The sequence below is a fragment of the Vigna unguiculata genome, chromosome 4 (genome assembly GCF_037176805.1).
Source record: "Vigna unguiculata cultivar grain cowpea cultivar isolate G323 ecotype 2 chromosome 4, ASM3717680v1, whole genome shotgun sequence".
NCBI lineage: Eukaryota > Viridiplantae > Streptophyta > Magnoliopsida > Fabales > Fabaceae > Vigna > Vigna unguiculata.
In genome coordinates, this window is record NC_140795.1 from 45,628,800 (window position 1) to 45,700,888 (window position 72,089).

General features: G+C 30.2%; 4 protein-coding genes and 4 pseudogenes across 5 annotated transcripts; 1 reads left to right on the forward strand and 7 right to left on the reverse strand.

The window, feature by feature from the left end:
- Window positions 1–8,135: 8,135 nt before the first annotated feature.
- On the reverse strand, window positions 8,136–9,388 carry LOC114181081 (carboxylesterase 1 pseudogene; annotated as a pseudogene).
- Window positions 9,389–11,990: 2,602 nt separating this feature from the next.
- Window positions 11,991–14,197, reverse strand: LOC146887290 (uncharacterized; annotated as a pseudogene).
- A 3,091-nt stretch (window positions 14,198–17,288) lies between these two features.
- LOC114181293 (carboxylesterase 1-like) lies at window positions 17,289–18,631 on the reverse strand. The gene is made up of 2 exons (XM_028067712.2): window positions 18,003–18,631; window positions 17,289–17,883 (listed from the first exon to the last, which is right to left on the reverse strand). The coding sequence occupies exons 1-2, from the start codon at window positions 18,520–18,522 to the stop codon at window positions 17,423–17,425; spliced, it is 981 nt and encodes a 326-aa protein (XP_027923513.2). The 5' UTR covers window positions 18,523–18,631; the 3' UTR covers window positions 17,289–17,422.
- A 7,032-nt stretch (window positions 18,632–25,663) lies between these two features.
- Window positions 25,664–26,946, reverse strand: LOC114181294 (carboxylesterase 1-like). The gene is made up of 2 exons (XM_028067713.2): window positions 26,349–26,946; window positions 25,664–26,230 (listed from the first exon to the last, which is right to left on the reverse strand). The coding sequence occupies exons 1-2, from the start codon at window positions 26,848–26,850 to the stop codon at window positions 25,770–25,772; spliced, it is 963 nt and encodes a 320-aa protein (XP_027923514.2). The 5' UTR covers window positions 26,851–26,946; the 3' UTR covers window positions 25,664–25,769.
- Window positions 26,947–31,394: 4,448 nt separating this feature from the next.
- On the forward strand, window positions 31,395–34,910 carry LOC114181710 (pentatricopeptide repeat-containing protein At1g80880, mitochondrial-like; annotated as a pseudogene). The gene is made up of 2 exons (XR_014994218.1): window positions 31,395–32,051; window positions 32,489–34,910. The product of XR_014994218.1 is annotated as a pentatricopeptide repeat-containing protein At1g80880, mitochondrial-like (transcript).
- A 139-nt stretch (window positions 34,911–35,049) lies between these two features.
- On the reverse strand, window positions 35,050–36,412 carry LOC114181460 (carboxylesterase 1 pseudogene; annotated as a pseudogene).
- A 6,173-nt stretch (window positions 36,413–42,585) lies between these two features.
- Window positions 42,586–47,719, reverse strand: LOC114180895 (Protein kinase superfamily protein). Its single transcript, XM_028067189.2, has 4 exons — window positions 45,796–47,719; window positions 45,009–45,404; window positions 44,864–44,911; window positions 42,586–44,177 (listed from the first exon to the last, which is right to left on the reverse strand). The coding sequence occupies exons 1-4, from the start codon at window positions 46,922–46,924 to the stop codon at window positions 42,736–42,738; spliced, it is 3,015 nt and encodes a 1,004-aa protein (XP_027922990.2). The 5' UTR covers window positions 46,925–47,719; the 3' UTR covers window positions 42,586–42,735.
- Window positions 47,720–70,113: 22,394 nt separating this feature from the next.
- On the reverse strand, window positions 70,114–71,800 carry LOC114182422 (PTI1-like tyrosine-protein kinase At3g15890). Its single transcript, XM_028069291.2, has 4 exons — window positions 71,537–71,800; window positions 71,297–71,441; window positions 70,905–71,167; window positions 70,114–70,821 (listed from the first exon to the last, which is right to left on the reverse strand). Exons 1-4 carry the CDS (start codon window positions 71,590–71,592, stop codon window positions 70,320–70,322), a joined length of 966 nt encoding a protein of 321 aa, XP_027925092.1. The 5' UTR covers window positions 71,593–71,800; the 3' UTR covers window positions 70,114–70,319.
- Between the last annotated feature and the right edge of the window lie 289 nt (window positions 71,801–72,089).

Genomic DNA, 72,089 nt, shown 5'->3' on the forward strand with positions numbered 1-72,089 from the left:
ATTAAGATTGGTTTCAAAAACATCTAACAGATAGGAATCTAAGTCTTACATCGGTTAAATATGAGAAAATAAAACACTATATAAGGATAAAGATCCATTAACTCATTGTCTTAAGATTTTGTGGGATCACAGTGATGTTAATGTCTTATGTGGTTGGACTTAGGTCTCATTGGTGTTGTATCTCCCTAGTGAAACCTCCTCTTTAAACTTAAGAAGTAGTATCAGAGCTGATAGATCAAATAAAATAATATAACTATTATATTAAAAAAGTTTTAAAAGCAAATTTTATTTGGATATACACAATTAAATAAAAAAAAGGTATGATTAAATGTATATAAATAAATGAAAGATGTTAAAAAAATATAAAATATGTTGATAATTAATTTTATTTTTGAGTTGCTAATTTTATTGAAACATTTTGATTCATTGACACATACCTGTAAATGACAGTTTGAAGGGTTGTAACAACATATGAGAATGAGACATAAATCTGTGTATCTATCCATCCAAGAATGTCAACATGTTCTTTAAAGGTTACATTCATCTTTTTTCATTTTGACACCATAAAACACCAAACATTGAAGAAAATGACATGTCATACGAAAAAAGAAAAAAAAAAGAGAAAATTATAATGATGAAGCAAATTGATTGTGAAATAATAAAATTGTGAAGGAAAAGAGAGAGAAAAATGTGAATTTACAAATCCAGGCTTTTGTAGATTGAGTGTTAGTGTTTGGTTTATGGCTATGGAAAGGCACACAGCCGCCACAAGTAAGGACAATGACAGTCCCATTCCCGTACTCTCTTCCAAAAGGCCCGCATCACGTGGAAACCATTTCTTGTTTCTTCTGCCATCGCTTCTAATCCAACTCTCTGCATTATATATGGTCATCAACAAATAAAACTTTACAAAATATAATTTATGCAGATGAAAAAAAAGTGTATGAAGCACAACTATGCTCTCTTGAAAAACGACATTTCTTAGGATTTCTGTCACAGATACCTCCTCTCCTCACCTATCTGTACCATTCTTGTTCTCTAGTTCCTTTCATGGTTCTTTTGTTTTCATCTTCATGTTCTCCTTTCTCTTCTTCTTTAAACAAATCATAAAAGCCCACTGCTTTATATTATGCACTGGATTAGGTTTCGATTTATAGAATAATGGGTTAAATATGTTTTTGATCCCTTAAGTTTCAGTAAATTTTGGAATTAGTCATTCTTCGAAATTTTATACCAATTTAGTTCTTTATATGTAGAAATGTATGGATTTAGTCCTTTTTACCAAATTTTATTAAATTTATTTGACATTTTAAACGCATTTTAATATTTGAGTTAACATTAAAGTGAAAATGTATTAAACAGTGTAAACAATTCAAATATTATCATGAAATACGTTTGAACGTCAGATAAACTTAACAAAATTTGGTTAAAAGAACTAAATTCACGTATTTTTAAAGATGAAGAACTAAATTGGTCCAAAATTTTGAAGAGGAACTAATTCCAAATTTCATTGAAACTTGAGAAAGGGACCAAAAACATATTTAACCCTAGAATAATTGTACACTCATAGACAAAACACCAATGAAAAATAATTACAATTTATATCAAGATCACTTTAATCCAAAATACAATAAATTTATGAATTTAATTTTGATTTAAATTTACACTTCGATTTTTTAGATATTAGAATCTTGTTTGAACAACCTAGCTAGTATTCAAACCCTAACTTATCCATGTCATCAAATATGATATACTCATATTGCTACCACACCAAATTCTCACCAACTTATTTGGTTGAATGTTTATAGGGCATCCCATAACCTCTAGGGTTTGCTACACCTTAACAATCCTATCCCACCATTAAAACGTGCATAACACACTAGGAATATCCATCCCTACTGCACAAAACGTTGCCCATTCATGGTAAGCAAGGAACCCCACTCCCCTATGAGAAGAGGACAACCCTTGGCCAAGACCTCATGCCTATACCTTCTCTATTCTAATAATGACAATACATCAACTCTATAAAATGATTTATTTAACTTTCAAGTACATTTTTATCGAAGTTTAAGTATAAATCTAAATCTCACATTGAGTAAATACTATATAAGAATAAAGATTCAGAAATTCATTATTTTAAAATATTGGGTTAAAAATTATAACGATCTCTTAAATAAAATGAGTTCGTTGTGTCTATTCAGTAATCATCTATGTATTCATCACATATCAACTTAACAAGATTAAGTCATTTATTATTGCATTTATTCTCTTCATGCAAAATGAGTATTGTGGAGAAGGTGTTAAGTGGAGTTAAAAGGATTTGGATTCAATTGTGGAACCATTATTGGTTCATAGAGAATTAATATGTATAGGTTTTGATGTGGACAAATCTTCTCCTAATCTAAATCCTGGTTTTGAAATGGTTGCTGCCATTTTCATTCAAATTTGCAACCTTTGAAGAGGCACAAAAATGGCAACAAGCGTCAATCTTGTGCTCTAGCATCAATTTTATTACTTCCATAAATCAAAGCCTTTTTTTTTCTTTTCTTTTTATGCGTACTTAATTTGTATTATTAAATACAGAGAAGGACAAAGTTTGTTCGTTTTCATTGGTAATCGTATTGTTATTTTTTGAAAGAAGATAACACAGCAAAGTAAAAAAAGAAGAAGAAAAGAATCATATATGAGCAATAACAACTGTAATAGGATACAATTTAAACTGCTCCTTGCAAAATGACAATCTCAATCTCATTGAATCTCAAAAATTTATCTTTATCTGCTAGCTAGAGCTCTAGGGATACTGCAATTTTTGTTGCAGCAGCTGTTGGTTGAAATATATGTTTTTGTCCTATCTCATAATTTTCATTACATGCAAACGACAAAATTTCAATAATTTTTGCATTGCCATCTAGCTATATATATATAAATTAAATAAACTATAGATTTGAGCATGGAAAATAGGAGTACCACTGCAACCTCCAACTACCCCTGTTGATTATATATAATAATTATATTTAAATTTGATTAGTAGACACAACATGGGATAATTATTCTTTAATGAATAAGCCAACATCACTTACAAGATTAGGTCACTCCTGTGTTGCTAAGTTGGCCATTTGAGCACCATTAGGACCACAAAATGACAAAAAATTCAAGCTTTTATCCCTACCAAAATAAAATAGTTAGAATTAATCAGAAGTGGTTTTATAATTTTTTTTGCTTCAAATCTCATTCCATAATTACGTGCCAGGATGTCCAACACCCATAACGGTTTAATCAAACGCACAAAATCTTATTTCTTCTATGGTTTTGTCGTTTCTTTTGTTAGATTGTGTTGAAGGAGAGTGAAATATGCAAGAAGAAAAAAAAAAGAGCAAAGATATAGATATGTTTGAAAGATATACATCGTGTGGGTGAGCTTGCGAGAATGGCTTCCATTCGTTGGTTTTGTTTCTTTTCTTGTTTTTAAGACAAATGGAAATTGACTACTCGAAAAAGATACAACTACAATTACCTATCGCATGTTAAGCAAGGAACGTTTCAAGATATACAAATTCGAGTATCCCAACACATACAAAAAAATATATATATGAAAACGTATATCTAAGTATTTTATTTTATTTTTATTTCCCAATATGTAAAAAAAAAGGATAAATATTAAATTTGATGGTAAAAGAAAATAATTCTTGCACTTTCAAACTCTTCGAGTTTTCAATAAAGAGTTTAAAGCTAATTATTTTAAGAACAAGAAGAATTTAATGGTGAGATTCAACAATAAATTAGGGTATAAAAGAAGAAAATAATGTCACTTTCATCTCCAAGATAATAGATTTTTGAGTTTTTTTCTAAATATTATTAAATTTTTTCATTTTTGTTATTCATACTTGAATTTTGAATCATTGTTTTTTTAGATTATTTGAAATTTTTCATGAAGACATATACCAGAGATTTAGTATAAATGAGTCGTTAACAAATTTATATAAGATATTAGGACACTTCAACCTAAAACCTTAAAATTTTTTATAAATTCTTTTATTTATATATTAGTCATTTATTTTTATTTTTATCCGACATGAAACTTTTTTTTAACTCATTTTAAACTCTGAACAAATTATTTATTCTGAAAATAGTATTATAAAAAAAAGGTTTACATGCAAAATTATTTTGTCTTTACAAAATATTGGACATTTTAAAAGATTAAATGAACTATTTAGCGACAAATGTAATCCATCTCATATCCCATCTCTAAGTTCTTCTCAACCAATCAATTATAATACAGATTCAAAACTATCACTAAAGGTGTGTACAATAATTTTTAGATAAGAATGAGGTGGAAAAAGATGCATATATATATTGCTACAATAAAACCATGAAATTTTTTTATCAAACGACTTTCAATTATTCAGGTAATATATTCTCTTTATGGCGTCTCGTTCTTTAACTAATAACACGCACGTACACTTCTCGATAATTTTTCAAATTTTCAATACTTCTTCTACATGAAAACCTCAAGAGCAGTGTTTTTCTTTTTTTCACAGCTCCATGTGCAAGAGATAGATATATACCTCAATCACTTCTAGAAGACAAGAAGTAATAAACTAACTACACTGTGTTTATACAGTGAATTTAGTCAGAATGACAAAGGTTTTTGGTGTTTGGTGTTGGTGACACACGTGATATTCTACCCCAAACAATAGCTCGAAGTAGATGATAAGGTTTGGCTTCAAATAAAAACGAAGTTTTAGTTTGTTTCAATGCATGAAAAAAAATATATATGTTTATATATATTTTCTCTGTTGTTTTATGTACTTAAAAGGGTGATACAATTCGAAGCATGGTCCATGGTTATTTATTTGTGGATGATTATTGTTGATATCATCAAGATAGTGCCATGTTTAAGACACTTGTTAAACAAATCATAGAGTTCTTGATTAATACGCAGCTTGACTAGTTTGTCTGATGTTACAAAAACTTGTGTCACTAACAACATTGTAGTGAGTTTTTAATTACTTGTGATGTGTATGCACTTTTGTTTGTGGGTGAAGTTGACAAAGATAGAAGTTGGAAGAAACTCTCAAGATGGTTGCTTCAGTGCAAATGAACAATGCAAGCATAAAATAAAGCATGTTTCACGTCTTAATATATTTTTCATTTTTTAGTGCTGTTTTTTTCTCTTTTTTTTTTTAACTATTTCCTTTTACTTACTTCCAAAACCTCTTACGTAATCCTTGAATGATGATATACTTGAACGTGATTCACTTATTTTTAATATTTCTTTCTCAAACACTTGTTCAATGACATGAATTTTAAACTAAAATAAACGGTTGGAAGTCTCACATCGACCAGAGATAATGTCAACTCACAATATATAAGTGGGAGCAATACTCATTTTACAAGTCAGTTTTGTGGGGTTGAATTAGGTTTAAAATCCACTTCAAACATCTATTAGAGCCAGATTAGAACCTATTCTAGCGAGATTTCTTGAAAATTCTGTTTTACCACTATCGGACAGCTAATAAACCACTCATTTGTAATCCACGTTAAGTTGGAAATTCCATTTTGTGATAAGTTATATTTAAAGTTCACTTCGAACTTAAACTGATTAATCATATTTTTATTAGATTAATGATTGGTTGCATGCTCGACTTAAGTTTCATCGGGTTAATGACTAAATTCTATTTTTAATTCTTTTTGTGTCATTATTTTCTATTTATTCTTTCATATGTTATCCTTCTAAGAGGGTAAAAATGTTACATAGCGAAGCTTACTCCATATAGAAGCATTCGCATTTGTTTTGGATCAAATCTGGCCCAAAATTAGAACAATGCGGGGGACAGTTTCTGCTCTTGACACCACTTTTTCACTGTTCTCACCCGACTTTTGTTTCTCATATGTGTTGTATGCATATAGAAACATGTTGTGTAGAATGTTTTTGTTGTTTGTTCTATATTTCAAAATTAATTATCCGTATTTTAAAATTGAATATTTTACGTGAATAAACTTTTAATGATTCATTAACATGTGGGTCTGACATGCATTTGAATAAATACAACGATCATTCTTTTATTTACTATGTGCAATCTAAATTATTGACATGTGACTTGAATTTGTGCAATTTGGATTCTTGAGTTGGCATAATCTCAATCTTGTCTTTTTATTGACAAAGGCTTTAATCACTCACTTACATTATTTTCTTTTCCTAAGAACATGGATCCACTCTTTATTGTTGTATATTACAATGATATTTTCATAACAACTATTCTGAAAAAGTTTTTTTGTCAATTTATGTTTTAAAACTTTATAATTATGTCCCATTACTCATAGAACATGTTTTTTCTTTTGGATTCCTAACAAGACCAGTGTTGAGGTTCCATTACGCAGAAAAAAAAAATTAATTAATCAAATGAGTGATGCATGAGAAAAAAAAAAAACATTCACACACCTTATACCACTTAGCCAAGTTGGTTCCATCTAAACAGAAAGTTCAATGGCGATATAAAAAGGACAATGATACTTTAACCTACTTTTTTTGACCCACTTTTAACCCACCACTTCAATCACCATTAGATCATCACATCACATCACTAAAAAGAATAAAAAAAAATGATCTAATGGTGATTAAAACAATAGATTAAAAGTGGGTCAAAAAAAGTGGGTTAAAATATTATTTTCCTATAAATAATAAGTCCCCATAATCTTACATTGTAAACTATGCATGTTAGGTCGAATAGCTTTATTCTTTTTGCACCCGCATAATTTCTTTTTGTACCTTTATTAGGTGTGAAAAAAAGTTCAAATTGCTCATGAATATATTTTCAGATTGCGTAAATCAGAATATGTTTCTAAACTATGTACTCTGAAATATATTTTCAGATCTATAAATATTTTGGATTACATTATCTATAAATTGCGAATCTAAAAATGTATTTTTTTTTATTGCAAAACCCATAACTCGTAATTATATTTTCATACTGGGCATTCTTAAATAAAATTTCAGATTATTTATTTTAAATTGCATTTCAGGATTTAAAAATGCATGCTAAACATACAACTTAATATTACGAATTTTGAAAATTATTTTATGTTGTACAATTTGAAATTCATAATTACGTGATTATCAAATGGAATGTTCCATAAAAAGTTTATAATTTCTAAATCTATAATATTTTGAAATGTATAATTTGAAAATAACTCAAAAATCAATGTCTATTTTCTCAAATATTTTGAAAATCATGAAAAACTTATAAAAAGGAATTTAACTAGTTTCAACACTTACAAAACATTAATAATCAATAGACTCTTTACTAAAATCAAAATGTTTATAGCAAAAGCTTACAAGCCAAGACACTAATATGACACAATAATAGATTTTTTTGGATATAAAATGAATTATAAAAAAATAAATAGGACAAAATGAGCATTTTAGAAAACTAAGGGGTGCGGAGAAAAATATGAAGGTGCAAGAATAAAGAGCCGCCCAAAAGTTTTTGTTTCAGCTATTTGCTCTGTTAATTGTGGACGTATGTGCATTGGACCACATAACATTAAAATTAAACATAGACGGTACTTCTGTGGTTGCTTCGAATTCTATCTTTCCATTACGAAGAAGTGTTGGAGGATCCTAATATCACGCACGTGTTCCATCTAATAAAACATCTCAGTGATACACGTGTTGGGGCTAATTCTTTTGGATGCGTTGCATTTTACATTATTCCAATTAGTTTAATACATAAAAGTAAATACAAAAATTATAACCAAAATTATTCTTTTCAAATTTTATTTTCTATAAAAATCAATTAAGACAAAGTCACAATGACAAAAACAAATTTCTTCTTCTAAAATTGTCTGTTTCTAATATTTTTTTTAATATTGTTTTATTTATCCATTTCCATTGCATCACTTACTATTCACACCCCTACTCTATTTTTACTAGCATTTTTCTAAGGCAGACACATTTTAAAAATTCAGATTTTTTATTGATTTTTTTAGTGCTGTCATCTGCTGGACACTAAAAATATATTTTACTAGTATCTTATATCTTTTTAATATATTTTAAAATATTAAAATTAATAATAATAAATGTATTATAAAAGTACAATAAAAAATAACATAAAAAAGCTAGCAGAAAATCCAAATTCCACTTTTAACGCACCAACTAAAATAAGGTTCTTAATAGTTACAAGAGAAGCACATAACTTTCCCTAACCTAATTCAATCAAATGAAACATCCCAAAATGTAAGCAAAATACATGACAATATAACAAACATCCTTGTATGTCTCTAGAAATCCCTAAAACACATTTTTAAACACTAAACATCACTGTATGAAACGAAATTTTTCACTACTTCAATGAATTTTGTAGCCTTTGATTCATTACGATACTCCACCCCATGAGACCCTTCTTCCTCAAAATCACTCACCACTTCCACACCCTTCTCTTTCAAAATCTCCACCAACTCTTTCTCACGATCAATCAACGGATCTCCACCGTTCCCACTCACCAACACCCTCCACCCTAGATCCCTCACTCTCTCCAATTTCCCTACCCACTTCTCAGCCCTCGGATTCGCATACTCGTGATCACGGTCAGCGCCAACGGGCAGCGCCAGCTCCCAAAGCAAATCCGCAACACTCAGCGGCAAAACCTCGTCGTTCTCTAATCTCACCTCGGACCCACACCTCTGGACCCCACCAAAAAACACCTGTCGCAATATGAGCCCTTGGATTTTCAACGGCTCCAGATCACGCACCTTGTCGGTCACACGTAGGCCCGCGATGTAGGCGATTGTTGCTCCAGCGCTGTTCCCCATGATATAACAGTTACCTATGTCGGCGTGTTTCTTCAGCCACTCTTCCTGGCTGCTTCTGACAAACTCCAACGCCTCCACTGCGTCGTCGTAAGCCGCCGGGAGACGGTGCTCCGGGGCGAGGCGATACTCCACGGAGGCGACTACGGCGGGGACGGCTGAGGCCATGGCGGAGCAGAAGAGGTGGAACATGGTGGAGGCGGCGCTGGACACGACGAAACCGCTTCCGTGGAAGAAAATAATGAGAGGCAGCTTCTGGCGTTCTGGGTCTGAGGTTAGTGCTGTTTGGGGTAAGAATAAACGTAGCCAGGTGTTGTTGTGTGCGTTGATGGTTATGTCTTTGGTGAGAACTGCGAGAGTGGGGTCTGAAGAGGGTGGTGTGGTTGGAATGTGACGTGAACGAGTGAGGGTGCCGTTAGGGTTTAGAACGAAATCGAGGTGGCGATAGGGATCAATGGGTTGCTGGTGTTGATCAGACATGGTGGTGGAAGAAAGCTAGGAAGAAGAAGATGAAAGTGTTGTGTGGTTTTCAAAATGTTGAAACTGGTGTGATTTTAAAAGGTATCCGAATCAAATTTTGACAATTTTATTTTATAATTTATTTGTAATAAAAAAAAAGTTTACTTTGCAGTATATAAGGCTGAATATATAGTTTGGAATTTTGAAAATTCAATCCGGCTTTAATTAAATAGGTCGAATTTAAATTTCATAATCATGTTTTTAGGGAAAAAAATGAAATAAAAAAAATAAATAATATTAACTTAGACGTTAGTTTCTTATCAAATTGAAAATATAGTTTTGTCATTATTAACTTAATGTGTCAAACTTGGATGCATGAACCAGAAGAAAAATTTGTGGTGTGCCGGCATTTTCTTTATCGCTGATGGGATTCTTCACTTTTAAATTTCAAACATTCGTACTCATAACTCACGAGGAAAGAGAAAAATAACTTTATGAGAGATAGAGACATTTACAAGAAAATTCAAATTTGGTGACACTTTTTAAAATACTACATAAAATTATTTTCATTTTCAATCATAATAAAAATTAGTTTTATTTTCAAAATACATTTTCTGTTAATATTAGAAAATAACATTTTGTTGTTGAATTTAAGGATTTAAGAATTAAAAACATATTGAAAGACAACTTAAGAGTTTTTTTAAATAAAAAAAACTTATTGAATTTGAAAGAACAATAATAAATATAAGGTTAAAATACCTTTTTTGTCCCAAATTTCGTCTAAGTTTTTTCAAATAAGTCCTAATTTTGGTTTTGTGTTCAAATAGGTCCCAATTTTCATCAATTTTATTCAATTGGGTCCTTTTTTGCTAACACCGTTTAAATCAGTAACAGCCATGAACAGTGACTGCCACATGTCACTTCATGGTTTTTTTGAATTTTTTTTATTTATATATTTTTTTGAATTTTTTTTAAATATTTTAAAATTCTTTTAATATTTTTTTTTAAATGGACACGTGTCAACCCAAGAGCGTGCCACGTGTCACTTCGTGATTTTTTTGAATTTTTTATTTTATTTTTTTGAATTTTTTTATTTTATTTTTAAATGTTCACGTGTCAACCCAGTAGCGAGCCATATGTCAAAGTCAATATTCTATATTCAATTTGGTCCCTATATTTTTTATTTTTGTTCAATTAGGTCCCAATTTTTGTTAACATTAACCAATTTGATCCCTATCGAAGATGTGACCAAATTTAATTTTTATATCAAAGTTATAATGATGTGAATTTTAATATATTATATAAAAATATTTAATAAAAAATGTGAATTTTAATATAAAAATTAAATTTGGTTTTAATTTGGAGAGGGACCAAATTAGTTAATGTTAACAAAAATTGGGACCTAATTGAACAAAAATAACAAATATAGGGACCAAATTGAATTTAGAACATTGACTTTGACACGTGGCACGCTATTGGATTGACACGTGGACATTTAAAAAAATTCAAAAAAAAATTCAAAAAACAACGAAGTGACACGTGGCACACTCCTGGGTTGACACATGTACATTTTAAAAAAAATAAATATTTTTTAAAAATATTAAAAAAAATTTAAAAAAATTTAAAAAACCACGAAATGACACGTGACCGTCACTGTTCATGGCCGTTAATGATTTAAACGGTGTTAGCAAAAAATGACCCAATTGAACAAAATTGACGAAAATTGGGACATATTTGAACACAAAACCAAAATTAGGACTTATTTGAAAAAATTTGACGAAAATTGGGACCAAAAAGGTATTTTAACCTAAATATAATACAACAAAAAAAATTAAAAGAAAACTTGTATTAACAAAGTTCTATATATAAATAAGACAATGCATAGCATACAACATTAATATATATATATATATATATATATATATATATATATATATATATATATATATATATATATATATATATATATATATATATATATATATATATATATATATATATATATATATATATATATATATATATATATATATATATATAGATTGGACGGTCTCTATATATAGAATTTATGAATAACATAAAATTGTTAAAATGCTGCAACAATAATAGAGAAGAGTGCAAATCGCAGCACAATGAAAAGGATAAGCGAGAGAAGAAGAAATTATGTAAATAATCGCTCTTTCGACGACAATTCCAATTTTAGTTATTGTGATCTCATACAATGGCGATTATCCGTAAGTCCTTTATCATATCCTAATTTTGACGATATTTACTCTAAAATCGTCATCTTCTCAACTTAAAAAAAAACTTACCAAATTGTGAATGTCGTCATTTTCAATAATAATTATTCTAAAACTATAATCATTTTACGTATTTGCAATAACGATTGACGTATAATCATTGTCAAATGTTTTTAGAACTGTTATCCTATGAAGCCCGGACACGGACACGGACAAGACACGGACGAGGAAGCGTCTAAATCGATAGGACACGGACACGGATATATATATATATATATATATATATATATATATATATATATATATATATATATAACAATTACAATTCATAGTCTAAAAAATTGAAAATTAATATTTATATAAAAAACAATCCACCAATTATACTTCATGATCTAATAGAAATCAAGATAAACAATTATAAAAGAAACAAAGTCTAGCAAAAAAAAAAAAAAAAACACGTAAGTAAATCATGATGTTTAACTCTCATATTTGTTCATCTTCATTGAAAAATGCTTCTTCTAATTCTGGTTCATCAAGAGATAGGCTAGCAATCTGAAGAATTTCGCTGTCTTCCAATGAAAAGTCATCTCCTCCAATATCCCACAATTTAGTTTCCTCTTCTCTATACTTTGAGGAGTTTCTTAAGAGAAGACGGAGATTACTATGGATAAATACTAAATCTTCTGCCCTTTTGGGAGTCATCTTATTTCTTTTCAAAGAATGTATAAAAGAGTAGGTACTCCAATTCCTTTCACAAGAAGAAGAAGAAGAAGGTTGTCCAAGTAGCTTAAGAGCTATCTTTTGAAGTATTGGTGCTTGAGATCCATGAATAATCCACCATGATTTTGCATCCATTTTAGTTCTATCCCTTATAGCGTCGGGATCTGCAAAATCTTCTCTTTCATTTGAAAAGTTTGCAAACTCTAAATTTGCTTGTCTCCTTACATCCACATCATCAAAGTACTTCATAAAACATTTTTTCCTTTCATGAGTAAGTTCTACATCTTCATGTGGGGCAACTCTTTGCGAATCTTCACTTAACCATTCATCACTATAATATCTACAGTATTAAAGAACATAAGCATAAATTAACATAATATTATATATTATAGATAAGACATATACAAAAAAATATATAATAATAAAATGATTTAATAGTATAATTACCTTGGATTTAAAGAATGAGCAAGACAATGAAGAGATGTGCTACTCTTAGTCCAACGATCAATTAATACTGAGTTTACTACCTCAAAAAAAGATGAATGTTCAACTTGTGCCTTTCCTTCATGTTGGTATATGATCTTCCTCACATCTTCAATCATTGAATCCCACATCTCATACACTAAATGAAGAGTAGCCATATCCGTATCTGTTTTTCTGATAACATCATAAATAGGGGCAGTAAAAGCAAGTATATAGTCAACCTTCATCCACCAATTATCATTCAATAAAGTTTCTTTGACTGTTCGTGCATTATCAACATTATCCTCTTTGTAATCAGACCATTCATTACTAATTACCATCTCTTGGAGTCCTCTTTTCAAGGTTCTAAATCTTTTAAGCATGATGATGGTTGAAGCAAATCTCGTTGGAGCAACAGAAAGAAACTTCAATGAATTGAAGTTATTAAACATTGATAATCTCTTAGAGTGCCCCATAATGAAGTTTTTAATAAATGTAGCATCATCAGCAATTTGTGAGATCCAATAAAATTCTTCATAAAGATCACTATTTCTTTCTGTATTTTTTGCCGCACAAATATTTTTCAATGCAAGATTCAAGGTGTGCACTACACAAGGAGTCCAATATATTGAAGAAAATTCTGATTCTATGATCATACCTGCTGCCTTACATACTGCTGCATTGTCTGTGATAATTTGTACTACATTTTGTGGTCCAACTTCCATAATTACATCTCTCATGTGTTTGGCAATAAAATCCTTGTCTTTTGTCTCACCAGATCCATTTATTGCTTTCTAAAACATTGGTCCACTCTCATTGATAGCCATAAAATTGATAAGAGGTCTTCTTTGAGGGTCGCTCCATCCATCGCTAACAATTGTCACACCTTTTGGCTTCCATGAATTCTTTATAGGTTGCAGAAGATTTTCTACATGAGCTCTTTCTTTATCAAGCAGTGGACCTCTCAATTTATTATATGATGGTGGTACATCATATTCACTAAGGTTAGAAGTATTGGCAGCGTAAGAAAAGGCACTCCTATAATAAGGACTTCTTGCGAGATGAAATGTTAATCCTGAAGAATAAAACATCCTTGCAATTTCACAATCAAGAGCATCTCTAGCTTGAATGTTGAAAGAAGCTTCTAGAGGACCCTTGAGTTTTTGGTGAACACCACCACTGCTTGTTTGCTTTCTTTTCTCAGATACAGGTGGTAGAGAGACCTTTTTCTTTTTTGAATTTTCAATTTTCAAAGTTGCTTCATTATCCAATCTTTTAAGCTCAGCAAGTTTTGTCGGATCCACTTTTGGACAAACTCTAACCCCTTTTCCCTTAATTTTTAAGAGATGAGCTCTCACTCGAGTGTAAGATCCATTAAATTCAAAATCACACAAAGTACAGTTGACCATATAATTTCCACCACCAGGAGTTTTTCTTATCTTTCTAAAATATCTCCAAAGAGGTTTTGTTTCATCTTCTTGTTCAATAGCTTGATTAGGTCTACTCATCTTAATTTCCTATAATAAAATAAATTGAAAATACAAAATTTACTTAATATTTAAAATTTAAAAATAAAACCAAAGTATATAATTTAAATAATTTTTATACATAATATATTTATAAAATTAAATTCAAAATATAAAACTTATAATTTTATGTTTATAATTTAACTTATAAAATAAATTAAAATTATGTAACGCATATGTATTGAAATTTGAAATTAAAAACTAATAAAGTATCATGTATAATCTAATAATAATATAAAATATAATTATCTATAAAATATAATTATTTATAAAATAATATATTTTTAAAGTAATGTTAAATTATTAAATTATTTTATATTGTTAAAAGAACAAGGAACATAGTACTCTCACATGTATAAGTTATAGCAAATATGATAGATGCATAGAATGACATTAAGTATTAAAAAAGTTAAGTTATTAGCATTTAATGGATGAATTTAATAAGTAGAAGAAAAAGAGGGTGTGGATAAAATTTAATATAGAAGGCAAAGAATTTAATAAATAGAAGGAGAGAAGACTTAAAGAGTACTCACATTTTTCTACACACTTCTTCTTCTCAGTCTTTACTCTTTTCTCTTGCTCAAAATATATCTCTTTTTATTCTTCTATCCGAGCTTCTTCCTTCTTCCTCTAAGAGCTTTCTTGCAATGACTATGTGTTTCGCTCACTAAATCTCAACGTTTCTTTCTTTTACCTCTAACTGATTTCTTTTTCTTTGTATATTTTGTAAGTCTCTGTATGTATTTATAGAACATGTATAAGGTTTTTGTTATTAAAAGATGAGATATAAAGATATTCAAATAGATATATTTGAGGATTATTTTGTTAAAATTTTTAGTTTTAATTCTATATAATTTATTAAGATTTTTAGTTAAGATTATTTATATATTTATCTTTATTTTTTTTATATAAAGTAATTTATTATATTTATTTGAAATATGGAATATGTATCTAGTAATTTATTTATATTTATTTACATATAAAAAATGAAAGATGTTATAGATTAAAATTAATTATAATATAATATATTATATACTGATAAAACAAGTTAAAATCTCTTTAAATAAAATATTTTAAGAAAATTTTAGATAAAGTGAAAATGTGATAACTGATCAGATGTATTTGTATTTGGGATCCGTAAAATTAAAACAAATTTCATATTAAATAACTAAATTATTAAATTGATAAGAATATGGTTATGTTTTCTTTTCAGATTTTTTTTTCTTTTGCTTAACTTTCCCTTTCCTATCTTCTATCTTCCCTTCTCCTCTCCGTGAATTTGGTGGCAACTCTGCAACGGGCAACTCTGCAACTGCAACTCTGCAACGGGCGTCCACGTTCCACTTTTTGCAGCACCGCAACGTATCTTTTCCGCGTCCAAAGAGAAGGCCGTGTCCGGCCCAAAAAGCAGCGTTCGACACCGTGTCGTGTGCGCTTCCGGCAAGTGTCCGTGTCCGGTGCGCCTCCGAAACGGAAAAACATGGTTCGGACGCCGTGTCGGAGCTTCATAGCTGTTATCCTATCACCAATATAAAATCATTTGCCAACAACTAGAACATAAATTCAGATATGTCATTGCCGCCTTTTACATCCAGAATGACCATAAAATCGTTATTATTTAACTTTTTTTACAATGATTATAGAGATTATCATCATTAAAATTAACAAAGGTGCTTTCTAAACTAATTTGTTATTGTATATTGTTGTGTACCTTAAACGTCTAATTTGTTATTGTATATTGTTGTGTACCTTAAACGTCGTGTTGTTACCTGATTTTATAAAATTCACTAAAAATAGTTATAAAAAGATTTTGACTTAAGTTTTTTTTAATAATTTTTATTAGAATGCATTCAAATGCAGAGTGTTTAAGTCTAAGATATTGATAACAAATTTAGAATTATAAAAATTTAGTAGTGAAAAACTTAAAATGATCATAACTTATTTTACGGACTTCTAATGGAGATGCTAAAAAAAATAAAGGTCGTTGGAAATGGATGATCAAAGCGTTAGCCTATCTCGAAGGGGATTAGGAGCCTTGAATTTAAAAAAAAAAAATCATTTGTGTCTTCCACAATGGTATCTGAGATTCCGATAATTATTTCCATAATCTTCTTATGTCCGAAAGATGACTCATCGTTTGTTATATGTTTTTTATTTTTTTATTATTTTTCACCTATTTTCCCGTACTTACAACTTTATATAAGATATTTATAGTACTTACAAAATTCTGAAATTTTTTGAATTGTATTATTATATTGTATATTGATTTTTTGAAAGAAAATATTGACGAAAAAATTAAAAAGAAACAAAACAATCCAAAAATTAATGTTTGTTGTCCTTACATCATATATTTATTCATGTCTATTATAAATACAACATACATTAATTGACTAAATTTACTTAATGTTAAATAAATTTAATAAAATTGAGTTAACACTACAAAAAAATGTTTCATTAGTAACTGATTTTAGTGACCAAAAATTGTTAGTTACTATAACTACTAATTTAGATACAAGTTTATAAACTAAAAAAATTATTGGTTACTAAAATAGTTACTATTATGAATAAAAAATTATAATTGGTCACTAAATTGGTTTCTAAAATTAGCTAGCATAGTTTTGGCTATCACAGAAAACTGGTCACTAAAAATTAGCTACCTAAGTTTTGGCTACCAAAATAACTTAGTTACTAAATTGCTCTATAATTAATTAGTGACAAATTTAGTGACCAATTATAATTTTTTATTTATATTAGTGACTATTTTAGTAACTAATAAATTTTAATTTTGAAAATTGGTATTTAAATTAGTCACTATAGTAACTAACAACTTTTAGTCACTAAAATTTGTTACTAATAAAACATTTTCTTGTAGTGTAAAATGATTAAATTTACACATTTTTTAAAAATAATGAACTAAAATTTTAAAAATTGACTAATTACATTTTTCATTAAAAGGATAAAATGTATTTAACTTTAATAATATTATTAATAAAACTATGAAGAAGAAAATACCATTTTATTGTTCAATTTATATTATGGATGAAGACTCCAATCATAAGAGTTATTGTAGAAGACAAAACTTCTCTATTGCAACAGTTATTTAGATGCATCAGTGATGTCAATCTTTTTGTGGCAGAAAGTTGAAATAACTATGAATGTAACATGTTAACAATTGTGTTTGGTGCAGGAGAACACGATAATTTAGCCCTAAACACAGTTAGGGTTAATGAAATGTTTAACTAAATCAATGAACTGGCTTGCCTTCAATGGGTCAAAGAGTTCAACTCCATGGAAGCCTTCTTCCTGAAAATCCTTCACCACTTTCACCCCTTTTTCTTCCATCAATTGCGCCAATTCCTTATAACGATCCACCAACAGGTCACCATTGTTGCCACTCACCAGCACCCTCCAACCAAGCTCCCTCATCTTCTCAAATTTCTGAACCCCATTTCCAGCTCTTACACTGCAATATTCATGGTCACGATCAGCACCAGTTGGCAGTGCCAACTCCCACATCGAATCCGTAACACACAGAGGAATGAGTCGGTTATTCGCAAGCCTTAACTCTGACTCTGTCCTCTGCACTCCGCCAAAGAATGGTTGACGCAATATCAACCCTTGGATCTTCACTCCATCAAGATCATTCACCTCTTCAACTGCACGTAAACCTGCAAGGAAACAAAATTCACTTTCATCAAACAAATCTTCAGACTTATAATTAATGTTCACAAAACTCATCATTTATAAAGAATTTAAAACGGATTCAGATGAAGTAGAAGGAGATGACCTGTCCGGTAAGCGATGGTGGCCCCAGCGCTGTTCCCCATAAGATAACACTTGGAATAATCCGCGTATTGACGCAACCACTCATCTTCGCAGTTTCCGATCCACCGCAGTGCTTCCGCGCCATCGTCGTAGCCCGCCGGCAGTCGGTGCTCCGGCGCGAGACGGTACTCGACGGAGGCCACAATGGCCTGGGTGGAATCGGCCATTTGGACGCAGAAATCATGGAACATGGAGGAAGCCGCACTGAGCAGCACGAATCCCCCTCCGTGAAAGAAAATGATGAGAGGAAGCTTGTTGGGGTTGGAAGGGTTGGAAGAGGATAGCAGTGATCGTGGGAGGAATAAGCGCAGCCATGTGTGGTTGTGTGGGTTGATGGTGATGTCTTTGGTGAGAACTGAGATGGGAAGAGAGGGGTCTGAAGAGGGTGCGGTGGTTGGAACAGCGTTGCCGCGAGTGAAGGTGCCGTCGGGGTTGGGGAGGATTTGGAGGCGGTGGTAGGGGTCAACGGTTTCGTTGGACATGGTGGAGTAAATGGAGAAACTTTTTTTGTTTTCTTTGATATTGCAGTGAAGATTGCACCGAGTCCTTTAATGGTAAGAGATCGTTTGTGTAAGAATAAGAAGTTGAGAATGGAGTTATTTATTGTGTTCTTTAATATGCATGTGCAAGGAGAGAGGATTGTTTAATTTGGTTGACCAACACTTTTGTGTATATATATATATATATATATATATATATATATATATATATATATATATATATATATATATATATATATATATATATATTTATATATTTTTTTTTTATTTTTATTTTTTGCTAAGAGTATTCTTGGTATTACATTTACGTGGATATGTGAAATAGTTGTAATATTAACTTACCACGTGGGATTGGATTAGAAAAAAATATTTTTGATAAACGTGTAGAAGTTTGGTTGAATTAACTTGATCCATATTAAAAGGATCCCGACTGAGATTGAAGGTGATTTGATGTATAATACATTATTAATAATATTATTTTATATTTTGGTAATTTTATATTTTAAAATTTTAAAATTTTATAATTTAATTATTACTATGTGACAATTCCAAAGGTTATTTCTTTATAGATAAGTACTCAAATTATGGGGCTATGCAACTTAATCTCTAGAGCTCTGTCTTTGATAAAAGATAATAAAAATAATTAATAAGGCATATTTTAATTTATTTTAGCAGTAGTTTATAAGTTAGAAGATATTTCACTTTAGTTTGTAATTTATAGCTTAATTATTATTATTTTAATTATTATATTTTATATCTTAACATATTTTTTATCTATTATTAATACGTTTTAATACTTTATAGTTAAAGATGAAGATGGATTCCAACATTTAAGGTATTAAACATTAAATTTTAATTTTAATTAGGTATTATTTTTAATATTTATCAACGTATTTTTAATTCAAATGTAATTTAAATTTAAATAATTTATAAAATCTAGTAAAAACATATGTGTCCTTCTAATAATGGTGTTTTTTAAAGAAAATAATACTGTGACTTTTATTTTTATTCCTCACATGACTTGACTTAGTGTGAGTCAATGATCACCGCACCAATACCTAGGTCACGTATCCGTGTCCGACACGTATCCGTATATAATACTTTAGGATACCTATACTTATCAGAGAAGTATCTAATTTACAAAGTCGTAGTACAGTACAAAAAGAATATTTGAATGATGATCATTTAGTAACGAAAATAATTAGTCACTATATAGTGACTAATTTAAGTATAAATTTAAAAACTAAAAATTATTGGCAACTAAAATATTTCCAAAAAATTATAATTAGTCTCTAAATTTATAATTAAAATAATTTTTATTATGAATTGATTTCTAAAATGGTCACTAACATTAGTTACCAAGATTTTGACTACTAAAATAATTGGTTTCTAAACATTAGTTACCAAGGGTTTGATTACCAAAATAATTAGTCTATAAATTAGTCTCTAATTAGGGAATTGGTGTCTAATATATTTTTTTGTTACTAAAATTGGTCATTATTATTTAAGAGTTTTCCTACTATGGTACTTTTATGATAACAATAATTTATATTTTTTATGTTGATAATTTTAGTACATATAGTTTTAATTTGGATTAACACAATAACAATCATATATTTATTATGTTTTTAAGAATTATTGTACCAATTTTTCAATATTCATATATCGTATCTATCACGTATCATGTCTTATTACTTTCAAAATAAATGTACCGCCAGTCATATCAGATACATATATCGGATACATATATCGTAATTTATTATGTCATATTCGATACATATATCGTATTCATACATCATAGATGTGAGTTATTGATTCTTTTAAAAGAAAAGATAATAGTATATTAATCAATAGTCCATATTAAGTTACGTAAGGAAATAAAGGATGAAAGTTAATAAATGGTAGTCACAATACCATTCTTCTTTTTATAAAATAAACATAAACACTACAACATTTAGCAAAATATTCAATATGTTTTATAAAATTGATCAATGGGTTGGTGGTATTGATGAGACATATGGTGGTGGAAGAAGGCTCTGATGAAGAAGAAGATGAAAGTGTTGTGTGTTATAGTGTTTAGAGAAGCTGTGAAGTGAAACAAACAAGTTTTGGTTGTGTTATTTTATTGCTGCTTCGTGTTGGTTTGAGTTGGTCAAAGTTCGCAACTTTCTCAGCTTCGAATTCAATCCTTTTACAAATCTCATACATTTAAATGATTTGGATATAACGAATTTTTTAATTTTTCTGAAACTGGTTAAAAACTGCTGTGGTTTTAAAAATGAGTTTTATAATCGATTGATTATTTAAATTGGTTCTAAAATCGGTATTGAATTAGCATAACAAATTCAAAGCTGATTAACTGTCAAAAACTGGATTTAAATCAATTTTAAGTTAATAACTGTAATAAAAAAAGTTTACTTTGCAGTATATAAGGCTGCATATATGTATAGTTTGGAATTTTGAAAATTCAATCCAGCTTTAATTAAATAGGTTGAATTTAAATTTCATAATCATGTTTTCAGGAAATAAAATAAAATAAAAAATATAAAAAATTATATTAACTACGTTAGTTTCTTATCAAATTGTAAAAATAGTTTTGTCAATATTAACTTAATGTGTCAAACTTTAACGCATGAACTACAAGAAAAATTTGTGGAGTGCCCGCATTTTCTTTAGGAAAATGAGTTTTTCATAATTTTTTTTCAAAGTTAGACAAATTTTTTATTAATAATATTATAGTAGATAAATTTTTATTTTTTAATGAAAATGAAGTAATAAAGATAGTAATTTTTATTTGTCAAATTTTGTTAAAAAAAACTTTGTTAATATATCATTTTCTTTTTCTTTATCGTTAATGGGAATTCTTTCAATTTAAATTTCAACCATTGGTATACATAAGTCACGAGAAAAGTGAAAAATAAACTTTATGAGATAGAAACATCTACAAGATAATTCAAATTTGGTGACATTTTAAAAAATAGGTTAACTAATTGGTTTTTATATTTTAGAGAAATTATAGATCGGTCCTCTTGTTTTATTAGTTTTAATTTAGTTTTTGTTTTAGTAAATTTGTTATAATTAATTTCTTTCCGATAAAAATATACTAACCTCGTTAAGGAAGTATATGGTTATTTCGTGGATTTTTTATTTTTAAAATTTTTTAATTTTCAAAATTTAATTTTTTTTACCATATGTCTTGTCTACGTTGTATCACGTCACGGTATAATATGACAATGAGAGTAACATACATATTATTTATATGAAAAATCACAACTTTGTCTCTATTTTTGTTATCTTATCTTAATTTAATTCAAATTTATGTTTTAAACTGAAATAATTCATTCTTTTCAAATTAAGACGAAATTTAATTTTTATATACAAATTTAACCTTTATATAAATATTATTATGATACTTTTATTATAATTGAAATTTTTAAATAAATTAAATTTATTTAAATTTATATTGTGCATTAAATTTTATTTAAATTTTGTTTTAAATATTTATATATCAATAATGTTTTGATAAATGTTAGAATTGTTAAAAAACTTTATAAAATAATTTTAAAACAATTTTATAGCATGTGCAAAATAAATTTATTTATTTTAAATTTTATTTAACAATTATTAATATTTTAAATTATTATACAAATATTTTAAAATTGTTATAGAATTGTTTTAAAATAAATTTATTTAAAAATTTGTAACATCTAAAATTGTTATAAAACTTTTTAAAATTTTACATATCAATTTATAAAGTTATTATTTTTAAACTAACTCTAATATTTATTTAGAAATCATTAATATATAAATATTTAAAACAAAATTTAAATAAAATTTAATGTAAAATATAAATTTAAATAAATTTAAAAAATCGTCATATCCTAATTTTGACTATATTTATCCTAAAATCGTCGTCTTCTCAACTTAAAAAAAAAAACTTACCAAAATGTCGTTATTTTCAATAATAATTATTCTAAAACTATAATCATTTTACGTATTTGCAATAACGATTGACGTATAATCATTGTCACATCAAATTTGTTTAGAACTGTTATCCTGTAACCAATTTGAAATCATTTGCCAACAACTAGAACATAAATTCAGATATGTCATTGCCACCTTTTACATCCACAATGACCATAAATTCGTCATTATTTAACTTTTCTTACAATGATTATAGAGATTATTATCATTAAAAATAATAAAGGTACTTTCTAGACTAATTTGTTATTGCATATGGTTGTGTGGGCTAAAGGTTTTGTTGTTACGTTTTTAGCTTAATTATGATTTTGTAAAAGAAAATTTTTGACTCAAATTTTTTTATTATAATTTTTATTATGATGTATTTAAATTTAAAGTGTTCGACCATGGGATATTGGATATATACTTAGAGTTGTGAAGATTCAGTAGTAAAAAATTTTAAATGGTCATAATTTTTATTAAAATTATCTAGTCAAGATGTCAAAAAAAAAAATGATGGTTGTTGGAAATGGGGATGACGAAGACATTAGGCGATTCCTAAGGAGATTGAGAGTCTAGAATTTTAAAAGTTGGAAATGGGGATGACGAAGACATTAGGCGATTCCTAAGGAGATTGAGAGTCTAGAATTTTAAAAAAATTCATCATTTATTGTATATTATTTTTCATAGTTTTAGTGAAAAAAATATTGAAGAAAATTTTTATGAAGACTCACAAATTAATATTTGTTGTCCTCGTAACATATTTATTAATGTCTATTATAAGTGCAACATGTAAGGCCCATTTAAAATATGTTAACTTTTCTGCCCTAAAGTTAGTGGGCCTAGGCCGGTCCAACGTATAAGGTCCTAAGGTCTGCCCTAATCCCACTCTCACTTTCACTCTCACAGAAACGCAGCAGCCGTCAACCCTTCCCCCTTGCTCTCACGAAAAGCTCTGGTAGGGTTTGCCCTAAGGTCCCCTTCCTTCGAGCTCGAACTCAGTCCCTGTTCACGTAAGTCACTCCTCAGCCCATGCTCCTTCCTTTCATGGTTTGTGTTCTCTGTATCGTTAGGGTTTGGTAATAACCCGCTCCTTTCTTCTGTTATGCCGTTCAGTTCAGCCGCTAACCGCCCTAGGGGCAGTTCTACCTTCGCTGTGCGGGTCGGAGCGTTTGCTAGCTTGAATCCCAGGTACGGGAAGTTAGGGTTTCAGTCTTTTGGTGTTATCTTGGTTGTTCTTGAGTGAGTTACTGATTGCATGGATAAATACTTCGTTTTGGTGTGATTAAATGCTTTGCGTGCTGGTTTGGGTTCGATTTTCATGGCTGTTGCAGTGAAGAACAGTGGCGAGACCTGTTAATCTCGCCCAAGCGAGTCCATCTCGCCTAGGCGAGATGAAACAGGGAGTTTGCCTAAGTTTTTGCACGAAAGGTCGCCCAGGCGACTCGCTTAACTTTTGAGCGAGCAGGCAACTCGCCCAGGCGAGAGGGATCTCGCTTAAGCGAGATCCCGCGTTGCTCATGCCCTTGTTTTTGTGCTCTCGCCTAGGCGAGGGGGAGGCTCGCCTGAGCGAGCACGTCTCGCCTGAGCGAGACCCTCCAGCCTAAGCGAGGTGCTGGACGAGACAGTGTGGTGTGTGATGTTCTTCTTGGTTTTGTATGGATAATATCGGCTTGGTTTTGAGTATCTGTGCTAAAGGCTTGGTATGTGTGAGTATGATAGAGAAATACAAGTTGTGATTTATGTATAAAGGGTTGACATGAGTTTTGCATGAGATTGTATTGAAAGGGTTGGTATGAGAGAGGCATGATAACGATATGAATTGGAAGTTCTTGGTACATGAATGGTTCTTGATGAGACGAAATGTGTTGAGCCTGGAACGTGCAAAGCGTTGACTTAAAGGTCGGTACAATTAACATATACATGCGTAGTGAATATCTTTTGGGTTGTGCGGTTGTGTCCTGTATGCGTCAGTGCATAACTCCTTGGGGTCTCTCGGTGAGACTTTCGGGGTTGCGCTTCAGTGGTCGGGACGTAATTCCATGGCCCCTGTTAGTGGGTGTCCATGGTGGTGCCCCATCTGTATAACTAAGTAAGGATTCAAGGTAAGGATTGTATCCTGACACTCTAAGGGGCCAGTTAGTCTCACTTAGAGCGGACTGACTCCTGTGGTGAGAGTAGCAGGAGGCCTGAAATTCATTAAGGGCTAACCTTGTGGTGGGAGAGATTTTGATTCATCGTAACACTTGTATTACATAGCTCAGGGATCGAGCAGCTCAGGGTCGAGCAGAGGTATCCACCACAAGTGCAAGCATCCGCTGAATCCGACTAAGTTATACATATCCAGATGAGTCGAGTCGAGTCGTAGTGTATTGAATGACGAGTCATAACATGTTTGGTTGCTATGTGGATATGAGATGAGGAAAATATATTTGATTGCATGATGAATATGTTGATGGCTCTAGCTTACCCGTTTCGTTACATGGTTGTGTTGTATGTGGCTGTTTTTCCTTGCGATGATCATCAACTTGGTTGGTGGGAGCAGATGGGCGAGGTTCTCATGGTCAACAAGCGAACAGTGATTCCGCTGCTTAGCCGTCTGGGCTGGAGTTTTCCTTGGGTTTTATTTAGGGCTAAGGCCCATGTATCTCTTTCTGTATTTCTATGCTACATTCTATGTTGTATTCGTATTCAGTCTTCCTTTGACATCGTGGTGTGCCCAAGTTTCGTCGGGGTTTTGTTAAGGACCCCAGGTTTTCGCTACTGTACTTCTATTGTGTGACGTTTTCCTTTAATTTTGCTTAATAATTAAATGGGACGTTACACAACATACGTTAATTAACTACATTTTTACATAAAATATCAAATAAATTTAATAAAATTTGGTTAAAATAATAAATTTAGACATATTTAAAGTAATAGACTAATTGATGTAAAATTTTGTAAATAAACTAATTATAATTTCACTACAATGGATAAAAAAACATATTTAATCTTTAATAATCTATTATTAATAACAACTATGAAAAAGAAAATACCATTTTATTCCTCGATTTATTCTATGAACGAAGACTCCATTCATAGGAGTTATTGTAGAAGACAAAACTTCTCTATCACAATAATTATTTACAAACTTTCACAAATTACCTATTTAAGTAAAAAGTTTGTCAAAAAGATAATTTTCCTTATTTAGATGCATCAGTGATGTCAATCTTTTTATGGTAGAAGGTTGAAACAACTATGATGCACAAGAACATGATAATTTAACCCTAAACACAGATTGGGTTAATGAAATGTTTAACTAAATCAATGAACTGGCTTGCTTTCAATGGGTCAAAGAGTTCAACTCCATGGAAGCCTTCTTCTTGAAAATCCTTCACCACTTTCACCCCTTTTTCTTCCATCAATTTCACCAATTCCTTATCACGATCCACCAATGGGTCACCATTGTTGCCACTCACCAACACCCTCCAACCAAGCTCCCTCATCTTCTCAAATTTATGAACCCCATTTCCAGCTCTTACACTGCAATATTCATGGTCACGATCAGCACCAGTTGGCAGTGCCAACTCCCACATCGAATCCGCAACACATAGAGGAAGGAATGGGTTATTCGCAAGCCTTAACTCTGACTCTGTCCTCTGCACTCCGCCGAAGAATGGTTGACGCAATATCAACCCTTGGATCTTCACTCCATCAAGATCATTCACCTCTTCAACTGCACGTAAACCTGCAAGGAAACAAAATTCACTTTCATCAAACAAATCCCCAAACTTAATTAATGTTCACAAAACTCATCATTTATAAAGAATTTAAAACGGATTGAGATGAAGTAGAAGGAGAGTGACCTGTGTGGTAAGCGATAGTGGCTCCAGCGCTGTTCCCCATAAGATAACACTTGGAATAATCCGAGTATTGACGCAACCACTCATCTTCGCAGTTTGCGATCCTCCGCAGCGCTTCTGCGCCGTCGTTGTAGGCCGCCGGCAGTCGGTGCTCCGGCGCGAGACGGTACTCGACGGAGGCCACAATGGCCTGAGCGGAATCGGCGATTTGGATGCAGAAATCATGGAACACGCAGGAAGCCGCACTGAGCAGCACGAATCCGCTTCCGTGAAAGAAAACGATGAGAGGAAGCTTGTTAGGGTTGGAAGAGGATAGCAGTGATCGTGGGAGGAATAAGCGCAGCCATGTGTGGTTGTGTGGGTTGATGGTGATGTCTTTGGTGAGAACTGAAATGGGAAGAGAGGGGTCTGAGGAGGGTGCGGTGTTTGGAACAGCGTTGCCGATGAGGCGAGTGAAGGTGCCGTCGGGGTTGGGGAGGATTTGGAGAATGGTTTCTTTGGACATGGTGGAGAGTAAATGGAGAAACTTTTGTTGTTTTCTTTGATATTGCAGTGAAGATTGCACGGAGTCCTTTTATGCTAAGAGATCTTTGTGTAAGGCCTAAGAACTTGAGAATGGAGTTATTTATTGTGTTCTTTTAACATTCATGTGCACGGAAACATCATTCTTTTGACTAATAAATTTTGAGATCTTTATCTCATAATACGATGTGTTATTTTTTAAATGATTTTAAAATTTTGAAAATGAAAAAATAAAAAGTGAAAAACCATTATAAATTGTCAAAATTTTATAGTTAAAAGTCATTTTTCTTATTGTTTATCGAGAAATTATATTTTGATAAAGTTTGGTTTGATAATATTTAACTAATTATTATTTTCGGTAAAAAAATGTTAAAACTTTATTATTTTATTTTTGTAATTTTAATAAAAAAATAATTATTTATTAATTTTGTCGAAATTTTGTTTGTCTAAAAATCATTTTATTGTTTAATTTGGTTGACCAACACTTTTGTTGTTTTATATTTATTTTTTCTAAGAGTATTTTTGGTATTACTTCTACTTGGACATGTGAAATGGTTGTAATCTTGACTTACCACGTCACGTGGGATTAGAGTAAAAAAATACTTAATTATTGATTTAGTACTTAATTTATTGTTTTTGATTTATATTTGTCTTTTTATTATGGTTAAGTTTAATTTTATCTTTTAATTCTTTAAAAATATTAATTTAGTCTTGTTATTATTTTTTGATTCAATTTATGTTTTTTTCTCTCTAAAATGATCTAATTTTGTCCTCTCAAAATTGAGATTAAGTTAATAATTAAACTTAATTACAATTTATATATATATATATATGTTAAAATAATTTTTTTAAATTTATATATATATAAAATCACTTCACCTAAGTATAAAAAATTTGAGTATTTAGATGAAGTGTAAGAAATAAAATAATTTAAAAAGTCTCCATTCACAAATAAAGAAATTTAAAACTAATGAAATCAACTAATTGATAAAAAAAAATTACAAATTAAATATGTAATTATTAATTACAAATGTATAAATTTAAAAGATTTCAAAACTATGAAATAAAAAACAATCAATCCATAATTAGACAATTAAAAACAATTAATAGAATTAATGGGTCAATTAATGAAAAATTTTAGAAACGAATCATATAATTAGTGAAATACTTATTATATCACATAATTTACACAGGAAAAGTCATTGTTAAGAAAAATAAATAAAAATGCGTGAATTTAGCCTTTCTTATCAAATTTTGTTAAGTTTATTTAACATTTTAAACGCATTTTATGATAATATTTGAGTTAACATTGAAGCGAAAATGTGTCAAACGGTGTAAACAATTCAAATACTATCATGAAATTCGCTTAAAACGTTAGATAAACTTAACAAAATTTAGTTAAAATAACTAAATTCACGCATTTTTAAAGATGAATGACTAAATTTATCAGAAATTTTGAAGAATGACTAATTCTAAATTTCACTTTGAGAGAAAAAAAAGCATATTTAACCCTAAATAAAATAAAATAACTATTCAATATATTAAAAAAAATTGAGATAAAAACCAATAAAATTTCTTCCGGTAATTATAATAGTAAAGACTTTTACACATCAAATCTTTATAAATTTGAACCGCAGTATTTCGTCATCATGCTCTGGAACATATCACCTATTGTTGACCTAAATCATTGCATGTCCTCACGCTAAAATCCCCCACCCTTTTGTTTTATTTTCTCTAACTTTGTCCATATTAAACTCCTCCACTTCCTCTAACATTCTCACGCTATAAGAAAGACATATCATGTTAGAATCATCCACACGAAAAGAAAGTTTTATTAATTCAGTAGATGGTTTTAAAAGGAAGCTAATGAAAGTAATGAACACAATACTAAGCAGCCATCGGAGCTTTTACATTGAAACCAGAAACCAACTTTGTTGTCAATTTTGCTTGTCCTCAATTCAATATCAATTAAGAGACATAACAATTACAGTCAAAATAATAATCGCATTGAGGACAATGAGAAGTCTAAAGTATTCCAACCCACCATTGAGCAACCATTCAAACTTGTTAGACTTGTTATTAGTACCAATTTTTCGCATAATGATAATGTGTTACTTTCTATGGTTCCCTCTCAAGGTGATCTTAATGTAGCCATATTCTTCACCAAGCTTCAAATATGTTCCAATACTTGTAATACGTTCCTAATAAGCAAAATTATGACGAACCTGTTAAAATTAAAAGATAAAGTTTCAAACAATGTCAAATTAATAGCAACAACACATCCCAGTTGAATTAAAATATGATAATGTCAAAAAAAAATATCAAAATGGAGTATGAAGTATACTAAAACAAAATGCAGGAAAAAAAAAGTCAAAACTTTTCAATTTTTTTCCAAATTTCAAACAATATTGCCTTTGTTCTACAAATTTACCTCATTTGAACAATGTGAGCATTGACCACCATTTGGATCTTGTTCATCACCATATGATTTTTTGTATGTTCCTGTACAGTCTAGGAATTTTCCATGAAATCAACCAAAACTTGCATAGATAGTACAAATCTAACTTTGATAAGCATGTCAGATTCTTGTTTAACCACATCTAATATTTAAGGAATAAAGTAAGCAAAATTGTCTCATAACATGGTCTTGAGCTTATATCTTCGTGGACCTAAAAAAAATTCAACTCAAACTTCAAATTAATAGGATTGAAAGCTAGTGCATGTTATAGGCTGTCACACAAAGCAAACAAATAATTCATCAACGAAATCCATAACAAACACAAACAAAAGCTTTTTACAACAAAATTTAGCAAACCCCTAACTGTAGAACAAAAACATAAAAATATACCCAACTAACCTAGCAATAACATTAGAAATCCAAAAAAAAATCCAAGAAAAATCCAAGAAATATACCCTGCTTAACTCCGTAGACCTATAAGAAACTCGACTCAAAATTTGAACTCGAGTCAAAATCTAAGAACGGAAAAGATGTCTGGATATATTTTACCGAATAAAAAGCAAAAGAATGCCCTTTGATGAATGAGACCTATAGAGATGACACAGAAACAAAGTTCAGTTAAACATAAAAGTAGAAGAAGAATCTTTTATGAAGAAGGAGAACTCAAGCTATTGAGATTGAACAATATCTAACGTTCAATCGATGTTAACTGATTAAGAAGTAGAAAAAAATCCTTAGATCAAGATGAAGAAGGATAAGTTTTGAGAAGAAATAAAAAAAAAAAACCTTTTATAAAGACCGAGAAGGAGAACTCGAAAATAAATTTGAGTTATTATAACTTACCTTCAAGTGGATATGGTGATAGAAGCAGAAGACGAAGAAGAAGAAAAAGGAGAATCAAAGGCTGAGAAACCAATCCAAGTATGAAAAATAAGAATCTAATAAAGTAGAAGAAGTCAGAGAAAAGGAGAAGAAGGAAGAAGATAAATGGGAGAAGGTGTGATACAGAGGAAGAAGAATAAAAAAAAAAACGTATGATACATCAATCAATCATCTCACTTGCTACCAAAAAGTAGTAGTAGAAGAAGAAGAAGAAGTAGTAGTGAGAAAGTCCAAAGAAGATAAAGAAGATGTAAAAGGTAAAAAGCCCTAAATGTTTGGACACGTATCAATGAATAACAATGTCTATTTCAGTAATTTCACTGTACTAAGATTTTCTTACACTAATATTTTCTTAGATTTATAGTAGATTTCACTTTAGTTTGTAATTTATATCTTATATATTTTTTATTTGTTATTAAAGATGAGGAGTGATTTCAATATTTAAGGTATTAAACATTAAATATTCATTATAATTAGGTATTATTTTTAATATTTATCAACTTATTTTTAATTTATATGTAATTTAAATTTAAATAATTTATAAAATCTAAACATATATGCGTCATTTTTTATTGTGAAATAAATAGTGAATTAAAAAGATAATATAGTTTTTATTTTCTAAATAAACATAAACACGACATGATTTAGCAAAATATTCAATATTTTTTATAAATTTAAAACAGTAATTACAATAATATCTTAAAAATACAAATTTTACTTATACAATAAATTTTTTGTATTTATTTAGTTTTAATTTTAATTTATGAATTAGTTTATCATGTTATACATAATTTTTTCTGATCCAATAAATAATTTATCTGTTGAAACTCGGATGATAGATTAATCTTTTCAAAAGAAAATGATATTCTAACTCATCTTTTTTAATTTATTTCTAATCCAATATTTTAATTATCATTAGATTATTTATTTTGATTTTTTTTAGTGATATGATGATCTAATGATAATTGAAGTGGTGGATTAGAAGTGGATAAAAAATAATGAGTTAAAGTATCGATCCTTTTCAAAATAACCCTATTTATAACAAGAAAAGGGGTGAGAACTTTCTTAACCCTCACACTACATAGAAAAGTTGTTTTGCGTCGAATATTTTATTTAAAAACTTGAATTAAAATTTTGTATTTTATTAAAAACACAGTTAAAAGATTTATTGGATACTTACTTAGGGATATATTAGGACTTACAAATTATTTAACCGTAAACTCTTTCCTCTCTCGTGTCACTGAAAAAGTTATGCGCCCGGCGTGGTAAAGGTTGAAAGTTGAAGTTCCAATGGCTACACCTCTCCGGTTACTCTGCTCTTACTCTTACTTTTCAATCGGTTTGCATGGTATCGCAAAACGAAATTCCCGAGTAACTGTACCTGTATTCAGAATTGGAAGCGGTAATAAATTTTCCTCTGAGGCATTTAATCAAACAGTTTCGTTACACTCTCGGACTCGGAACCAGTACCATGCTCCTTTCGACTTCGACTTCGACTTCGACTTCAACTTCAACTTCAACTTGGACGACCCATCACTACCAGAGTTTCTGGAATTGCTAAAAAAAGTTGCCCATTCGTCATCGCAAGCAGAGGGTCTCCACTCATCAAGTTTCCAAGCAAACAGGGATTTGACATGTTCCGCTATCTGGGCATTGAGGGAGGAATGGAAACCTGCATTGCTCGCCTTCAAATGGAATTGCCATTATAACGACGAGAAAGTTTGCAACTTGATGGTATGGGTCTCGGCAACTCATGGAAAGTTTTCCCCTGCTTGGTGTATCATTCGAGATATGCATCATTCGTCTCTCTCCACGCATCAGGCTATGCTTATTATGATTGATAGGTGAGCTACGTCAACATTCGAAGTTCAAATAATTATTACTCTAAATTGCCTTAGTTTTACAAAGTTATCTTCGTACATTTGGAACAACTGAACTGCTGGAATGGAATGCATAGTTGATAGCAAATTAAGTTTACAGCTCGTTCTCCTTCAGTCTATTGTGGATATGATTTTTGTGGCCATCTTTAACAAACTCTGTATGTATATCGTTGTAGGACTTCTTACTTGCTGAAGCTGTTGAGAATATCTACCGTGACGAATTGTTAGTGTTAGACTGTTGATGCCAGTCTGGCATTGATTTTTTCTGATTCATGACATGATCAACCTTGATTATTTTCTTGTGGATCATAACTTTTGTCGGTTCTTGATAGTGTCATGTCAACTCTGTTCGTAGTAGATAATTTCCCTCCTTTTTAACTATGGTATTTTGTTTCGATCAGATATGCATCTGTAAACAACACATCCAAGGCTATTCAAACATTCAACTTTATGGACACGTTCAGATTGACTCCTGATCAAGAAGCATTTCATGCACTTTTGGCTGCTCTTTGTAAATATGGAAACGTTGAAGAGGCCGAAGAGTTTATGCTAGTGAATAAGAAGCTCTTCCCACTTGAGACTAAGAGCTTTAACATTATTCTTAATGGATGGTGTAACATAACAAGGGATGTATATGAAGCAAAAAGAGTTTGGAGAGAAATGTCAAAATACTGTATAACACCCGATGGTACTTCGTATAGCTACATGATTTCCTGCTTCTCAAAGGAAGGGAACCTCTTTGACTCTCTTAGACTCTATGATCAGATGAAGAAAAGGGGATGGACCCCTGGAATAGAGATATACAATTCATTGGTATATGTTTTAACTCATGCCAATTGCTTGAAGGAAGCTCTTAGGACTATAGATAAGTTGAAAGAACAACGTTTGCAGCCTGATTCTTCCACCTTCAATTCCATGATACTCCCTCTTTGTGAAACTGGAAAACTAGCGGAGGCAAGGGTAGTTTTTAACACAATGGTAGAAGAGAATGTATGTCCAACAACTGAAACCTACCATGCATTTTTTGAGGGAACAGATTATCAAGGATCATTGGAATTTCTGAGTAGGATGAAAGATTCTGGTCTGGGTCCAAATAAGGATTCATTTCTCATAATTCTGACAAAATTCTTAAATTTGAAACAACCAGTAAATGCACTGAAAATTTGGACTGAAATGAAGGCATATGATTTGGTCCCTAGTTGTGTGCATTACAAAGTAATGGTTGAAGGGCTTGTAAATTGTAGGTGGTTCATAAAGGCCAGATATTTTTATGAGGAGATGATTTCAAATGGATGTTCAGCAGATCCAAAGCTTAATAAGCTCTTCCAGAAAGAAGTACTAAGTTAGTGGTGATAAAGGAAAACAGAATGTTAAAAAGGCTATTAATAGTAAAAGTGTGAAATATTCTATAAAATGATTATTAGAGGAAGCAGAAAAATTATTAAGACCAGTGGAGGACATTCTGTAACTTGTAATTGAGAAGCAGATGTTCCCCATATTTGCCATTCCACATTCTGCCACAGTGCATACTTTATTAGCACTTACTGCTAATATTGTTAACTGTGGCACGATATCTTGCGAAGTTCCATGTCATAGTCCTTATAGTTCACGCAGTCTGGCTGTTGCCCCTTGATCTCCTACCAAGTTTTGAACTTTGTTACGGGAGCAGCAGATGTACTGAGGACTTGGGAAATATTGAGCGAACCAATTATTATCTGATCATAAGTAAATGCTTGATGATTTTGCTTGCAGCTGCATGTTCCAATCCTCATACATCTTTGTTATGATCGTCATGGTTCATAATACAAAGTCATACAAAACTCATATTTTGGTTGTCTTCGTGGGTGTTCTCCATTGATTACAGAAGACCAGAAGACTGGACCCTTTCGAATCATTGCTTTCTACTTTATTCATCCTAAGTTATTCTTTGGTGAAGTTGGCATATCTGAGTGCCTTATATTTTTTAGCCTTTTATGGAGGTTCATGCTTCAAAATATGAATCTGTAAGGTTGATGATATAACCGGCAAGTGCCCACTCTCAACTTGTACATACTATTTTCCTTAGCATTGTTGAGAGCTCAGTTCTTTAGCATGCCATTCTAAAGTCTTCCATTATGAATACCATTGATGATACTCGTCTTGATGTATTTTTTGCTAGACCATTTGCATCTCTTTTAAGTATGTTTTAGTGTTGAACTCTTAGTTTTTGATTCAAATTCGGTTTAGAGTAAGATAGTTGCAGTCTTTACTAAGTGTCATTAGATTAGCCTTTGTTATGATATTTCAGTTTAGTTCTTTAATTAGATAGACTTTTGTGTCTAAGTAGTAATATAGCTTAAGTTTACATTCAATATAGTCTTGTTCTTAGAAGCATTAATTGTATATTACATTTAGATATAGTTTGTTAATAATTATGCAAGATGAAGGTATTAATTTGGTGCTGATTTTAAAGATGTACAGTTCACTTGAGAGAGTATTTTGGCTTAAACATGAGTTGGCTAAGATGATTGAAAGAATTGGAAGAAAATGCAGCTGCTGTGAAGACTTGTAAGTCTGCTGCCACACTGGATGAGTTAACTTGCTTCCATGTTGGCAGAGGCAATGTTTTACGTAGATACAAGAGATAGATACAAGAGACATTACATTATAAAATTGTAGAGGTAGTTTACATAGGATTTCTTTTGCTGTTTTTAGTTTAGTTTTGAGTACTTCGTTCTATTTTAGTGTTATGCTACATGTATCGTAGTGAAATTTTGCATTCTTTGCTGTTTTTAGCAATTGGATTTATTTTTAGATTTCTTTTATATTTTAGACTTGCTTATATAGATGTTATGTAGTTTCTGTATGAACTTGTAGGTTTTGCATAATTACTTGTTTGCTGTTTTGGTCCTTAACTTTTACTATGATCACTGGAGGATCACATCCAAGGTGCAAGAGAAAAAAAAAAACTATAAACTTGTAATGAACTGTGAATGAAGACCAGAGCTTTGTAATGAAGACAAAAAGAAAACAAATTCTTCACTCTTTGTCTTTACTTATTCAACGATGCAATTACTAGAAATTCTTACTCTAACTCTTAAGCAATGATGATTAATTTAAAGCTGAAATGAAAGTTTTGATAACTCCATATAGCACCTTTGCCTTCAATGGTTCACTATCTTGAATCCCATGATAATCCCCTGGGGTGAAATGCCCCACAACTTTCACACCCTTCTCTTGCATCAACTTAACAAGATGCACCTGACGATCCACCAGCGGGTCACCTCCACATCCGGTAACCAGTACCCACCATCCAAGCCTTTTGATCAATTCCAATCTCGCACGACCCTTCCCCGCCGTCGGATTGCAATACTTGTGATCACGGTCAACCCCAACCGGTAATGACAACTCCCACATCGCGTCATTAAAGCACAGCCCCAGATGAGGTTCGTTCGCCAGCCTCCGCTCCGAACCTGTCCTGTGGGTCCCACTGAAAAACGGTTGAACCAAAATAAGCCCTTTGATCTCAGGAATCTTGTCGTCGGCAGCCGCGGCTACACGTAGACCGGCGTTGTAGGCGATGTTTCCCCCGGCACTACTCCCCATGAGAAAAACATTGGAGTAATCGACGAGGTTTTTGAGCCAGTTATCCTGGCTGGCTTTTATCCACTGCAGCGCCTCCACGGCATCATCGTACGCCGCGGGTAGTCTATGTTCCGGTGCGAGACGGTACTCCACGGACACTACGACCGCATCGACGTCATTTGCCATGTTGAAGCAAAACTCGTGGAAGATCGTTGAGGCTGCACTGAGAAAAATGAACCCTCCACCATGGAAGAAAACCACCAGGGGGAGCTTGGAGCGGTGATCCTGTGCTGCGCGGGGAAGGTACACCCGCGCCCATGTGCCCTTGGATTGGTTGATGGAGAGGTCTTTGGAGAGTACGAGGAGAGTGGGATCCGCTGCGGGCGGGCTGTCGGGTGGTTTGTTGGGTCGTGTGACGGTGCCGTTTTGGTTAAGGATTAGATTGAGTTGCTTGTAGGGGTCTTTGTTGCATGGTGTTGAAGTGGATTGCGCTTGCAAAGTGAGTGAGTTTGCAATGAAGAAAAGGGTTAAGAAAAATGCAAATGCAATTGAACATCTCCAAAGGAATTTGTAATGGGAGAAAGAGAAGAGGGGCATGATTGATTTTTGAAAACTATAATTATAGCATTAAAAAGATGTGTGGAAGGTAGAAGAAGAAGAAGAAGCAATGGAGAAGAAATAATTGATGATTGATATGATGATGGTGTGATATCTTCTACATCAGATTTGGATTTTAGATTCCTTTTAGGGAATCTCCCTATCAAAATAATTACAATTATTTAGCAGATCTAAAAGTTTAGGAAAAGGGATATACATGGTAACTAGATTTGTCCTTTTTTGTTGATAGTTTTGAACCTTTTTGGTTTATCCTTTCTCCTGTTTTCTTGGCCTCATCTTCTTGATGGATAAGATTTTTTTGGTATGTTCCTTTTTTAATAAATCAGAGATAGAGTATAGATAATAGTTTCTTTTATCTTTAAAGATTAAACTGTCTATTTAACTAAAATAAATCATTCTTTACCTCATATAGACAGACATTAACTAAAGCAAATAACATTTTCTAGGATATCTAAGAATAATTAATAAATATTAAATTTTATAAAAATTCATAATTGTAAAATTAAACATGTTTTGACTTTAATAATCATTAATTATAAAATTCATAATTGTAAAATTAAATGAGTTTTAACTCTAATAATCATTAATGTAGTTTTATTTTGTTTAGAAAAAAAATAAATATTATACATTTGTATACACTACAAAAAATATTTTATTATTAATTAAGTTTAGTAACCAAAATTGTTAGTCACTGTAGTAACTAATTTAAAAAATAAAAAAATGTTGGTTACTAAAATATTCACTATTATAAATAAAAAATTATAATTAATCATTAAATTAGTCAGTAATTAATTAGAGACCAATTTATAAACTAAGTCATCGTAGTAACTAAAACCTTAGTAGTTAATTTTCAGTGATCAATTTTCTTTGGTAGCCAAAACCATGATAGCTAATTTTAAAGACCAATTTAGTGACTAATTATAATTTTTTATTCATATTAGTGACTATTTTAGTAATAAATCATTTTTTACTTTATGAATTGGTATCAAAATTGGTCACTACAGTGACTAACAACTTTTTGTCACCAAAATTGATTATTAAAGAAATATTATCTTGTAATAATAAGTGTTATAAAAATATAAGTAATAATTCAAATTATGTAGACAAAAAATAGTTAAAAAATATGTTAATAATAAAATAATTTTAATGTTGTTTTACTGTTTATTTTGTTTAACGGTTTCTCTTCAATTTTAATATTGTTAAAAACTAAAATACGACTAAATGTAAAAATAAAAATAAAAAAACCGAGAAAGTAACAAATGAAAAAAGAAGTAAGTAATTCAATATATTAAATTTTAAATAATTAAGGGTTAAAAATTTAAAGAATATTTGTTTTCTTCAAAAAATTTATTATGTAAATTTATATTATTTTAATTAGTGGAATTAATAATTTTAAATTTTAACACATAATGTGTGTGAAATAATAATCATTAATTATATTTTAAATTTTCATAAAATCAAATTAAGTATAATTCTAAATTTTTATAAAGTCAACTTAATGTATAGTTCTAAATTTTTAACTCATGATGTAGAAAATTAATATTAAGATGTAGTCATTTAATAATTTGTTAGATGTCTAGGTATCACATAATGACATGTTAACAGAAAAGATTAGGGTGATAACGGATCAGTATTAGGTCTGTATCAAACATATGAAAGAGTTATATTATCCCTCAAAAACATTTACTGCAACTTCTATAATCAGAAAGAAAGTAGGAAGAGAAAAAAATATGGTAAGATAAGATTGAGGAAGGTATGAAGTTTACAATAAATAATAAATATTGGATAGCTTAATTAAATTTAAGTACATTTATTATATTTTTAATTAAATTCTTGTTGAATTGAAAATTTTTATTTTTTTACGAAAGTTTGAAATATTTTTTTTATTTAAGTATTGAATTATTGAATTTTTTATTAATTTGATAATGTGACCGTTATTTTTATTTTTTTGTTTTCAATTTTTTTAATCGAGTTAATAGATAAGTTTGAAAAAAAAATACTAGCTAACGAAAATAATAATTATGTCATCTTGTTGACAACATAATAAAACAATGGACCACTTAGATAAAAATAAAAAATATTTAAATAATTATTGAAATGAAAATTTTTAATAAAAAATTAATTAAAATTTAAATATATAACATATTTAAAATTTAATTAACCCCATCTAAGAAGATTTCATCAGTAATAAAAAATTCAACTTGTAAAATAGGACAGCTTTTATTACCTACCAGTTAAAGTCAGAGTTCATTATGGAGATTTTTCAAAAATTTGGAATGTTGAAGAAATGTTTAGAGGTGGAGGAAGAAACTCCGGCTTTAATTAGTAAAGTCCATTAACTAGTAGTCCATTAACTATTGGAGCCCAATTTGTTAAAATCTCTCAATTAGGGACGTTCTACCTGCACCTCCAACACTGTGATCTGCACCCCCAAAGCTTTGTGTTAATCACTATAATATCCCTATTAGTAAAGTAGGTGACAGTAATTAATATAATTACTGAGGCTTGTTGGTGTTTGTTTGTTTTAAAGTGAACTCTTGCACCCTCTAATTCACTTACTCAAAATATTTTTTTTCATTTACCTGGAAAATGAGAAAGATATATGTGTGCAGAAGCTCGAAGGAATATGATGAAAGAGCAAGGAACGAAAATGATGGAAGATGAAGGAAGATGTGTTTGAGAGGGGGTGGGGGGTGTGAACAGTGGTAAAAGGTGAAAACTTCTTTTGGAAATTTCAGAATTATTTAGAGGTGCAAAAGAAAGTATTGGAGGTGAAGGAAGAAGACCCCTTCAATTATTAAATAGATTTTTTTCTTACACTGAGCCCAAACATTTACCCCTTTTTTTTAAGTGGGCCATGAACCCACTAAAATAACATACGTCGGAGGTGACCCCTAAGCGTATTTAAAAACGAGTCTGTAAAAAGTATATTTGAAAATTGATTTAAAAAAAATATATTTTTCCATCTATTTTTCTTTTAATATATTGGTACTTTAAATCTCTGCTTGGAAATTAAGAACTTAACTCAACCACTTACTGTATTTAAAACTTATTACATTTAAATATAATCTTATATCTATGAAAATCGTTTTATATTTTAATTATATCATGACTACGATATATTTATATTCATTAAAATGTTATTATAAGATTATTTAATTTATTTATGAACACGAAAAAGAAAATTAGAATAAATCTCTATATTTGACAATTTTAAGTGTAATATGTCTAAGATACTTTTATAAAAGATACTTACACTTATATAATATGTCAAAGGAGAAAAGTAGCTTTAGGAAGTGAATTGGTTTCTAATTTAATTTTCTCGTAAAGTTTTTATTCATTTATATATAATGGTTACATTTTTAATTGATTTGAAAATTCTAATAAATCAAAGTGATTAATTTGTAAAAGAGTAAATAATTAGTTCAGTACAATAAATATATGATATATTTCGTTTTTAGTACGATGAAAAAAAAAACCCTCAACATCAATACAATAACGTTAAATATGTTCATTTTGTTTGAACTTTAAAATAATTAAATATTTGTTTGATTTTATGGATTGTTAAATATGTTTAATTAGAAAAAAGTTTTCATCAATATTAACCTCAAATGTTCACTTAATAAACATAGGTGACAATTAAAAAAAATGGTAAAATGCGTTTTTTGTTCTTTAAAAATTGTATCTAATCTATTTTTGAAATTTTAATAAATTTAGTCCTCCAACTTTATAGATGCGTGGATTTAATCCTTATAATTAAACTTTTTTTAAATTTATTTGATATTTTAAACGCATCTCATAATAGAATTTCAGTTGTTTACACAATTTGATCCATTTCTGTTACAATATTAATTGAGAAATGCGTTTGAAACGTCAAATAAATTTAACAAAATTTAATTAAAATAACTAAATTCACACACTTTTAAAGTTGAAAACTAAACTAGACCAAAATTTTGAAGAATGATTAATTCTTATTTTTACCGAAAGTTAAGGACAAACCATATATTTAACCTTTTAAAAAATATATTTAATTACATCAACAATTATTAAAGTTAATAATGTTATTATATTAATGATGTAATTTCTTTTTATTATTCTAAAAACAACATAAATAAATATTTGCTTCAATAAATGAATTATTTACTCATAAATTATAGGACACTAAAATGAGATAAATCAACTAGCAAAAGATATTTTACTTTTATTTCATTATTGGTATGTAAAAGATAGACATAGTTTTATTATTGTTTGTGATTGTTGTGATTCTACTTTGTATGCAAGAGTTCCTCATCTGAAACACTGGAATTATGCATATATGTTTGTTTGGACCACGCTAGGTTCACTGAGACAGTGGGTTTGAATGCGCACACATAGGGTTGCTTTAAATCAGTGGCAGTGAGATAATGTAACTCATCATAATCACCAAAAGATTCATCACACTCGTGGGACTAACTAAGCATCATAGGACCAGTTTCACATCAATATAAACACATGATCAAAGGAGAAAGTGGCATACACTTCATCAAAACCATACACACAGCAAAAGGGAAAGCGATGGTCTGATCTTTTTTCAGCCAAGGCTACAAAGAGAGTTGTTTTTCGGATAAGATGGATTTATAATATTAAATGCGTGCTTACCTTATTTTACAAGTCGATTCTATAAGATTTAGTTAGACTTAAACTTACTAACAGGGTATTAGAGTAGTCGTAAGTTTATTCTTACAAACTAGATTTATTGTTTGTTGGACATATCATGTCATTGGACATATCAAATATATATACATTGGCATGAATGAGTGTGTTGGAGTCCGGTCTTGCGGGTGGCAGCAATTTTCCCGTGGAGGAAGCGGCCAGGTGGGTCGAGTCGCAATGGAATCATTGTGTTTGGACTCATACGCTCTTAAGTAGGAAGAGTTATGCCTTGACTAATAGTTATTGCTTTTAGCCAAGTGATAAGTACTCAATCCAACAATTGATATTAGAGTCAAGATCATGAGTTTGATTCCAAGCAGGTAATTGCATGATTAAAGTTAAGATGAATTTACTGTATATAAATTGATAAAATTCTCACTTACAAAAGATGGAATTATACTTAAAATTCACCTATTAAAAAAATACTTATTACGAAATTTTGCTTGTTATATTATGTTTTTAAAAATGAGGAAAAGTTAAAAATAACTTGTTTTGCATTAACTCATCAACATAAGATGGTAAGGAAATTAATTCGTTTTTGTATCAAAATTACCTTTTCTTTATTAGCAGCACTTTTCGTCTTCGTGACACATTTTTTAGTCTTTCACACAACAATATTCAGGTCCTTATTACTTCCTTCAAAGACACACCATCTCACCTGTTCAAAGGTCAAAATTTTTGTCTTTAAACTTATCACCAATAAAAAAAATAAAAAGTTTATCTTTCAGCTGGTAATAATTTGTTCAGAGTGGAAGGAAAAGTTAATAGCAAAAACCAGATTAAGTAAGAATACACAGAAGATACAGCTTTCTTACTTTTACGTTGATCTCATTCCTTTCACCTTTGTATGAAAACTTAAAAGAAACAAATTAATCTTTAATTATAAGACCGCGTGCAAACCCCATGCCCAGATTTTGGTCATTAATATTCTTCATCCATACTCAAAGTAGCTTTCATGTTTCAATTCTTTTCTTCATTGTCTCTTTTTACTTTCCTAACATTGGTATATTATAGAACACTTTAATCACAGTTATATGCATTGTTTTCTCTTACAAGTTTTATTCAAAATTTATTGCTAAATTAATACTCACTATATAAACCGTGTTTTTTTTAATAAACCATGTTTTTTTTTCTTCTCTATGTTGGTGGTAAAAGAAGGAACACCGATGAAAAGATGAAGCTTCTTTCTCACCTGTGAACACACTTTCAATTCTCAAGATTCTCAGCCACCACCAGCCGCAATTTCCACTACCAACTCCAATGTCTACAAACACATCTAAAATGTTAAAAATAGGTATGCATTTATTTACTTTAGTTTTAATTTTAATTTTTTTATTTTATTACTTTACATTTTCTTTTTTAACTTTTGCCAGGAAGACTGAAAAGATGATGAGTTACTACATTAAATTAGACAGATAAGACTGCATTCATCTTTAATGTTGTATGAAAAATAGTTAACACTTATCTGTACGAAGAAAAATTATGATGGCATTCGGAATTATTGAATTAAAAGCTTCTAAAAATAAAGTCAAACTTCCAATGAATGAGAAACAGTGACATATTCCAAATAAAATAAAAAAAATCCATAAGAAATAACATTATTTGAAAAAAAATCATTTTCCCTTTCAAATTCTCAAATCAAATAATATCCAATGCCAAAAAAGTTACATAACCGAACCTAGACCAACAACGACATTATTCTCTGGGACTCATCTCTCAACGCATTAAATTAAAAACAACCAACCAAACAATGCCTTTCCATTCTCATCATCAATCACATCATCATGACTCCCCCGGCGGCGGCTGACAGCGATGACTGCAGCTGCAGCAGGTGGTGGTAGCAGTCCGCCGCCGTGGGCCTCTGCTCCGGGTTCTGCTCCATGCACCGATTCTGCAACTCCCTCAGCATCTTCGGCACCCCTCCCAACCCACACGTCCTAATCAAGTTCCCCACTCCCCACACATCCACCTTCACCCCATGCAACCCCCGTTCCATCTCCGGCGCGTTCCCACCACGCGTCCCTGACACGTGTCCCTTCAGCTCCGGCGCTCCCGCCGCCTCGTCAAACCCGCACACAAACCACTCCTCCCGATCCCTCCGCCGCATCACTTTCTCCCACTTCAAATCCCTATGCATGAACGACAAGTCGTGTAAAGCCACCATCGCCTTCGTCACGAACTTCAATGCCTCCACCAACTCCTCGCAGTTCCCCGGCTTCACACGACACCCTCTTGGCTTAAACGACAACCCCAGTTCCCTCTCCGAAAAACCCACCATAACCTCTGCATGCGGTATCCTGTGGTCCAGAATCTCGTAAACCTCCTTCACCGCCATCCACTTCCGCTTCTCCATAAACACCCTCGTGCACGTGCTCGGCGTCACCTCCGTCACCACCCCGTTACCGTAGCAAACCCTCTCGAAATCACTGTACGTAAACCCCTTGCAGTTGCTTATACTCGCGCAACGCTTACTCAACAACGCTAACAACAACCCTATTCTGAAACACGGAATCAAAGCTTTCAGCTTTTCCACTGGGGTGCTCAAGTTCACTTCGTGTAAATCGGTGCGGTTGATTATTCCATCCTGCGACCTACTCAGCGCGCAAAACGTCACTGTGTTGGCCACCGCGTAGTATCCGAGAATGTACGGAAGATCCATGTAGGTCCACATGAGTTTCCCCACTAACGTCGTTGATGGATTGGGTTGCGACTCTTTCAACTGGTGCGTTTCTTCGCCTCTCCAGAGACAGTAATTGTTGACGAAACCGGTTACGTTGGGCCACTGGTCTTGCAACATGGACTGGTTCGTCGATTCTGGTGGCGGTGACGTGGGTTTTCGGATTAGGGTGAGTTCTTCGGGGCAGAACTTTTGGATGACGCGGTTGATGCACTCGTCCCAGAGGGGGATAAAGGAGTCGCGGCTTGATGACGTAGCGAGGGAGAGGCTAGGGTTGTGGGTGCGGATGATGGGGCCCACGATGTCGTACATTATGGTTCTGCAGTCCAAGGGTTCGGGTGTGGTCGTGAAGAAGAGTTCCTTCCCTTGGGGAAGTTCCTCGTACACATCTCTTCGGAGAGGAAAACGTAGGTCTTCCGGTGGCGGCTCTTGTAGGTGACGCTTTAACTCGTAGAGGCTTGGGAGGGTTTGTGGTGACGCACGTAACAGACATTCCATGTAGTATTCTGTTGGGTCTCGAAAATCCAATGTAGCAATCGCTGCAACACCAACACAGTATAATAATTCTCTGATCAATTTCACATGATAATGTAACTACAAGAAACTTGGTAAACTACTCCTTCAGTGTGTTTGTTGTCACTTTTGTTTAAGACTAAACTTCCGAACTGATTCTCAAAGTCACTACTTCCTTTAGCATTGTCTTCTTAAGTTATGCAAATACAAGACATATCCCAGACAGATTTATAATACTGCCAAATACTGTAATTTTTAAAATCTTAGGTGCTTTTAAATTGCTATGAAAAAGGATTGTTTCATAACAAATTGATAAACATTCAATGCTTACGGATTAGTTAAATAGCTTTATTACTTTAGGGTTATCTAACCGGCATTGAGAAACAATTAAATAGCGGACAACAAAACTGATACTGTTCTACGATATCTTTTTTAATGGTTTGTCAATGTTTAAATTGGAAGAATAAGTATATTTAATAATCTTAAGAACATGAAATAAGCTCATACTAAGATGAATGAAATACAAAAGATATTAATAAGTTATAAAAAAAAGATTAGAATGATTGAGATAGGAATGAATACTTTTGTTGTTATCGCTGAAAGTTTCCTTCATTTTTTGTAAATTGAAAATATCAAATAAGAGGTTATTTAGAGAGAGTACTAGTAAGAACATGGAGTGAGGGTAGTGACCACTGGGAAAAAGAGCACTCACATCTAATGGGAAGTGCTTTGGAGGGAAGTTGGACTCTTTCAGCAAAACCTGGGAAAGAGGGACAATAAAACAGTTAGATAGAATCCTAGAATATGTAAAACAAGGCAACGTAGTTTAATTTAAGGAAACAGGTTTGGTTTGGCACCAGAAGAATCTGAGGCTGGGGAAGACTTTCTTCTGCCAAAAACTTTGACTTGCTGTCCCGAAACGAATCTGTCAACAGAAAAACCTTTCAGAGGCCCATCTTCGAAATATTCCATAGGACAAGGCACCATGGCATCATCAAAGCAAGTGAGTTCATCCGCGTTCAAAAAGCTAGAAGATTGAAGCCTCACTCTCCCTCTATGTATTTCTCCTTCTTCTGCCCATAAACTCACTGATTCCTCCCATGTCATTCTTATCTTCCCTATCCTACGGAGCTCTTTAGATGATGAAGAAGAGCCTGAAACATCCAAGAGTGTGTCTAACCCTAATAAACCCCCTCTTGAGCCATGAAAGAAAGGTTCAACCCCACTTGTTATGGCCAATTGTTTCGTCGTAGCTGCAACAATAACAAGATGGGTGAATAAAAAGACAAGCTTGGAACATTGATAACGGACACTGATAACGTTTCCATTTCTCATTTTCTAATACATTATTCTTCCCTATAAGGGTGGTAAACAGTGCTTTTAGTTGTAAAGGACAGAGAATCGAATGAAATATACTGTTCCTTTGAATCCTTCACGAATACATCAGAATCACTGTGCATTCCATAAAAGGGAAAGTAGAAAAACTACAAATGAACTAAAGAACAGAAACTTTATTGTGTGTGAAATTACGTTGGCAAAGTGCATTGAAGATTAGGTGGTGAAGGAAAGATGGGGGGAACTGAAATAAAACCAAAAAGTAAGATATTGTGATTTCCCATTTTGATGCTTCAACTATCTACAAACCTGAGAGAGGGGTTTCATCATCTTTGAAGGGTCGAGGTGGTGGTGGAAGAGCTCTTGCAGCTGTTCTAGCTTCGTCTCCTGACACAAAAGATGAACCTGCCCTGCCATGAGAAGATCTCATTCTGGACCCCATGAACTGTGCAAGTTCTTCAAAAACATCTTCATCAAAAGAAGCTGGGAGTCTATGTAACTTTCTCTCATACGGTGAAAGCCTGAAATAGCTCTTCCCAATTTGTTCCCTTTCACCCCCTCTTTCCCATTCGTATACTTTTCTGAACTCACCTAACATGTTATCCCATTTAGTGCCTGCAGTTTTAGCATCTCTATTGACCCCATGCCTCTTGAGAAACTCAGCCACTTCCTTATCCTTATCAGCCCTAGTTTTTCCTCTCGTGATTCCTAATTCCGCTTGATGTTGTTGTTCTGCCCTTGAAGAAGATTCAGATCCACCACCACCACCACCACCTCCTTGGTACTGTTCCTTCCAAGCCCTTGCCAGCCACAGCATTTCGTTGGGCTTCCAAACTGGGCTCACATATTTCCCCTTTCTGAGTTGCTGGTGAACTTGCTCTCCCTCTTGCTTGCTCCCTTCTTGGCCAGAACCTCCCGAGAGTAATGGGAGAGAGTGAGTTGGAGAAGAGGAAGTGTCAGATGAAGAAGCTGTTTGTGTCTGGGGTTGTTGTGGATTTGATGAAGTGTGTGTGGTTGGTGAAGGGCTTGATTCTGTGGTGGGAAGCATGGCCATTTGGGACTGTTTCGGCTGCGCAGGAGGGGATGGTAGAAGCTGCTTCCATTGTCCACTATATCTGGGTCTCTTGGGGTTCAGTGTCTCAAACTGAGGCTCATAGGGTGAAGAGCTTGCACCGCTGGAAACATACAAAGGACTAGAAATGAAAGGGGGTGCTCCAGTCACAACCACAACCGGCGATAATTGTTGATGGTGGTGGATTGGCCTAACTTCTGTGATAGCTTCCTCACGCGGGGCTTTAGGAGAAGATGAAATCTGCTGAGTTTGTTGTTGTTGCTGCTGTGTTTGTTGTTGTTGGTGGTGAAGGTGAGATTGAGGTTGAGGCTGTTGAGGTTGTTGTTGTTGCTGCTGCTTCTTGGTTGTGTCTCCCTTGTCGCCCATTATGGAGTAATGGGCCCTATGAAAGAAGGGGTTTTGACAAGAGAATGAGACACAAAGAAGGAAGTTAATTAGGAATCGGAACAAGTGTGGTAGTAGTAGTAGTAACAAGGAGGTGGCTATGCTTGCATTGAGGTTGAAGTAGGTTGGGTTGAAGTTTAGTTTTTGAATTAATGGGGGGTGTTTGTTTTTTGTATTTGTTGGGGTTGTGGGTGTGACATGTTCTCAAAAGGGTTTTGAATGCGCTTGTTGGCTTGATAGATGGATGATGGCACTTCTGCCATATCTTCAAAAGGGAAAGTCACAAAGTAGAGAGGATCGCAGCGAGCAAAAGCAAACATCCGAAACGATGAAAAGTAGCAACAGAAAGGAGAAAGAACTAAAAAGTCAAGAGAGTGTGTGGGAACTGCCGTGAATAAGACGGTTCGGTTTGTGTTTTTTTATTTATTTCCCCTTTTCTTTTATTATCATTAACCCTTTTGTAATTAAGTGTAGAAACATAGAAACAGCACCGTTGTTGTTTTGATGTGTCATTCTTGACAAGTTAAAGAGAGAGAGAATGCAGTGTGGTGTGGTGTAAGTGCATGATTAGAGAGGGGGTGTGATGATTGTACTAGCTCTGAAAAACGCGGCTCTAAGAACAATTTACATTGTTTTTTTTTTTACTTTTAGAATTTTGCATTTATGTTGTGTTTTGGGGTGAAGTTATTGGTTAAGTAACATCATTGAATGTGTGTTTGTTGTTATGTTTTTTGTGATGTTTGAGAGAAAGAGATGTTGGTTCGTTCCCGCGCAGAGTGGAGACTTGAGTGTGCGAGTGAGGTTTCTGGAAAAATGGGATAATTAGTGAGTGTTGTTTGTTTTTGGGGTTTGTGAGAGTAAGATAGAGACTTCACGAATCGATGCCTCTGCCCCAATAAGAGACTTTGCCTATGACAATTTTGGCTCTGTCCTATTTTTCTTCCATTTTTTTTCTTTTTTCAAATACAATTTTTTTCTCTTCTTTCTCCTCCACCTGTCCCCTTTCCATTTCTAGGGTTTTCTTCATTTGCAAGCAAGTACTGTTACTGGGTCTCATTTTACTCCTTCACTGCTTCTTCAAAAAAAAAGAAGAAGAAAAGAACACATTGTGAATAATTCAGCCATAGCTAGCTTCTATCCTGCTGAGAATTGAGAATTTAGTGTGTTTGTTTGTTTTTTCTTGAGTTTCACATTTATGTCTTTCAAATTCATATAGCAAATAAAAATGAGGTTTAAGTTGTATTGTAGTAATTGAATTGCTTAGGACAAGTGAAGTGTCTCTGTCCTTGTATTAATTGTGTAGGTGTTTGAGTACGAACTTTAGGTTCAAACCCCACTTAGCACACTTTGTCAATTTCTAACTTTAACTATTGCACGGATATGCCTTTTTTTTTCATCTCACTTTGCACAAATTTATGTGAAAAATGCCTTTCAACGTTGTAATTTTGTATTTTTTTTAAATATTCATTTTTTTTCTTATAATGACTAGGCTTTGTCAATCAAATGTGAATCGATGATCTTGCACATAATATCTAATTTTCCTATCACTAAGCCTAGTGTCTTCATTTACATTCTATTTTGTTTACATTTTTATATCCCACTTTTTTTTATGATTATATTTTTCATTTTTCTCGGTTTTCAATTTTTTTATTCATTATTTCACATATTTAATATTTCTTTCCTTCAAGTGACAACTTCAACTATTAAACATCCTATGTACAAATATTATAAACGAACACCTTTAATAGTAAATTTGGAGTTGGGTCTTGATGATGCAATGCAGATAATACTCCCATAAAACTTATATTTCATGCATTAAAGGAGTAAAGGTTAAAATCTAATTAGAACAATGTCAACTAACACAGAAAAAAAAAATCTCTCTCTATTTTTTACTAATATAATTTAATATATATATATATATATATATTTCTATTTTATTTATTTTTCTCAAACTTTAGTAACAGAAAATAGAAGAAAAAAAAGAAAAAAATTGACCATAGTACTCACTCCTTATCCACTGATATGATGAAAATTTTGGACTATTAATGTACATTTTGCTTCTTCATTATTACCTATTTTTACCTTTTTTTTATCAGAGCATTTCTCATAAATTCTTCAATTTTTTTCTATTTTGTTTTTATTTAGCCTTTTGTTTTTGTCTGAAATAAGACAAATACAAGAAATGGAAAAGAAGATATAAAAAGAAAAATGAAAAAAAAAATATTATTTAACTAAAAGAATAAATGAAAATAGAGATAGTACCATAAAGGAAAATAGTATAATAAAAAAATTAATTAGTTATCATTATTATTATAAAAAAATAAAAATTATTGTAATCGAATCACTCGAGTAGAGTTTCTGAAATAAATACTTTTTTAGTACAATAAAAGTTGATATATTTTATTTTAGTACAATAAAAGAATCATATTTTTAATACAATAACTTTAAGTATTCTGTTTTATAAAGAAACTATTATGCAATATTTTTTTTAACAATTACTACGTGTTTAATTTACTGAATCATTTAAAAAAAATAGCAAAATACTTATTATACTAAATAAATTATTTATCCTAAGGTTTAATTAGTCGGATGATACTCACTCTCATTTGGATGTATCGGTTTGGTACCCGCTTTTAAAAATGTTCAATTGAGTATCAACTCTTGAAAAGATGTCTCAATCATGTTTCTTTTAAAAAAAATATATTAACGTTGTTAACGATATTGATATTTAAAATGACTTACAAAATTAAGTATTGATATTTATATTAAAATTTAATGGTAAAAGTCATAAATAAAGTTAACGGCGTTAACCATTTTTGTCTGTAAAGGACTTAATTGAAACATTTTTTTAACAGTTGAGACTCAATTGACATTTTTTAAAACGAGTACCAAACTGACACATCTGAACGAAAGTAAGTATCATCCCACTAATTAAACTTTATCCTAACTTTTAAAATCAAGTGTATATATAATTAATTATATTATCTTTCTAAAAATGTTTTTTTATTCTTTTTTCCTTACAAGTTTGTATTTTTTTTTTTTCATTTTCCCTCCCCATTTCAAAACTTTTTCTGACGATGATGAAATTTTCTAAAAAGCATATGGAGTCCAGGGTTTCGTATTTCATTTACAAAAATAGAGGAAAAAATGCAAATATAAATAATAATTGTGGTTGATGAAAACAAAAATCTCATATAATTGATTATCATCATCTTCTTTATATTTCAATTATCTCACTGTTATAATTAATTATTTTTTCCCTTCACTAATATGATAGATAACAATCGATTTGATAACGAAAATGCAAAGAAAGAGACGGTAAATATGTTGAATATATTTGAAAAACATGGTTAAAACAAAATTTACCAAGAAAAGTAGTGAAAAATGTTAATAATAGCTTGAACTTTTGTAGTACCTATATGAGTAGTGTTACCCTAATAGCCACTCTTGTCTTGTTTAGAAATGGCTACAACACAATTTTTCTACTTTGGCAGCACTCTCAAACTAAAAACCAAAACCCAACCCAATCACCTTTGTCTGCCAATACCCAGACATTTTTATTTTTTTCTTCCTGCTTCCTAAAAGTAAAACTCCCCACACCTATCAAAATTCTCAAAATTATACATTATAAAAATTATATAAATGGTGTGAAAAGTTTTAAATCTATTTTATATTATATATTTTAAATCATTAAGTTTAGCAAGTTCTATTTTAGGTATCTTCTCCTTTAAATAACAATTTATTTTTCAAAATAGTTGAATATACATTTTAATAAAATTTAGTTTTGTTGAGATATTTTGTTAAGATATTTTCCCAAAATAGATTAGAGAAGTTTATAATGAATGAAGATTAATTATCTATATATTAAAGTTATGATTTTCTATTTTTAATTATGTTTTTACAGTTTAGTGGGGTTTTTCTTTTCACTTTTTATTTTATTCTCCTCTTTACAGTCCTTTTTACTGTTTGTGACGTTTTTATATTTCAATTTATTCCTTTTCTTTCCTTCCATTTGCTCTAATATATTGTAATACTATATAAAAGATTATGACATTATCTTAAACTCAAAAGTTTAAGATTTTGTATGGATATTATCCAACTAAATGAATGTTTAAATTCCTAAAAAAAATGAAATTGATTCATTCGAGTTAAATCAATCATAAAAATTAATATATAACATTTTAAGTTATTCTAAATCTTAATCAAAACTTAACAATTAATAATTTCTAATAAACAGAGAAAACTATAATAGAGTTAATCCAGAAGTTAAAGTATGTCATACCTAGTTTTAAGAATTTGTAAACCTAATAAAAATATTATGTACATCTAATACACGCAGTCACACTAATAAAAATATTTGTAACACGTTCAATTAAGGTTGTAACACATGATATTGTTTTTATTGTTTCAAACATTACACAAGTCATTAATAAAAAATGAAAGTGATTGATAATTTAAAATATATTTCTTAATTAAATTATACGTTTATTATATTGTAACTTTTAAGCCTGTGTAATGAATAAAATCTCACTAAAATATTATTCTTTGACAAATAACTATTAAACCAATAAAATTTAAGTTTAATTAGTTGGATAATATCTATTTTTATTCAAATGTTTCAATTTGGTAACCGTTTCTAAAAAGATGTCAATAAGTCTCAACTTTTAAAAAAGTGTCTCAATTAAGTATCTTTAGAAAAAAAAACATTAACGCCGTTAACTTTATTCATGACTTTTATCACTAAATCTTAATATCAATATCAATAATTAATTTTGTAAGGCATTTTAAATATCAATATCATTAACGGAGTTAATAATTTTTTTTAAAGGGATCTAATTGATGCATCTTTTTAAAAGTTAGGACTCAATTGACACATTTTTATAAACGAGTACCAAACTGGCACATCCAAAAGAAAGTGAGTACCTTCCGACTAATTAAACTTAAATTTTAGACAAATTTGAGAATTTTTAATTGAGTCCATATTAAAATTGTGTGATCTATTGAATTTTTAAAATTTAAAATTTTTTCAATTGAGTTCATGCAATGAAATATTATATGACGTGATAATTATCTTATGAGAATTCTTCGATGTTTAACTGTATTTAACTAAAATTGTTTTAAATTTAATTAATATTATAAAATTATACAATATAAAATATTTAATTATATAATTATGAAATATAAAATTATAAATAAAAAAATTATAAAATATAAAATATGTACTATAAAATTTTGAAAATAAAATTGTAAATTAAAAAAAATACTAAGTTAAAAACTTTACAATTTGATGATTTTATAATTTTATAATTTTATAATTTTATAATTTTATAATTTTATATTTTTACAATTTCATAATTTTACAATTTTGTAATTTTAAAGCTTTGTAATAATTTAATTTTATAATTTTATAATTTGATATTTGTATATTTTATAATTTTATAATTTTGTAATTATGAAATTATATTTTTATAATTTGTTAATTTTTTTATTTTTGTAAATTTATTATTTATAATTTTATATAGCACTTTATGATTTAATAATTTTAGTTAAATTTAAAAACAACATTATTTAAATACAATAAAAATTTGGGGAAGATCTTGATCATGATTTATTGTGAAGACTTTTAAGTAAAGTCACACTACAAGATAACTTTCCCGTCACAAAATTAATAGGAACATATAATCATAAGAATTCAATAAAATAGTTTTAAAATTTTGAAATCGAAAGTTTCTTAATTTAAAAAAAAATCAAAACATAATTAAACCTATATATATATATATATATATATATATATATATATATATATATATATATATATATATATATATATATTGTACTAACTAGAAAAGAAAAGAGTGTATGATTAAAATGGAAATAGTGCATTTTTATACATAAATTACCAAAAAGGGTAAATTTAAAATAAATTATACAATTTAGAGTAAATCGTGATCAAATCATTAAGCTTAAACTTTTATTTTATAGAAGTCACTTTTATTGTACAGAAGTCGTGAGTTTAGAAGAAGTTTTTGAACTTCAATCTTGAAAATCAAGAGTTGTGCGGAGAGATTACGCTTTCATCACTAAAGTTGTGAGCTCACCACACAGTTTTTTAACTTTTTTTTTTAGGTTAAATTAGTGTTTTGGTTTCTCTATTTGTCATAAAATTTCAGTTTGGTTCTTAAATTTTTTGTTGTCTCAATTTGGTCTTCATTTTCTTAAAAATTGCTCAATTTGGTTCTCACCGTTAACTTTGACCAAACGGTTCAATTTCTGGTTTTTTTGAATTTTTAAAACTTTTTAAATTTTTAATTTTTTATTTTATTTTTGACACGTGTCACTTAACAGTTGTGTCACGTGTCCAAGTGACTCAATTTGGTCCCTATATTTGTTTTTAGTTTCAATTTAGTCTCAATTTTTGTAAAAATGAAACAATATTGTCCTTCTTAGATTGAGACTCAATTTAATCTTTGTATACAATTTATGATGATATTCTTAATAAAATTGATGTTTTTATTAAATATTTGTAGAAATATTTTTAAATAAGTTTTTTTTGTTAGTTTTATTATTAAAAAAAGTTAAACCCCAAACTTAATTTCAAAAGTTAACAATTTTGACATCACATATTATACAAACTTATTAAAAATTAAAAATCAAATAACTTGTCACACATAAGTTTAGGAACTAAATTTCAAGTTCAAAACAAAATCAAAGTCTAATGTTTTGTGTAGAATTTAAAGTTAATTTAAAATATTTATAGAAATATTTAATAAAAATATTAATTTTAGTAAGAATATCACCATAAAATTTATAAAAAAGTAAATTTAGTGTCAATTTAAGGAAGGACCATATTGCTTCACTTTTACAAAAATTGGGACTAAATTGAAACTTAAAAACAAATATAGGGACCAAATTGAGTCACTTTGACACGTGACATAATTATGAAGTGACACGTGTCAAAATAAAAAAAATTAAAAAAGTATTTAAAAATATTTAAAAAACAAAAAAACTAGAAATTGACACATTGACTTTAACTCCGTCTGGTAAGTTAACGGTGAGGACCAAATCGAGTTATTCTTAAGAAAATTAGAACCAAATTGAGACAACAAAAAATTTGATAATCAAATTGAAATTTTATGACAAATAAAAAGACCAAAAAACTAATTTAACCTTTGTAAAGTAAAATTGGTCGCATGTGTAAAAGTGAAGTAGTTCTCAGAGTATACGACTTACGAGTAAATTTTTATGAAAGTGAACTCACTCCCATTAGTAACTACTTCTGTGGTGGAAACTTTTTTTAGTAATATATTAACTTAAGTGGTATTTAACATAAAAAAAAATTTTGATGAAACTTTTGCAAAAGTGGGTTAACTTTGATTATCATATATATACAAAATTTAAATTTTAAAACATTTGGAATAAAAATTATAGAATAACTTGAATTTATTTATAATAATTTTGTAAATAATACAAACATGACAGTGGCATTTTCTTTACAACCCACTTGAAATTAGTTAGAAATAAAATATCTCACCAAAGTCAAAACTTAAGTATCATAGTCATTAATTAATTAATGTAGAATGAACAATTATACAAAAATATCTCATACTAAAAAACTATTAGAAAATAAAATAATTGTTGGAAAATATCAAACGCAATAAAAGCTTAAAATCATAACAAAATGTTTGAACATGTACTTTTCTTTCCCGGTTTTGGCAGCTTCTGAATTTATTAATTCCAATTCATAAAGATCATAAACTAAATAAATTTTACTCGCCAAATAAACTAAATAATTATTTTCTAAACTATATATTATATTAATTTTAAAATAAACTTATAATTATTTATTAAATTAACAATAAATATGTTGAATTATTTTAATTTTTTCTTTTATCCACGTACCATAATAAACAATTTCTACCTAAATGCTAAAATATTTTAGTATAAAAATATACAAGGTAGTCCCGAATTCTTTAAAATAAATAGTTGCTATTCACCAAAAAAAATATTATTTCTTAAGCAAATTTTATTCTACTGTTAAACACTTTCTATTCTCAAAGTATCGTAAAAAAGAAAATAAAATACGGCAAAATTGTAATTAAAATTAAAAGAAGATTTATGTAAAGAAAATCTTTAGCTGAAAGCTCGAGTTCAGTATCAGAAATTGAAATTGTAATCTATCTCGAACTCATGATTTTACTTGTCCACAATTCTATAAAATGGAAGTTGAAGTTGTATGATTTGAATACAACTTACACCAAATTGTGTAATTTATTTTAAATTTGTCTGTTTTGGTAATTTAAATATAAAAATATACTATCTTAGTAAAAAAAAACAATAAAAGAGAGAGGAAAGCAGGATTATGACAACTATGAGAAAACAATATTGTAAAACTGATATGAGAAGAGTAAAACTTGATGTTAAATCAACGGTTTAATTAGTCGGATAATACTTATTCATATTCATATATTTTAGTTTAATGTTCATTTTTAAAAAAATGTCAATTGAGTTTCAATATTTGAAAAATTATTTCAATTAAGTTTTTTTTAACAAAAAAATATTAACGCCGTTAAATTTACTCATGACTTTTATCACTAAATTTTAATATAAATATAAATATTTAATTTTGTAAGTTATTTTAAATATCAATACTATTAATGACGTTAATAATTTTTTTGCTGAGAGGGACCTAAGACATTTTAAAAAAAAATTAAAATTCAATTGATATATTTTTTAAGATGTGTACCAAATTAATACATCTAAACAAAAGTAGATATGATTCTAGTAATTAAACGTTAAATTAATATAGTATTTATATATTATTGTTTCTTTTAATAATTGATGTAGTGTGTGATAATTTTTATTTATATAAAAATTACTGTATATGCTATGTCAATTACTTTTAAAATAATTTTGTTTTAAAAATCAATATCGTCTAAAGTGTCTATTTATTGTGGTGGAAATTTTCTTTTGGGTTGTCTTTTGATTGATTGTGATAGTGCAATCCTCAACGTAATGTCCACATGTCGGAATTTTCCAAAATTTTAGTTAAGTGTTTGCACTCTTTTGCTTAATTTGTCGTTTTCTCCTGAGAGCTCTTTAATGTTTTGCTATTTTAGCTTCTTCTGGGAGCATTTTTAAGTGCTGTCCTTATCTATATTTATTTTAAATATAAATTTTATTTTTTAATTAAAATAAATTTATATTTATATGATGAATGTTTAAAATGTGAGACTTCTAATATAAATTTTTAAATTGAAGATATTTTGTGTTCATGTTAATAACATAAAAATTAAAAAATAACATTTTAGAATTACTAATAATCTAAAAATAGTAAAACTTGATTAGTTTAATATTAAAAAAGCTTAATATTCATAGAATTAATTTTGTTCATTAATTTAAAATATACCATATTTTTAAAAATTGTTGTTTTAGAGTATTTAGACTTCACTTTTCTCTTTCTCACTCATTGTTTGTCTGATCGAAGATCTGAGATCATAAGACTGATTCTCGCAACGAGTTTTTCAATTTGGATCAATCAGTTTCTTCAACTGTACAAGTTAAGTTTTTTCTCTTTCTGCATTGTCCAGTATGTTTTATCTTGCATGTGGATTTTTCATGCTTGCATGTGTTATTTGAATCATCAAGGAGCCTCTGTTCATCAATGATCATAACGATATGACATGACAATGATGTTTTTATATGTAGATAGAACATCCTTTGAAAATATAGGTGTTTTGGTTGTCTATAACTGTTTGATGTGTTCTCCAAGACAAGAGAGGTTAATTATGCTCTTTTCTTGTTCGAATTATGAAATGGAATATGTATTGCAATGTTTGATTTGTTCAGAGTTTGAAATGAGTTGGTTTGACTAAAAAGTTGAGTTTATTTGAGTGTGAAGAGATGTAATTAAATTGGTTTTGTTCCTTGGCATGCTATTCTAAGTGTAGTGTTAAATATTCAACTATTGGTTAATGGTTTTATGGTTTAATGTGTATTGGCATGTGATCAAATATGTGATTCATAATTTGTGCAATTAGTCTCATTGGTATCAAGTATGTGTATTGGCATGTGATCAAATGTGATTCATAACTTGTGCAATTAGTCTCATTGGTATCAAGTAGAAAATGCTTTGATTTTTTTTTTTTGAGTACAAATAAGAGAAGGATACCAAATTGCATAATTGAACAAGTTAAAATGTCGTTTTCATGAAACATTTGATGTGGCACTGAGTGATGGCATGGTGAGCACTAGCTTAAAAATCCAAAGTCTGTGGTAAATTTCATGACAAAGCATTGGGCAATGGTTTCTGTTGCTGAGCACACTCAAGTCAGTGAGCTCTAGTGGCCTTAATATTGAGCATTGATTTTCACTGTTAAGCGCTCTCAAGTCAAAGAGCTCCAGGGGTTGCCAACGTTGAGTGTCAGTTTGTGTCGTTGAGCACTCCCTTGACAATGAATGTTTGCGCACACTGGCTTTGAGCGTGTCTTGGTACCGTTGAGTGCCAACTTATATTGTGTTATGCTTTGATATTTTTCATCATCTATGTTTTTCTGATCTTCAAATTTATGATTTTCATGTGATTAATGGTGTGATCCAAGGTTGAAATGGTATAATTGATGGTGATGTGGATTCCCAGGGAAGGAAATCCTATTTGATGTAATTAAGTAATGTATGCATTGATGTAAGGACTCCCTGCTGGAGGTTTATCTTAGTACTCTAATAACCATTCAAACTCATATAAAGTAGAATGAGTTATGTGGTGAGAGTGTTAATTGGTTCTAGTCTATGGGTTTTTCCTTGGCTTAAGATGCAAAGGGGGACTAACCTTGAGTGTGGTAAGGTAAAACTCATTGGTAATACCTCTGTAGAGTAGTAGAGGTCACCACAAGTGCAAAAACCACTAAGAATGATACAACAGTTCTTGTATGTAGATAATTGAGTTCAAAGTTGTCTTTGTGTGAGTGATTATATGATATTGTCTGAAGTGGTGTGTTTGAATTGTTGAATTGAAATTTTTATTGATTATATATATATATATATATATATATATATATATATATATATATATATATATATATATATATATATATATATATATATATATATATATATATATATATATATATATAATCTCCTCTTTTGCAAATTAGCTTACATTTTTGTCTGTTTTGTTTATTTCTTCTTTCGCAATAATCACCTTATTGATATAAGTAGATAAAGATGCAGGTATAAAGACATCTAGTAAAGAATGAGGAGCCATAAGTTAGAGTAAGGAGATGCTTTAGGAGCATGAGTGGTTATGTTTGGTATAGGATTTTTGTTGGTTTAATATAATTATATAAATGTCATATTTCTTAAATGTTATCTTTTTAATATTTTCTATTATAAATTATTGATTTTGAATATTATTGTCAAATTATTATTTTATTAGTTTAATGCTACTAAACTAAGATTTTATACAATATATTTAAATTTTGAATAGGATAGACTTTGAATTGTTTTTATACTAATAAAAATTTAATTTTATCTTAATTTTATAAAATTAACTTAATATAATAAGTTTTGCTATTATTTATATAGTATTTATACAATGTAAATTAATCGTATTGATAGTTAATATAAAATCTCCAACAACTTTCAATATTTATTAATAATATATGGTATATTTTTTTAACTTAAAATGGATAACTTTAAATAAATAGCAATTTATTCAAATTGAGTACATTTATACTTCACATAATGTAGATATTATTTTTGAAAAAAAAAATACTTTATTGAAGATTAATAGTTAAAAATTTAAATATATATAATTCGAAATCTCAAATCAAATAAAAAAAGTAATATATAAGAAAGAAAAATTCATACTCATTATTTCTTTTCTGAAAATTTTAAATTAAAAGTGTTATCAGTCTATTATAATATATCGGAATATGAATTTTGTTTTTCTCATTCTTACGAAATCTTATTAAATCTCAAATTGAATCCCCTAATTAGAAGACCCAACCTTCATATCTATAAACTCTCGTTTATCTGATCACTACCTACACTTCTTTTGTATTGTCATACCCAAACAGATGAAGATGCATTTTTGTCGTTCATTAATTATCAGAAACATTGGAACTCATTTAGGAGACAATACTCATTTTTTTCCCCAAAATTTCTTATTTAAAAGCAAAGCTTGATAATCTTCAGATTCCTGAAAGAGTATGTCAAATTTCTAGTCATCCTTAAAAATATCAAAACTAAAAATTAATAATGTTAACTTTTTACATAGACAAGGCTAACTACAAAACTTACTTTGTCGGCATGACACATGACACATTATTAAGTTTAGGATAAAATCATTGTTACTAGACTATGAATTTTAATTTCCATATTTTAAAAAATTAACAAGAAAATGATAAATAATTTCAAAGACAAAAAAGGAAAATGAAGAGATGAATCATTAAATCCCAGCAGCAACAACTTGTGTTTGTTGGCACTACAATACTAGGTTACGAATTTCCCTATACTAAATTCTTACATCTACAACACTGATTCAGTTGTAGCCGAGGAGGCTAACAAACAATGGTGCAGATATTAACTACGTTGTCCATTATTTTAATTAACGTTCTTCTTAACATAATTGTCTCTGTTTCTCAATTACACTCCTGTTCACCAACTACAATGAAATTGTTCCAATTCAATTAAAGGTCTCAAATTTAAATATTAAAAAACGTTGCACCATTGATTGATCATGATAGGGATTACTCAATTCATAAAAGATTATTTTTTTATAAAAAAAAATACATGTGGTATGTGTAATTTTTTTTGACTTATTAAAGTGAATAGAAAGGAAGTTAATTGGATCTTAATTATGAAGCAGTAGGAGGCCGGCGCAGAGCTAATTCATAGTTAGCACACCAAAACCATAGCCAAATACAAAATTCAGAATCGGAACTTCATCACTCACCACCACCTATCAAACCCTATCTCTCTCTCTTTCTCTCTGCATGTATGCGTAGGTTCTTAGTTATCACCACGAATATGTCGCCACAACTTTTTCTAATAATTTGATATATTAATCTTTTAAGAATTTTTTTAATTTTTTAATTTTTTATATTCTAAATCTACTTAAAAAGTATTATCTCATATTATAAAAAAATCTTTAAGTCACGAAATTTTTATATAAGGACTATACTATACTTGTTAGGTTTATAAGAAGGGGGTTTCACTGAGAAGATATAACACCAATGAAACCTGAACCTAACCATATAAGACATTGACACCACTCTCAACCCAAAACCTTAAGGTGATGAATTTATAGGTCTTTATTCTTATATAATATTCTACTTTCTTATTTCTAACCAATATAAAACTTAAACTCATATTTGTATTCCTAATACATTGTTGATACATAATTTTTATCTTAAAATTATAATTTAGGGTTATATACATAGATAATTTTTGGGTTATATCTGTGAAGATATATTAAATTTCTAAAAAAATATACTAGATTGTACTAATGTCCAAAGCTGTATAAGAGACAGGTGCAGCAGCAGCTGACACGTCATTATTAATCGAATAGAATAGGAAAGAATATACGAAATGTTATGATTGGCATAACAATCTAAATGGAGAGACAGCAGAGGATAACTAAGGTGTATCAGAAACACTTTTTCGATCTTCTGTGTAGCTGCTTGTGTTCTCTATAGAGGGCTACCTCTCATTTTACCATCTGTTCTCCATAATAATAAACTTTAGTTGTTACAATTACTTATATCAACTTTCTTTTTGTAATGAAAATTTGATATTTATTTGAAAAAGAAAAAAATCATCAACTTTACTTAGATTTCAATATATATATAATTATTTATTATTTTAACATAGATGACATTAACAATAAATATTATTTTTCTTGTCAGAAATCTGATAATATAATTGCGATATACATTGATTGGTGATATAAGCTTACGTAAGTGTTCTCCTCTGTAATTTTGGATGTCACACTCATCTTACAACCAACACTGCAGCGTATAATGGGGTAGAATTTTCAGTTCAAAAGTAAAAGCTGTTAGACATTATTTAATATCACCGTCTACCTCAATAAATGTAATTGTCACAAATAATAATTAAAATTACTAAATTTTTGTAGAGTGATATTTGCAATTTATCAAATACAATAGCAAAAAAGTTATTTATAATTCACTTGGTAGGAAAAAAAATCACATAAATTTAAAGAAAACTGCAAACATTAATATTTATATTATCTAATTTAGTATAAAAGAATTGAATAACAAAAGAGAATTAATTTGATTCGTATGCAAAAATGTTAGAAGTAAGTTCATTCTTCTTTTCTTTCATTCTATTTCCCACAATTTTTCAATTTAATTTAATTTAACCTTTTACTAAAATTTAAAACTTCTATGCAGATAGTTTTTTTTTTTTTTTCTGTTTGAGTGATCTAGAAATACTTATGGAAGAATAAAATAACAAGTAATTCTTTTATTAACTTATGTATAAGTTAAACAGCTCATTTTTAAGATGTTAAATTAGAGGCTTTTGCAAATTAGTTTATACATAAATTAATTTTAACTTTAAGAATTCTATTTTTTTTCTCTTAAAAGTATTTACAAGAAAAAATATCCAAATACTTGGGTTTAATTGTACCCACAGGTGAGAAATGGGTGTGTATGTATTCACCCATATTGTTTTTCAAATAAACGGAGAAAATAAAATATTTTACTTGAGGGAAAATAATATTTAATGAATAAATGAATATATATATATATATATATATATAATAAAGGTTTAAATAGTCATTTAATCCTAGTTTTGGTCAAATTTTTTTACTTTGATTCTACTTTTGAAATTATTTTCAATTTAGTCATCCATTTCGTTAATTTCATTCAATTATATTCTTTTCCTTAACTCCGTCTAAATAGTTAACAAACCACGTTGGCCACTGTTCTTTTAATTATTTAGACGGAGTTAACAAAAGGGATCTAATTGAATGAGATTAACGAAAGATATGACCAAATTGAAAACAATTTCAAAAGTAACATCAAAGTGAAAAAATTTGATCAAAATTAAGACAAAATAATTATTTAAGCCTATAATAAATTATAAAAAGCAAATTCTTTTCAAGAAAATATTTATTTTCCGTATAATGGATATTGCATTTTTCTATTCATTTTTATTATCGAAACCAACCATTCTCCCTCCGTTCTCTCTTTATTTCTTTATATGGAGAAAAAAAAATAATTAGGGAATGACTCACTAACATTATTTAAATTTGATCTTTTTTCCTATTCATGGAAACTTTATTTTTCCTTGATAATACTTTCTTTTCTCTTTCTTTATTGCCCCACACAAAACCTCAAGGTGAATTCCAGAAGTCAAAGTTGACCCATGCAAAGTTGAAACTGAAAATAGAAGAATCATTGACTTTGTAAAATCTATACAAAGATTTCGCACAGTGAATTGTAGTTATATGCAGTCATGAGCTACCCTACCTTTACTCTTTCAAATTACACATGTTATATATATATATATATATATATATATATATATATATATATATATATATATATATATATATGTCATTCCTAATGATAGCCCTAGGTTTAGAGAGACATCATAGGATGCATGACCTCCTGCATACAATTATGAAACATAAATAGCTTTTTTACGATACGAAATAAATGTAACACGGGTACATTCCATTGTTTTTACAAATTTTTTAAATTTGAGTGATTTTTTAAATATAGATAAATTATATTTGTATGACATGATTTAAAATTAAGTTATATGGATTATATCTATTTCTTTTTAAAATTTAAAATTAAATTATATTAAAAATTTGGAAAAAATAAATCCTAATTTTATACCAAAATTTTTGAACAAAAAATATATTCACCCTTAAAAAAATAATTAAAATCATCTTTGACAATCGATGCATGTGACTTCTCCATTAATCCAAAAGTTTTATACAAGGTCAACGTAACTTTACTTTTAAGAACCTAAAGTGATGTTATGATTATACGATTTTTTCACAATAAAAATATATTAAAATTTAAAACACATGCATTTTGATAATTTACGTATAAAATTAAATCATTATTGTAAAAAAAAAAAAACCTGCACAATGTTAAAACTATTTTTTTAAGAGTAGTATGATGTGAAAAGTGTCGTGGAAGTCAACGTCAGTAGAGCTTATTCTAATATATGTTAAAAATTATCACTTACTCCATTCGAATTCAAAAATGAAAAAAATAGTTGCTATTATTAAGAAAATTAATTAATGTCATTTAACTTTAGTAATCACATCTATATATTTTATGGTAGGTGAAGAAAAATAAATTAGATGGAAATAAGAAAACGAGTAAAGATATATTATAATTAAAGTGAAAGTTAAAGAAGTTTGGCTGAAAAGAAACAAAAGTCCTATCATTTATTTTCTTTCTTCCATATCAACTAACCTATATTAATGCCATCTTTTTCTATTTTCTTAGTAAACTATCAAACCAGTTTTTTTTTTGCTAAACTATATTCCATTAATATTTATTATCAATATTTAAAAAAAATTAAAAATAATATAAATTAACTAAAGAGTACTTTTATGCAAATAAAATAAAATACTCAAAATTTATTCACAAATAATCTCACCAAATTTGTACAGACCTAATTTATAATCAGAGGAAAGATAATTTCCCACACCAAGTTTAAGAAATAGATGTTATATATTCTCTGTAGACTGTTTGTTATTATATAGTTCCTGAAATTGAAGAAATGTGAAATAGAGAGGATTACAAAGACACATGAAATACTTTTATTTTGTTACGTTAAAAACAAAAGAAACAGAAGAAATGTGAAATAGAGAGCAGTAGAAAGACACATGAAATACTTTTATTTTCTTACGTTAAAAACAAAATGAATGAGGATTTTAACTTTACAAGTTAGTGCATTTTTGGATTCATGTCGGAGACAATTAAAATCAATTTCTAAATGTATTAATTAAAAATGTTGTTTGAAGTATTGGAGGCGAGAATATTATATTAAATGCAGTGGAAGGAAGGTAGTTTAAAGGGCGACAAGTTACATCAAATTCTGTTGCATGGAGATGACAGGGACTGAATCAACATGAATTTTGGGGTTTGATCCCTATTAGCAGCACTAGTAGTAGTAGCAGCAGAGGAAGAGCAGAAACTCGTGACTGCTACAACATGCCATATCCCATCTCTCCCTTTCTTATAAAGCTGCTATCTCTGCAACACTCCTCCATCCATATAGCTGTATGCCATCATATATATGTACATACAAATCTATACTAAACACTCTCACTTTCTTCCTTTGCTTTGCATTTCTAAAACCGTTACCTATTCAACATATTCAATTCTCTCTCACTTTTCTCCTATCTCCTACCCCTCTTAGGCCGGCTCCATCCTCCTCACCTACACTTTCTCTTCTCTCTCTTCATCATAATACTATATATGTACCCGACCTCACTCAGGGAAGACACCTTTACATACAATTTTATTTTTCTTTTAATTATTCAAACGATACTCGTCTTGGTTTATAGTATATATTTTTAAAAGAGTATCAATTACATTTCAACTTTTAAAAAAATATTTTAATTAAATCTTTTACAAATAAAAATAACTAACTTCGTTAACGACATGTCATCTGTCAGTTCATGATTTATCGATTTTTTTTCCCTTCTGCATTGACACCATGACAACGTCTATGGTCTATAGTCTATTCCCTCTTGTGTTTTCTGTGTTGCGATGAGTATATAGGCAACGGATATTTAGGGACTGGAATTCTCAGCTATACAACACTCGTGTTATTTATATAGATTTCCTTACCCTATTCACTACGAATCACTGCTTCATTCATATGTTGGGATTTGGGATGATATAAAGCTGTTGCCACTTCCAATTTGGCTTCTTCCTCTTGGCTTATAATGCTTATATTATTATATTACAACTTAATATTTTTTTTATATTTCTTCTAAATTTCAGACTTTTTCTATCAGTTTGGTTCTGTTAGATAAATCACTGCTTAATTTAGGTTATTATCAGTTAATGCCACATGATGAAAAAAAATAATTTTATGCTTAATTTGTTTGAATTTCTGGTATTTAATTAAAGTTGAAAAGATAAAAACTTAATGGAGTTACATTCTAATCTAAAAACAGAAGAACGGACTCCTTCTCTCTTGAACTAACCCAAAAGAGTATGCCTCAAATAAAACAAGTTAATTATTCTTTATAATGACATGTTGCATAAACACTTCTGACATGGAAAAATGAAACAAAAAAATTTGAAAGTTTTGCAGATTAACTTATATAATTTTACTTTATAATAAATTTCTTTACTTTTACTTTTTCTTTAATTATAAATAATACAAAAACTTGTTCACACATCCTTAAATTCATACATAACATCAGATGATTACTTTGTCGAAGTTAACCCTTTGTTTAAGCGTTTGTACCACTAAATTAAACTGTTCGAAACGTGGGCTATTATGTCAGGCCCAGATAAAAAAGAATTTAATGGCTCTAATAATTTACAAATCTTTTTATTTATTATTACATATTTATCTTTATCGGTTCTTCTTGTTAGAGCTGTTAAAATAGTTAATTTGACTAGATTCGTCTATCATGTATTAGTTAATTAGTAAGTTAATTCAACCCGACTTAATTATAAATGAGTTTAAAAAATTTGACCCAGTCTTAACTTGTTGGTGGATTATACAAATTGACTCATTTAATTAAAAAATATTATAACTTTATTTTTTTTAATATAATTTTTTTTAATATGTAACCAATGTCCAAACCTATTATAATTTTTTTCTTTACTCAATAATAATTCTAAAAAAAATTATATATATATATATATATATAAATATCCAGGTTGGTGAGCCGAGTTCTTAGTAGGGATGATCATGGATTGGATAATCCAATCCAGATCCATTTTAGATCGAAATAATTGGATAAGATTTTGGATCTAAATCCATTTTTTCTGTAAAACTAGTTTAGATTTTTTTTTTAAAAAAATTTAGATCCAACTATTTGAATCAATATTTAAATCCACATCCAAATATTTGAATCAAGATCAAAATTCGGAATCCACCTTTTATAAAAAAAATTTAAATTTAATTTTCTAAAATTTGTGTCATCGGGGCCAACGCAAACGAATTTGACAGAATTTTGATTGGGGCCGACTTACCGGAATTTAGCATGAGCCGACTTGGTCAAATTTTAACTAGGACCGACTCGGCCAAATTTTGGTCACGACCGACTTGGCTGAATACAACCAAATTTCGATTGGGGTTGACTCAGCCGAATATGGCCAAATTTGGGTCGGGGTCGATTCGACAAAATTTTGGTCCAGGTCGACTTGACTTAATTCGGCCAAATATTGGCTGCGACTGACTTGACCAAATTCGGCAAAATTTTCACAAGCGCCTACTTGGCAAACTACGACCAAATTTTGGTAACAACCAACTTGACCAAATACGTACAAATTTGAGTTGGGGCCTAATGGGCCAAATACAACAAAATTTCGTTCACGGCAGGCTAGACTAAATTTTCCCGAATACAACTAAATTTCTTTCGAGGTCAACTTGGTCAAATGGGTTAAATTTGGGACAAGGCCGACTCGGACACATTTCAACCAGAGTCGACTCTAATGAATTTGGTCAAATTTTGGCCGGGGTTGAGTTAATAGAATGCAATAAAATTTCAGTCACGACTGACTCAATCAAATACAGCCAAACTTAGACTAAGGTCGACTCAGCCTATTGCGATTAAATTTCGGTCGGGGCTGATTTAACTGAATTCAGACGAATTTTAGCCGAGATCAACTCAGTAAAATATGACCAAATTTTAGTTAGAGTCGACTCAGCTCAATACGACCAAATTTTTGTGACGATAGACTCACCCGAATTTGGTTGAATATGGCAAAATTTCGTTTGAGGCCAAATTGGCGATATACAGTCTAATTTTGATTAGGCCCGACTCGGTCAAATACGGCCAAATATGGGCCATTGTCAACTCCCCAAATTTTGGCTAGGGTCAACTTGACTGAATTCGACCAAATTTTGATTAGGACATACTCGGTCGAATAAGGCCATATTTCGATCGCGATCAACTTGGCCGTATACAGCCAAATTTCGTCAAGTGCCTAATACGCTCAAATTTGGGTTGGGGCTGATTCGACCAAATTTTGTTCAGGGTATTTTTGGTCGAATTTCGGTCACGATCGATGTTATGAAATTGGCAAGTGTACCAAATCGTAGAAGTAATAAAAAGAACAAGTCCAGATATCATTCCTACGAGACTAATGTGATTTAAATTAATGGATTGTTTACTGATCAAGGATACGAATAAAAATTCATGGTATATAAGAAAATAAATTTAGAAATATAAAAATAAAGACTTAGTGAAAAAATTTCACAAAGGAAACAATGAACTTGATTTTGAAAAGTATAAGATAAAAGTTTTAATTGGATTGGGTTTCATGATTCCATTCAAAGTAATAACAACAAACAATTTATTTCTATTTTCGTCTCTCATACTCACATCTTTTGTAACTCACCTTGATTTTGTCATAGATAAGCTTAAACTTGAATAATAAAAACTTGATGTCTAGCAATTTTTACTATTAAGTTTGCATTAATGAACTATATGCTGATGTTAAGAATGACCATTGACCACATCTATGTCTAGCATGTGAAATCAACAGCTTTTTCATCCTACTCAGCTGGTACTCCCAAATATCCACTAGATCAAGAACATGCAAGTTGAAGATTATAATCAGGTTTCCCAAACTCTCTTTTAGATCAGTTGGTACTCCCGTATGTGAAAAATTCATAGACTATGCAGTTAAAACAAGAATAAAACATAAGAGATTATGGAAAAGAATTATATATAATGAATAATCCATAGAGAATTAAAAATACATTACACCCAATCCCCGCGAATGAGGAAGTTAGTTACTCCTAAACATACTGAATACTAGAGTGATGATGAACTTGAATGCCTCCAACCTTCATAATGTCCTTCTATTGTTAATTGTATAGATATCAAGTTTCTTTCTCTTCAAGTGTGTCTTTCGAAACGCACAGCTTGTTGGGCGAATTAAGCAGGATTTGTTGGGAGAGTGGTCCTTCACTAGGTGAATGACGCGACACTGAATTGGCCTGCAACTTTGTACTTGATTTTGTACTGGAATTTCCTATTGGATATATCTTTTTATCTTTAGAACTCCATATTTTTAAATTATTCTTCAATTCTTCTGACTTTTAATTTGAGGAACCATTTTTGTGGAAATCTAATATTGTTGATAATCTTTGATTATTCAATATTCCACTCATTATGTTGGTAATCTTCTCAAATATATGAGATTTCCACTTATTTGCAAAATATAATCTAAACATTTATCTTTTCCACTTTTATTGAATAAAACATGAAATATCAAATAAAATCAAAAAATAAAATAACAATTAAACATAAAAATAAACTAAAATAAAAAATGATAATGCCAATTATCATTCAACTCGGTTGAATTTTTTCCGAGGTCAACTTAATCATATTCTGCCAAATTTTGGTCGGGGCCAACTTAGTCGAGTGCGGAAAAATTTAGGTCGGGGTCGAATTCGGCAAGATTTTGGTCTCGATCGACTTGATCAAATTTTAGTCAGTGCCTTTTCGATCGAATTCCAGTCAGGGTCGACCTGTTTCGACCTTCGGCCTAAATCGGTCATTCTCGACCTTCGGTTTAGTTTAGTCCATCTTGATTTTCAGCCTAACCTAATTAAAAGTTTAAATTGAAAATTTGGTTTGAAGTTTTTGGATTATTTATATTTGAAGATATGGATTCAGAGAATAGATATCCAGTCCATAAAATATATAAAAAATGTAGATGAGATTGAAATTCAGATCCAATGAAATAGATTTTGAATGGATTAGATTTTTAATAAAATTGATCTTAAATGGATTGGATTGGAGTGAAGGTGGATCGAATCAAGAAAATTTGATATGTTTTTAGTGGGCTGAGTCTATTTTTTCCTTGTACTGGAATTTGAAAATCTTTTTAATCCAACCCAATTTGAACTTGTAATAAACCGGGTTGAGTCATGAATTTTAATAGATCGACACTTCTATCTATTTTAGAATATTCCCTTTTTAATGTATACACGTTTTTATTTTCTTACATTTTCGAAAGTAATTTATAAAATACTTTTTCCATTTTTTTTGTTTCCGAAATGTTAAAAATATAAAAATATGTTTTCAAAAGTTCATTCAAAAATGTACAAAGCCGAAAAAAAGTTTTAGGTGTTAAAATCCTTTCTTTACATTCTATATTATTCTTTCTAGAAGACATTCTATTTTCTTAACGTTTCACACAATAATTTTCAGAGCATAAAAATAAAAAGAATACTCCAAAATTTAAAGAGAATATTTTAAAAAGCACTTATAAAAATACCCTTATGTCTTTCACATCTGAGAAAGTACGTACTTTCCGACCATGAAATAAAAAAATGTCATCTTAAATTAAAGAATTAAAAAGGTAGTGCGGTTAGCAAAAGATGGGAGTCTAAATAGAAATACTCGAATTCAGCCCCTATTTTCAGCACCAGTTTCAGTTCATAGGCCCAGTTTCTCTCGTTCTCCTACATATCACAACACTTGGTACATAAGTTGTTTGAATACAAGAAAATTGTACTTTCACTCTTAAATAGTAAATACTTATAATGTCATTCAGTTTTTGTTTTTTTTTTTGTATAAAAATAAAATAATTCACACTTTTACCATTACCTTTATGTCTTACTATTTTTTATTTTACTTTAAAAAATGCGTATTTTAAAAATACACTCTAAAATTACATGGAATAATGATCTATAATAATCTTTCACAAATTTTCCAATATTATCTCTCTCTACCTCTTTTTCACCTAATAAATATTAAATACACATAAAACGTTCAAGAAGATTCGTTGTGAGAAAAATAAATACGAAGTTGAAACCCCTAAACAACATCAAAAAGGTCATATATAGAATTGCGAATATAGAGTTATAGCCCCCAACGGATTCTACACTACAAAACTACAAAACCTAGTCCTGTGATTTTACCACACCTACATCTATAGAGAAACATTAAAGTGTCACTCAAATACCTTCAATTTTCACAAATTTAATTAATGCAAATCTCATTTCTCAAACAGAAAGATGCATAATAAAATATCAGAATAAAAAAACAAAGAAATCATATCACTTTATACACATCATCACTTTGGTACTTTTCTTTCTTAACTATGACTGTTTCATATCAGTGTCATCATAGTAACAGTTTTTGTGATTTTCATCATCTCCATTTCTGTAATCTTTTTTCTTAAGTGCTCCCTACACCATTCTTGAGCCAATCCACCACCTCTTTCATGTTAGGCCTCTTATCTGCACTGTTATCAGTGCATCTGAGAGCTATTGTGATCACATTTTTCAACTGCTGCAAATCAAATTTCCCCTTCAATTTTGGATCTGCAATATTGCTGAAGAGACCTTTGTTCACAAATGGTGTGGCCCATTGAACAATGTCCCTTTTCACTCCTCCAGGAAATTTCTCAATGGGTTTCTTGGCACTCACAATCTCCAACAGTAAAATTCCAAAGCTGTAAACATCACAACTCTCAGAAACTTTTCCCCACATGGCATATTCTGGTGCCAAATATCCCAGTGTGCCTTTAACCTTTGTGGTCAAATGAGTCACTCCATCTGGTACAAGCTTTGCAAAACCAAAATCAGCAACCTTGGCTTGGAATTCAGAGTCCAGAAGAACATTACTCGCTTTTATATCTCTGTGTATGATGTGAGGAGTTGACTCATGGTGCAAATACCTTATCCACAAACATCAATTTGTGAATTCAGTGTGATTGCAGTTTAAAACCATGCAAGAAAAATATGCAGAAGCAAAACTTACAATAAACCTTCAGCAGCTCCAATTGCTATGCTCATTCTTCTTGTCCAATCTAATTGACATTCCTTTGCAAGTGGACCATGCAAATGTGTGAGCAAGCTATGATTTGGCATGTAATCATACACAATCAATCTTTCATCTCCACCTGCATGAAATCCCCTCAACCCCAACAAATTCTTATGCCTCACTCTTCCTAATACTTCCACTTCCACTGCAAACTCCATTTCTGCTTTAGCACTCATTGTCTTCAATCGCTTCACTGCAATCTGCACATTTTAAAATCTATTCAGATCCTCATATTTTATGCAGTATTATATATAGATCAGTGACATGCAACAGAAAAAATGCCATGCTTAAACTTTATATAGAATCAAAGAAAAGTTCAAATATTTTGCCTGAACGCCTTTACTTGTTCGACCAAAATAAACACTTCCAAATCCACCCTCTCCGATCTTATTATCTTGATGAAAATTGTTTGTGGCTCTGAGCAACTCCTTCAAGGTGTACGTTTCCCATGGATAATCCCTATGGTTCTTGTTCCTAGCAATAACAAAAAGAAAAAAAGAAACAGCTGAAAAACTAAAATTATGATAATTCACGCATGAAAATTAAGCAGATATAAATAAAAACCATACTGATATTTGCTTTGGCCTTCATCTGAGAGGAAACAGCAGTATTGCTTCAAGTTCATTGTTTGAAGGAAGAATCTTTAGAATCTTAGTTCAGTTTGACAGAAGAGAAAGTTGGAAGGGTTTGAAGGGGTTGAAGTTAAAAACAAAATGAAAGAAAGGCTCAACTCAAACCCTGCAAGAAAGAAGCATAAGAATGTGAACCGGCAAATGCAAAGAAGACAGAAGATGTTTATGGTATCGACAAGGGACTACCTTGGAAGTCAAGGACTCTTAAGGTTAATATAAACAAATTCTGTGTATATTTTATGCATTAAGTTCTGGCCTATGCCTTTGTCTTCTAGCCTTCGTTAAGCTTCCTTTTTCATTGGAATTGTCACACATTTTATATTACTTTTGGGATAAACAACTCAACACTAATTAATGTGAGCTTAATTATTACAACAATGTTACTTCTTGTATAGAAAAATTGATGGTCCTGTTAGAGCTTGATTTGGATAATTTTTCACCAATGGAAAGTGATGCTGTCACTGCCATCCCAACTTTTTATCAACGGCGC

Excerpts from the sequence above, each read along its gene's own strand:
- LOC114181294 (XM_028067713.2), bottom strand. The coding sequence starts at position 26,850 with ATGTCCAAAGAAACCATTCTCCAAATCCTCCCCAACCCCGACGGCACC. Across the intron at positions 26,231-26,348 it reads CACTATCGCTTACCACACAG|GTTTACGTGCAGTTGAAGAG; the intron begins GTCACTCTCCTT and ends GTTTCCTTGCAG.
- LOC114180895 (XM_028067189.2), bottom strand. The coding sequence starts at position 46,924 with ATGGGCGACAAGGGAGACACAACCAAGAAGCAGCAGCAACAACAACAA. Across the intron at positions 45,405-45,795 it reads TGATGAAACCCCTCTCTCAG|CTACGACGAAACAATTGGCC; the intron begins GTTTGTAGATAG and ends TTATTGTTGCAG. Across the intron at positions 44,912-45,008 it reads CCCAGCCTCAGATTCTTCTG|GTTTTGCTGAAAGAGTCCAA; the intron begins GTGCCAAACCAA and ends CCTCTTTCCCAG.
- LOC114181293 (XM_028067712.2), bottom strand. The coding sequence starts at position 18,522 with ATGTCCAACGAAACCGTTGACCCCTACCACCGCCTCCAAATCCTCCCC. Across the intron at positions 17,884-18,002 it reads CACCATCGCTTACCGGACAG|GTTTACGTGCAGTTGAAGAG; the intron begins GTCATCTCCTTC and ends GTTTCCTTGCAG.
- LOC114182422 (XM_028069291.2), bottom strand. The coding sequence starts at position 71,592 with ATGAACTTGAAGCAATACTGCTGTTTCCTCTCAGATGAAGGCCAAAGC. Across the intron at positions 71,442-71,536 it reads GAAGGCCAAAGCAAATATCA|GAACAAGAACCATAGGGATT; the intron begins GTATGGTTTTTA and ends TGTTATTGCTAG. Across the intron at positions 70,822-70,904 it reads GGAGCTGCTGAAGGTTTATT|GTATTTGCACCATGAGTCAA; the intron begins GTAAGTTTTGCT and ends TTTGTGGATAAG.